This window comes from Anomaloglossus baeobatrachus, chromosome 4 (assembly GCF_048569485.1).
Source record: "Anomaloglossus baeobatrachus isolate aAnoBae1 chromosome 4, aAnoBae1.hap1, whole genome shotgun sequence".
NCBI lineage: Eukaryota > Metazoa > Chordata > Amphibia > Anura > Aromobatidae > Anomaloglossus > Anomaloglossus baeobatrachus.
The window spans coordinates 209,863,537-209,935,625 of NC_134356.1; the positions used below are offsets into that span (position 1 = coordinate 209,863,537).

At 47.8% G+C, this 72,089-nt stretch overlaps 1 protein-coding gene across 1 annotated transcript; it reads right to left on the minus strand.

Annotated features, from left to right (window-relative positions):
* Window positions 1–26,870: 26,870 nt before the first annotated feature.
* LOC142302363 (uncharacterized) lies at window positions 26,871–29,883 on the minus strand. Its single transcript, XM_075343421.1, has 14 exons — window positions 29,491–29,883; window positions 29,331–29,410; window positions 29,170–29,249; window positions 29,009–29,088; window positions 28,848–28,927; window positions 28,687–28,766; window positions 28,526–28,605; window positions 28,365–28,444; window positions 28,125–28,283; window positions 27,973–28,050; window positions 27,815–27,892; window positions 27,502–27,715; window positions 27,265–27,421; window positions 26,871–27,135 (listed from the first exon to the last, which is right to left on the minus strand). Exons 9-14 carry the CDS (start codon window positions 28,164–28,166, stop codon window positions 26,871–26,873), a joined length of 834 nt encoding a protein of 277 aa, XP_075199536.1. The 5' UTR covers window positions 28,167–28,283; window positions 28,365–28,444; window positions 28,526–28,605; window positions 28,687–28,766; window positions 28,848–28,927; window positions 29,009–29,088; window positions 29,170–29,249; window positions 29,331–29,410; window positions 29,491–29,883.
* Window positions 29,884–72,089: the final 42,206 nt, after the last annotated feature.

A 72,089-nucleotide genomic window follows, 5' to 3' on the forward strand; every position in this document is an offset into this window, starting at 1 on the left:
TCTGATGTTTTATCGGATTGCACTCATCTGTGGCAAGTGAAATCGTACCCAAACCCAGACTTGCCCTCTTCAGGGCCAAGGCTTGTACAATGAGCTGAGAGAAGCAGTATCAAGCTGTGCTGTGGGCTAATTAAAACCGTCCTATGACAGTTTGGAGGGGAAACAAGGGATGTGCACCCCAAAATGTACAGTGCAAACTTGAACAAGAAAATGCAGCATCAAAAACACAATAAACACGTATGGTAAAACACACAAAATACGCAAGTAGCCTATTTTACAGAATAAGTGCAGAACTGGTGCAGAAATTTTGCAACATGATAAATTCAGCAAAGGTTGACCGTGGTAACGCAGCCCCTCTCCCCCTAAGGAAGCCAATGTGAAACGCATGTCGCACTATTAATGCATACATGGACATATTTTATGGCTAAGCACTTTTCACTTTATTTGTATGTGGTCACTTTATACTGCTGTCTTTGCATATTCTCTCTATAACACTCTTTTCTAAACATAAATCTCCTTCAGATTGAAATAGGGGATGACTAATATATCAGCTCCTGTGGGGGCCACCTAGTGGTCACACAACATTACTACTTTTCTCATGAAAGTTCATTTTTTTTCCCACTCAGCATTTTGTAACCATGTCAATAGTTATATACTGCAGACTCAATATCTGTTGACAGTATTTTTTGCCTTGGTGCAGTCTTATTTTGATCCCTCAGCAGTGACCCACTACTACTTTATATTATCATTTTTTGCCTATTTTTAGAAACTGTTAAATAAAAATGTTTACTTTTCTATATAGATAGGCTTGTATCAATACATTTTCTTTTAGGGGTCAATTGCTCCATATTTAGTGATGGGCGAACGCCTCGATGTTCATGTTCAGGAGACTCGCCAGAACGATCTGTAAAGTTCTAGTTCGGGTTCTGAGAATGCGAACTTGCGTCCGAACACTGAACTTGGACTTTATAGTCATGTGATGGGGGGAGGGGCTGTAAAATACCAAGGTTACTTACCGGTAGCCGTTTTTTCCAGAACCCATGACAGCACCATGTGAGAGAGGGATCTGCCCAGCGAGGACAGGAAACCATTCTGAAATAAAAGGACGGTACCTTTCCCTTTCTTCAGGTGGTTTATCGAGAATGAGAGGACCTCCAACAATTGTTAGAACTTAACTCAGTCACCAACTATAACACATACATGCACACCCAAAACAGTGCACACCAAGGGTGAGAAAGGGGGGGATTATATGGGTGATGTCATGGGTTCTGGAAAAAACAGCTACCGGTAAGTAACCTTGGTGTTTTCCCTTCACCCTTTATAGCACCACGTGAGAGATTTTCAGAGAATAACTTATTAGAGAGGGACCACAGCCTCAAGCACCCTTCTACCAAACGAGAGGTTAGCCGAGGAGGATAGGTCCAACCGATAGTGTCGGAAAAAAGTAGACTGTGTGGAGCAGGTAGCGGCCCTGCAGATCTGGTCAATAGATACCTGCGCTCTCCCAGTCCAGGAGGTCAATACTGCTCTGGTGGAATGTGCCCATATGTCATCAGGGATGGCAGCACCACTAGATGAGTAGGGCAAAGCAATGTCTTCTTTAATCCACCTAGAGATAGTACTCTTTGACACCCCAAAACCTTTCCTACTACTCTGAAAGGCTATAAATAAAGATTGTGTTTTCCTCACATTATAAGTCACTGATATGTAATGTAGTAGGGCTCTCCTAACATCTAACGTATGGATTCTGCATTCCCCTGGATTTGTGGGATGGCAGCAAAAAGAACTATTTTCCTGAGTCCTATGGAATCTGGAGGGGACCTTTCTTTGGGAGATAGGGTTTTATTAAACCCTGATCCAGCCTATCATCGAATATCTGGGTATAGGGATGAACTGCCGATAAGGCTTGTAAGTCACTGACCCTACGAGCTGACGTCAAGGCAACTAACAAAATTGTTGTCTTTAATGTTAACTACTTCAGTGAGATTTCGGCAATGGGCTCAAAGGGATGACCTGTGAGTGCGTCCAAAACTAAATTAAGATCCCAAGGTGGAACCTTAGGTATGACTAATGGTCTAGTCCTATCGCAAGCTTTAATGAACCTTTTAACACATTGGTTGGTTGCCAGGTTGCAATTGTATAGGGTCCCTAAGGCAGAAACATGAACCTTTAGAGTGTTTACCGCTAGCTCTAGGTCAAAACCCTTCCGCAGGAATTCTAAAATGCATAGAATAGCAGCCTATATACCTAAGGGTCTATTTGCTAATGTAAAGAATTTGTGCCACACTCTCTCATAGATTTTTGTGGTAACCGGCTTTCGGCTCTTCAGTAATGTAGAGACTAGGTTAGAGGAGAACCCCTTGTGCATCAGCAATGACCTCTCAAGTTCCATGCTGTTAAATGGAACCCCTTCTCCTGTGCGTGGAATACTGGTCCCTGCACTAAAAGGTTCGGAATCTCTGGCAGAACCAATGGATCCGTGACCGACATTGTCCTCAGGAAAGAAAACCATGGCCTCTTGGGCCAGAAGGGGGCGTTGAGAAGGATTCTTGCCTGATCTTCCCTAATTTTCTGTATAACTGTCATAGCATGACAATCTGGGGAAAGGCATAGGCCAGCTTGAAAGTCCATGGAACCTGAAGTGTATCTACAGCGTAGGGCTAGTCTGCCGGTTTTCGAGAACAGAACTGGTCTACCTGCCTGTTTAGCCTGGTGGCAAACAGGTCATTCTGCGGTGTTCCCCACAAAGTCACTATCTGCTGAAAGATCCGTGGATTCAAGGACCATTCTCCTCGTCGCAATTAATGGCGACTGAGGTAGTCTGCCGTAGTATTGAGAAGACCTCTTATGAGCAGAGATGAGACGGAGAGGAGATTCTGCTCCACCCAGTGAAAAAGACTGTAGGATGCTTGCATGAGATGGAGACCTTGTGCCCCCTTGATGGTTTATGTATGATTCTGTGGATTGATTGTCCGACATTACTCGAACATGTTGCCCCTGGAGGAGGGGAAAAAGGATTTCAGTGCTTGTTCCACTTCCCATAGCTCCTTGAGGTTTAAGGGCTGAGCTGTTTCCTGTGCCGACCCAGAGTCCTGGGATATCTGTTTGTGGAGGTGAGCTCCCCAGCTGGACTAGCTGGCATCGGTAGTAACCACTTTCTGATCCTGCGGAAGCCATAGAGCACCCACGGACAAGTTGTTTATGGATATCCACCAAAGCAGGGAATTCTTGACTGCCAAGAATAGAGTGACTTCCCCTTCCAAATGTTCTCCTAATGCTTTTTGGGCAGACAGGATTTGCCATTGGAGATACCTCGAGTGGATCTGGACCCACGGAACCGCCGGGAAGCAGGATGTCATAGTTTCTAACAGAGACATAGCTTTTCTTAGAAACATTTTGGGATGGCGTATTGCTTCCAGGGCCAACTCCAACACCTTCAGTATTTTCTCTGCTAGCAAAAGGCATAACTGATGCCCTGAGTCTAGTGTGAAACCGAGAATTGTTTAAATCATAACTGGTTCTAATTTCGATTTTTCGAGATTCACAATCCATCCTAGTTTTTTCAGAACCATCGGTGGGCACTGCAGGTGTTCTGCACATTGTTGTTTGGAGTTGCCAATCACCAGGAAGTCATCTAGATAGGAAACGAGCAGCACATTTTGGATTCACAAGTGAGCCGTCATCTCCGCTACTATTTTTGTGAAAATCCTTGGGGCGTTAGACAGCCCGAAAGGAAGCGCTGTGAACTGAAAATGACAAAGTCTGTTTAGGATAAAAAGCGCCACTCAGAGAAACCGTTGGTATTTTCGATGGATGGGGACATGGTAATATATATCCTTGAGATCTATCACTGCCATGTAACAGTTGCGAAAAAACAGCTTTATAGCTGACTGAACGGATTCCTTCTTGAATGGATTATTCTGAATAAATCAGTTGAGATTTTTGAGGTTGATTATGGTTCGGAAATAACCATCTGTTTTTTCATGAGAAAAAGGGTAGAATCCTTTCCCTCTTTCTGAAAGTGGAACCTCACAAAGGACTTGCTTGTCCAGTAATCCCATGATTTCCGATTCCAGAGCTTGCTATTCTTCCAGTGATTTCCGAAGAGGCGTTATGATGAAATGCTGTGGGGGTTCAAAGAGAAATTGCAACTTGAGACCGTCCTTTAATATAGCCCGCACATAAGTGTTTGAGGAAATACCTACCCATGCTCACAGAAAATGAGAAAGGCGTCCCCCTACTTGTAGCCTGGCATCATTGAGATGACTTCTTTAAGGAAGCGGCGGAATCACCGAACATGAATCATGACTCTCATCTAGGCTTGTGTTCCCATTTTCGATTATCCGGAGGGTTGCCCCTTCTGAATCTTCGTCTCCGAAAGGAAGGACGAGAAGAGCCTGAGTGGAACCTAGGGAAGGACTTCTTGTTATCCGATGCTTTCTGTAGTGCATCTTATAGCTGTTTGCCGAAAAGGAGCTGATCATCACATGGTACTGTACACAATTTATGTTTGGTTTGCAGGTCCCCGGACAACCCTTCAACCATAATGCCCTTCTGGCCGAAATACATAATCCTGCAGAACGGGCTCCCAGCCTTATATCGTCAGCTAATGAGTCGGCAAGGAATGCCGCCGCTCCTTGCAGTAGTGGTAATTTAGAAAGAATTTGCTCCTGAGGAGTTATATCTTTCAGCTGATCTCCAAGTTGTTGTAGCCAGATCATTAAAGCACGGGCTGTGTAGGTACTGGCTATAGCAGGCTTCAAACTTCCCACTGACGTCTCCCACAGATTTTGCCACCGCAGTATCGATCCTCGGGGCTTTATCCCATAATGCCGTCTTCTCATCATCAAAAGGATACTATCTTTTTGAGGAGGAGGGGAGAGCACCTGCCTTGTCGGGACTAGAGTTGAGCGATGTTCGAGGTTCGCCAATTTCATGTTCGAGTGATTTTGGGGGGTGTTCGAGCTTGAGCTCGAAAACGAGCTTTTTGATAAAAGCTTGACAGTTCGAGTTAGGTTCGAGAACGGTTTGATCAACAAAAACGTGGCTTTTCACTGTAAGGCTATGTGCACACGTTGCTAACTGCATGTGTCCTGCGTCCCCAGCACAATCCCTCTCTCTTTCCTACTCACCAATCACGGGTGTCTCGCTGCACGACTGTCACAAATCTGCGCCGTCTTTTCCTCTTTAGAAAATAGCTGCCACTTCATTATTCAATCAGGTATTCCGTGCTTTCCCCGCACACCGGTGCCCATGATTGGTTGCAGTCAGACACGCCCCCACGATGAGTGACAGCTGTCTCACTGCAACCAATCACAGCCGCCGGCGGGCGGCTCTATATCGTGCAGTAAAATAAATAATTAAAAAAAAAAAAATTTGCGGTTCCCCCATCATATTTGATACCAGCCAGGATAAAGCCGCACGGCTGGAGGCTGGTATTGTCAGGATGGAGAGCGCCACGGTATGGGGAGCCCTGCAGCCTAACAATATTACCCAGCAGCCGGCTCGGAATTGCCACATCTATTAGATGTGACAGTCCCGGGACTCCACCCAGCTCATCCCGAATTGCCCTGGTGCAGTGGCAATCGAGGTAATAACGGGGTTAATCATTGCAGGCGTCTCCTCAAGCTACCTTCCATGATTAAACTGTACGTGAAAGTAAATAAACACACACAGCGAAAAATCCTTTATTTGGAATAAAAGGCAAAAAAACACCTCATTTACCAGTTTATTAATCCCAAAATACACATCCAGGTCCGACGTAATCCACACAACACTGTCAGCTCTGCTACATGAAGATGCAGCAGCACCGTAGAACACGATCGCGCTGTGTCCTCTCCAGGTAGCAATGAAGTGAATCACGCTGTCACCAGAGACTTCACTCTGCAATAGAGGCAGTAGCTCAGTGGATAGAGCGCTTAAGAAGCATAACTTTTCGAGTTCTAGTCCCGGTCCCGGTAAAGATTTCAATTTATTTTTTTTTATTTTTAATTTTAAATTATAATTATTATATATTTATTATTTAATTTAATTATGCACTGAGGGGAGGAGCTGGACATCAGCTGTGAGCCGCGGGACACACCTCTAACATCGGAGCAGTTCACGGAATGAGGCTGCATTGCTCTCCCCTCTCTCTCTTCTCTTTCTCTCTCTCTCTGTCACTCTCCCCCCTCTCCCCTCTCTTTTTCTCTTTCTCTCTCCTCTCTCCTTTCTCCTCTCTCCTCTCTCCCTCTTCACTCTCGCTTCGCTCTCCTCTTCTCTCTCTCCTCTCTCCTCTCTATCTTCTCTCTCTTTTCTTTCTCTCTCTGTCTTTCTCAGACCTGGCGATGATCAGCTGATGCGGTCACCTGACGGAATCAGCTGATACTATAAGTTGAGCGGTGTGGCCGGCTTTTTACCGCCCGGCCGGCTAAACTATCAGCTGATGCTGTCGGACAGGAGTCTGCACTGAAGTGTGTAGTCTTTGGGGGGTTTTTTTTTGCACTGATGCATCAGCTGATTGTATAAAAGCCGTTTATAAAATTAGCTGCTGTGTCATGTGATTCAGGCCCTTGAACCTGACACATCATCTGATCGCTTTGCCTTCCAGCAAACTGATCAGATGATATTGGATCCGGATTGGATGGCGCGATACCCTTGACCCAGGATTACTGCGGAGGGGGGTTCTTTATTTCAATAAAGATGGAGTCACTAATTGTGTTGTGTTTTATTTCTAATAAAAATATTTTTCTGTGTGTTGTGTTTTTTTTATCTGTACTAGAAATTCATGGTGGCCATGTCTAATATTGGCGTGAATTTCGGGCTTAGGGCCAGTTGATAATATACAGCTAGCCTTCACCCCATTATTACCCAGCGAGCCACCCGTCACCAGGGCAGCTGGAAGAGTTGGATACAGTGCCAGAAGATGGCGCTTATATGAAAGCGCCATTTTCTGGGGTGGCTGCGGACTGCAATTTGCAGTATGGGTGCCCAGAAAGCTTGGGCACTCTGAGCTGCGGATTACAATCCCCAGCTGCCTAGTTGTACCTGGCTGGAAACAAAAATTGGGCGAAGCCCACGTCATTTTTTTTTTTTTAATTATTTCATGAAAAAAAAGGGCTTCCCTATATTTTTGGTTCCCAGCCGGGTACAAATAGGCAGCTGGGGGTTGGGGGCAGCCCGTAGCTGCCTGCTGTACCTGGCTAGCATACAAAAACATGGTGAAGCCCACTAATTTTTTGGGGGGCAAAAAACTCCTGCATACAGTCCTGGATGGAGTATGCTGAGCCTTGTAGTTCTGCAGCTGCTGTCTGTCTATATGGAGGAGAGCAGACAGCAGCTGCAGAACGACAAGGCTCAGCATGCTCCATTAACTAGTGTATGCAGGAGAGCAGACAGCAGCTGCAGAACTACAAGGCTCAGCATACTCCATCCAGGACTGTATGCAGGAGTTTTTTGCCCACCAAAAAAATAACGTGGACTTTGTCATATTTTTGTATGCTAGCCAGGTACAGCAGGCAGGTACGGTGCCCCCAACCCCTAGCTGCCTATTTGTACCCGTCTGGGAACAAAAAAAATAGGGAAGCCATTTTTTTAATTATTTCATTAAATAATTAAAAAAAAAAATCGACATGAGCTTTGCCCCTTTTTTGTGTCCAGCCAGGTACAACTAGGCAGCTGGTGATTGGAATCTGCAGCACGTTAGCCCGAGCTTTCTGGACCCCTCTGCTGCGAATTGCAGTCCGCAGCCGCCCCAGAAAATGACGCTTTCATAGAAGCGCCATCATCTAGCGCTGTATCCAACTCTTCCAACTGCCCTGGTGACGGGTGGCTTGCTGGGTAATAATGAGTTAATACTAGCTTTGTTTTACTAGCTAGTATTAAGTCAGAGATTCTTAATGTCAGGCAAGTTTGACCCGGCCATTAAGAATCTCCAATAAAGGGTTAAGAAAAAAAAAAAACACACAGAGAAAAAATACTTTAACAGAAATAAATACACAGACACACTTAGAGACTCCATGTTCATTACTCCCTTGCATACCTCCACCGTCCATGGTCTTCTGTCTTCTTTCTCCTTCAACCCATGCAGCTCTGCTACATCAGACAGCGCTGCATGGAAGGAAGACGCTGCTGCTTCCCGTGCAGTCTATATCACTCAGTCAGTGAGCTGAGGCTGCAGGCTGTAAGCGGTGACATCACCGCTGACAGGTGCGTTGCTATAGCAACGGTGATCTCCGTTATTGACCGGCTGTGGCAGCTGGTGAAAAACGGAGAGAGGAAGCAGAACGGGAGCCGACCATTTGCCAGAGCATCTCACCGGTACACGGGGATGCAAAAACGAGCACCGCGTACCGGAGAGATGCACTGACAGGACCTAGCAATGACGTCTAGCTATGTGACCAAGCTGTAGCCAATGAGATAATAGACATGTGACTGGTCACATGCTTTTTTTGACGTCACGGAAGGTCCTATCATCAGTGCTAGTTACTGGGAGGATGCAGCGATTATCGGAAGGAAAAGCGGTGGGAGACAGAGTGCAGGACGCGTCGCGGGGACCTGTAAGTGTTATGGCAATGTTTATTAACTGTATGTGTACATTTATAATGTGTTTTTATGTGTTTGTGCTTGCCTCCCATTGTCTTCAATGGAGTTCGAGAGGTTCGTCGAACAGTTCGATGAACAAAACTCGAACGCGGCCTCCGTTCAATGAACCAAACCGAACTCGAGCCTTTAGGGGGTGGCTCATCTCTAGTCGGGACTCGTCCACTCTTTTTGGATGACTGATTCAATCTTAGCATTTACCGGGAAGGTACACTTCTTTTTATTCTCTAATCCTCCAAACATAACATCTTCAAGGGATCTGGGGGTTTTCTCATACATTCATCCATTAGGCCCATAGTCGCTCTGACTGCCTTAACCAGATTCCCGACATCATATCACTATCTGATGATGTGGAGTCAGATTGTGGAGTAGCACTGGACAAGGCGTAAGAAATGGAGTCAGTCTATTGTCTTCGACCTCTTCCTCTTCAAGAAAGCCTTCAAGAAATCTTGTACCTCAGATCTGATGACTGACCTAAGGTCCGCCTAGAACCCTGGAGATTCCTCTCCAATTGTGCTATGGATGCATGCAGCACACAATTTTTTCTGCCACTAAGCCTTGAGCGGCTCACTGCATAGGGGACACTCTTTATTTTTCTTTTTTGACGTGGATTTTTTAGGAGCCACCGGGTCTGGAGGCTGCTTCAGAACATCCACAGGTCTCATGGAAGCTGCGGATCTGCGGGAGGATCTGCTCTTCTGGCTGCCATGACTGGGCTAGCTTTCTTCACTAGAACGACTACCGTCCTTACGTACATACTGCCGTCACGCCGGAAAGTGCTGCTGCCTTTCTATATCCATCATGGAATGTAGCTTACGGCATGAGCACCTGACATGAACTCCAGGTCCCCTAAGGGTTGGTGGACGGCGCTTCCATCCCTGAAGAACGGTGCTACAGGACTTACCCTGTTTTTCCGGATACCGAACGAGGTTGGGTAAGTACAGGCCTCTTCTTGCCAAAATCTTCTTGATTCATACCGCAATATTTCAGGAACAAGGTCTCCCATCAAGGACAGGAAACCAACTGAAGAAAGGGAGAGGTACCGCCCTTTTATTTCAGAATGGTTTCCTGTCCTCACTGGGTGGGAAACTAAAGAATATAGTTAATAATAAACATTGTCATTATACTTACCGGTCCCGCGACGTGTCCTGCAGACTGTGTCCCGGCGCTTCTGCTTTCGGGTCTGGTCATTGCTGTGCCCTCCCAGTAACCAGCACTGACTAAAGGACCTTCTGTGACGTCATAGCCATGTAACCAGTCAGTTGTGAATGTTGTATTACCTTATTATTTACAGACTAGTCACATGGCTATGACGTCACGCAAGGTCCTGTAGTGTCAGACAGTAGACGTTACTCGGGGGCACAGCTGACTGGCATCAGCTATATATTCGGGTGAAGTCTCTGGCTGCTCTCAGCTGAGTCTGTGTGAGCAGACATGTGTTTGTGTCTTCCACATATGTTACATAGTTACTTAGGTTGAAAAAAGACCTAGGTCCATCTAGTTCAATCTTCCTCCACCAGTTGTACATTTGGTCACTAAGTCATTTATAACCAACAATGTTTTGTGTACTGAGGAAATCATCCAGCCCTTTTTTAAAAGCTGTTATAGTATCTGCCATTACTACCTCTTGTGGTAGGGCATTCCACAGTCTGACTGCTCTAACTGTAAAGAACCCTTTCCTATTTAGCTATCGGAATCGCTTTTCTTCCACTCACAGTGTATGACCCCTGGTCCTTAGTATTGTCTTTGGAAGAAATAAGTCATGTCCCAGTCCTGTTATATTGACCACACATGTATTTATACATATAAATGAGATCTCCTCTGAAATGTCTTTTTTCTAAGCTAAACATATGTAACTTTTTCAACCTGTCATCATATGGGAGGCCTTCCATTCCTTGTAGTAGTCTAGTTGAACTGACTCTAACTTCTGAATGTCCTTTTTAAAATGTGGAGCCGAAAACTGGATCCCATTTTCCAGATGTGGCCTTACAAGTGATTTATAGAGGGGTAACAATACGTTGGGATCACGGGATCTAATATCTCTTTTTATACACCCTAAATTTTGTTTGCTTTAGCAGCTGCTGCTTGACTTTGAGTGCTGCTGCTCAGCTTATTTGTAATGAGAATCCCCAAGTTCTTCTCCTGTTCTGTAGTCCCGAGTTTACTTCCATTTAATGTATACGCAGTTATAGGATTACTCCGTCCTAGGTGCATTACTTTACATTTATCAACATTAAATCTCATTTGCCAAGTATCTGCCCATTCTGATATCTTATCCAGATCTCTTTGTAATATTGTACGATCAAGGTCATTTTTTAATATCCTACATAGTTTGGTGTCATCAGCAAAGACTGACACTTTACTATTAATCCCATCTACAAGATCATTAATAAAGAGATTTAAAATAATCAGTCCTAGTACAGATCCCTGCGGCTCCCCACTGCTGACTATAGCCCATTTAGAGAATGTACCATTTATGACTTCTCTTTGTTTCCTATCTTTTAGCCAATTCCTTACCCAGTTGCATATAGTTTCCCCTAGTCCTTGCTTCTGGAGCTTTAGTATAAGGCTATTATGTGGTACAGTATCAAATGCCTTTGCTAAGTCCAAAAAAATCACATCAGCTGCATTACCAATATCCAGGTTTGCACTTACCCCCTCATAGAATCCCAACAGGTTGGTTAGACACGACTTATCTTTCATGAATCCATGCTGTCAGTCAGTTATTATGTTATTTTCTGCAATATATTTTTGCATGTCATCCCTTAAAATGCAGTCAAAATCTTTGCATACTACTGATTTCAGGCTTACTGGACGGTAGTTGCCTGGATCTACCCTCTTACCTTTCTTAAATATCGGTACCACATCAGCAATCCTCCAATCCTGAGGCACCAACCCTGTTACAAGCGAGTGTAAAAGAAAAGATGAGATACAGCGGTCTGTCAATTACGGAACTCAATTCCCTCAATATTCGTGGATGAATGCCATCTGGCCCTGGGGATTTGTCAATGTTTAATTTACTCAGAAGTAGGCATACTTCTTCTTGTGTTAACTTAATTATATCGTGTGGTGAACTTTGATTTTTCACTTGTTTCAATGATCCCTGGTACAGTCAGTTCCTTGGTGAACACAGATGAGAAATGCCTATTTAATATCTCAGTCTTTTGTTTGTCCTCTATAACTAACTTGTTATTATATTTTAAGGGGCCCATACTATCCTTTGTTTTCCTTTTGGCATTAATGTGTTTATAAAAGATTTTGGGATTTATTTTAATGTCATTGTCGATTTTTGTTTCAGTAGCTAGTTTTGCTTGTTTGATTTCTTTTTTGCATTTCCTATTGATATCTTTATACTTCTGAAATGCTATTTCTGTATTCTCAGCCTTTAACATTTTAAACACCCTTTGTTTTTGTTTTATTATACTTTGTACAGTCTTATTTATTCATAGTGGTTTCTTTTTATTCCTGGACATTTTATTACCAGAGGGTATAAGTTTTTTTTACAGGACTAACAGTATATCCTTAAATTTTGCCCAAGTGCTCCCGGACCTGTAGATCTGAAATTGTATCCAGTCTATTTGACAGGACCAGATCTTGCAAATTATCTCCCCTCGTCGGTTCATCTACCATCTGAGAGAGGAAATGGTCTTGAATAGTAGATGAGAATTTACAGCTTTTAGCACAACCAGAAGATTCTATGTCCCACTGTATGGCTGGATAGTTGAAATTCCGCATAATAAGAACCCGATTATTATTATTATTATTATTATTATTATTATTATTATTAGCTGCCTTTTCGATTTGTTCCAGCATTTAACCCTCTACTTGTTCAGGTATGTTAGGAGGCTTATAGCAAACTCCAATTAGCATTTTTCCATTATTCCCCTCCCCATGTACATTACCCATACTGACTCTACATTGTTGCTGTTCCCCCCAATGTCATCATTCAGCATAGGTTTTTGGTTAGATTTGATAAATATACTCACTCCACCACCTTTTTTGTCTTTCCTGTCCCTCCTAAATGTACTATAACCCTGTATGTTTGTCACCCAGTCATGGCTTTCATCTAGCCAGGTTTCCGTAATGCCCACCACATCATAATCCATGGTTGACATAAGAGTCTCCAATTCATTCATTTTGTTTGCAAGACTTCTTGCATTTGCCAGTAGACATTTAATACTATTAACACCTTTATTACTCCTAGCCTCCCTACGTTCCTTGCATGTCCCATCCCCCCCTAATCCTTCATTGACCCTTACCGTCTCACTGTCTGTATCTGCTCTATCTATGCCCTTTTTTGCTCCACTACCCTCCCTCCCCCCAGATCCTAGTTTAAAAGCTCCTCCATCCGTCTGACTATTTTCTCCCCCAGCACAGCTGCACCTTCCCCATTGAGGTGCAGCCCATCCCTACCATAGAGCCTGTAGCCGACTGAGAAGTCGGCCCAGTTCTCCATGAACCCCAACCCTTCCTTCCTGCACCAATTTCTAAGCCACGTATTTATCTCCCTAAGCTCTCGCTGTCGTTCTAGTGACGCTCGTGGCATCGGTAGTATTTCTGAAAACACCACCTTGGAGGTCCTGGACTTCAGCTTTTCTCCTAGTTCCCTGTAATCATTTTTAAAGACCTTCCACCTGCCTCTAACTTTGTCATTAGTACCAATTTGCACCATAACCGCTGGGTTTTCCCAAGCCCCACCCAGCAATCTGTCTATCCGATCCGCAATATGCCGAACCCGAGCACCCGGTAGACAACACACTGTTCGGCATTCACAGTCTCGACGACAGATGACCCTGTCTGTCCGCCTAATTATAGAGTCCCCTACCACCAACATCTGTCTAAGGTTTGATGCACTCCTATTTCCCTCCTTCCTACAGCAGTCGTTTTCCTGGTTGCTAGGAGCAACGTCCTGCTGTAGTGACCCTAGTCCTGATCCTTCATTCCTAATATCAACCAAACAGGCATATTTACTAGGTTGTGTCAGGTCAGGACTAGGCTCCCTGACACTTTTCCCCCTACCTCTTCTTCTAACAGTTACCCAGCTACCTACCTCTGGGTCCTGATCTTCCCCACCTCCACCCTCCTCCATATCACTGGCCCAAGCCAGAGAAAGCGCAGGGAGCTCTAAACTCCTATGCAGGTTTGCAATGCCCCTGAGTGTTGCAAGCTGCTTATTTAGATCAGTTACCTTGGCTTCCAAATACGCAACATGTTTACATCGAGTGCAGACATATTCACCCTCGAACGATTGCTCAAGGCATGCATACATCTGACAGGATACACACCTGGTAACATAGTCCATGGAACAGCTATTAAATGGGGATAAACAGTAAAGTAGAAAAACAAAGGAAGAAAAAAAAAAAAAAACAATGGGAAACGTATAAGGATAAATTCAAACTATGTTCTTATGTCAAACTATGAAATTGTGTTTAAATTATGCCACACTTATCTGCAATCCCCGCACTTTGCTGCAGTTCCTCACACGCTCAGTTGGGTATGACGTTTTTAGAATTCTATAACCTGTATGCCCATATTCTATAACCTGTATGCCCATATTAATAGTTTAGATTAGGTTAAAAGGGGTGACAGATTTCCTTTAATGAGCAGAATTAAGTATGCTGACTTCCCCCTTTAAACAGTATGAGACCACACACACAACACCCTCATACACAGTGGGTACGGAAAGTATGCAGACCCTTTTTAAATTTTTCACTCTTTTTTTTCAGTGCAGCCATTTGTCAAATTCAAAAAAGTTTTTTTTCTCAATAATGTACACTTTGCACCCCATCTTAACAGAAAAAACTAGAAATTGTTGCACATTTCTTAAACAAGAAAAACTGAAATATCACTAGGTCATAAGTATTCAGACCCTTTGCTCAGTATTGAGTAGAAGCACACTGTTGAGCTAGTACAGCCATGAGTCTTCTTGGGAATGATGCAAAAAGTTTTTCCCACCTGGATTTGGGGATCCTCTGCCATTCTTTCTTGCAGATCCTCCCCAGTTTAGTCAGGTTGGATGGTGAACATTGGTGGACAGGCATTTTCAGGGATGCTCAATTGGGTTTAAGTCAGGGCACTGGCTGGGCCAGTAAAGAATGGTCACAGAGTTGTTATTTTAGCTTTGGGTCATTGTCTTGTTGGAAGGTGAACTTTCGGCTAAGTCTGAAGTCACGAGTACTCTGGAAGAGGTTTTCTTCCAGGATATCGATGTACTTTTCCTTCAATTGCAACCAGTCGTCCTGTCCCTGTAGCTGAAAAACACCCCCATATCATGATGCTGCTACCACCATGTTTCACTGTAATGGGGTCCCTGGTTTTCTCCAAACCTACTGCTTAGAATTATCACCAAAACGTTCTCTCTTCGTCTCATCAGACGAGAGAATCTTATTTCTCATAGTCTGGGAGTCCGTCATGTGTTTTTTTTTGCAAACTCTATATGGGCTTTCATATGTCTTGCACTGAGGAGAGGCTTTCGTCGGCCACTTTGCCATAAAGGCCCGACTGGTGGAGGGCTGAAGTGATAGTTGACTTTGTGGAACTTTCTCCCATCTCCCTACTGCAGCTTTGCAGCTCAGGCACAGTGATCTTGGAGTTCTTCTTTACCTCTCTCACCAAGGCTCTTCTCCCACGATTGCTCAGTTTGGCTGGATGGCCAGGTCAATGAAGAGTTCTGTTGGTCCCAAACTTCTTCCATTTAAGGATTATAGAGGCCACTATGCTCTTAGGAACCTTGAGTACTGCAGAAATCCTTTCATAATCTTGGCCAGATCTGGGCCTTACCACAATTCTGTCTCTGATCTCCTTGGCAGTTCCTTTGACTGTAGGATTTTCATTTGGTCTGAGATGCAGTGTGAGCTGTGATGTCTTAGGCTACTTTCACACATCAGTTTTTTTCCATCAGGCACAATCCGGAAAAAAACGGATAAAACGGATGATCCGGCGCCGGATCCGTTTTATCCCCATTGATTTGTATTAGCGCCGGATTGTGCTTAATGGCCTTGCGTTGCATCCGGCTTTTGCCGGATAGGTCATAATTAGCTAATGCGGCAGCCGGATGCAACATCTCTTGTAACGTTTTTTCTCTCTGACAAAAAAAAGCATACGGCGTGATTTACAATGGAAACCTATGGACGCCGAATCCAGCGTAATGCGTCAAAAAACGGATGCGACCGCCGGATCCGTTTTTGTAAACTGAGCATGCTCCAATTTATTGAAAAAAAAAACGGATCCAGCAAAAAACGGACGAAACAGATGCAAAAACGAATGCGCCAGATCCGTTTTTTTGACAGATCGGGTATACTAGATCTGTCAAAAAGAAAAGGATCAGGCGCATCCGTTTTTGCATATTCTGCGCCGGATCCGTTGCATGAGGCACACGCCAGATGGTGCCTGATGCCAAAAAACTGATGTGTGAAAGTAGCCTTATACAGACAGGTGTGCGCCTTTCCAAATCAAGTCCTATCAGTTTAATTAAACACAGCTGGACTCGAATGAAAGAGTAGAACCATCTCAAGGAGGATCACAGGGAAATGGATGGCATGGGACTTAAATATGAGTGTCTGAGTAAGGCTAGTTTCACACTTGCGTTGAACGGCATCCGTTGCATTGCGTTGTGTGACAGAAGCAACGGATGTGTTGCATATAGTGGCGCAACGGATGCTGCAAAACAACGGAATCCTTTTTGATTTTTTTTTTTTTTACAGTTTTACCGGCGCAGACTATTGTGAACGATTAGCTGATCGCTCCCAGTAGCCGGCCGCCGGGTGATCAGCTGATCGCTCCCTGCAGCCGGCCGCCGGGTGATCAGCTGAGCGCTGTCACTTGCCGGCCGCCGGGTGATCAGCTGATCGCTCCCTGCAGCCGGCCGCCGGGTGATCAGCTGATCGCTCCCTGGAGCCGGCCGCCGGGTGACCAGCTGATCGCTCCCTGCAGCCGACCGCCGAGTGATCAGCTGAGCGCTGTCACTTGCCGGCCGCCGGGTGATCAGCTGATCGCTCCCTGCAGCCGACCGCCGGGTGATCAGCTGAGCGCTGTCACTTGCCGGCGCCCGGGCATGCCAGCGGGCGGGCGCTCAGCTGAGCGCTGTCACTTGCCAGCGGCCGGGCATGCCGGCGGCCGGTCGCTAAGCTGAGCGCTGTCACTTGCCGACGGCCGGGCGCTCAGCTGAACGTTCGGCCACCGCGAGCCAAAATAAAGTTTGTGATTTAAAAAAAAAAAGAGCATGCGCAGTGAAATCCAGAGGATTCCGCTGCTCAAAATAACGTTACATGCTGCGTTCCTCCCGCTGGGCGGAAGCAACGTAGCGTCGCCCAGCGGAAGCAACGCAGGTCTTTTAGGTACAATCCGTCATCCATACAAGTCTATGGGAAACAGCGGAATCCCTTAACAGATTCCGCTGTTTTCCAAAAGGGCGGATTGTAACGGAAGGAAAACAACGCAAGTGTGAAAGTACCCTAAGGCTGCTTTCACACATCAGGTTTTTGCTGTGCGGCACAATCCGGCGCTTAGCGGGAAAAACACATCCGTTTTTTTTGCCGCCGGGTGCGGTTTTTCCTCATAGACTTTTATTAGCACCAGGCGGCACGGTGGCTCAGTGGTTAGCACTGCAGTCTTGCAGCGCTGGGGTCTTGGGTTCAAATCCCACCAAGGACACCATCTGCAAGGAGTTTGTATGTTCTCCCCGTGTTTGCGTGGGTTTCCTCCGGGTTCTCCGGTTTCCTCCCACACTCCAAAGACATACAGATAGGGACTCTAGATTGTGATCCCCAATGGGGACAGTGTTGCCAATGTATGTAAAGTGCTATGGAATTAATAGCGCTATATAAATAAATACAATTATTATTATTATTATTGTGCCGCATGTACTTGTGTAGTTGTGTGTGATCCGTTTTTTGCCGGATGCGTCAAAAATCGTCACTCTGGCGGCCGCACAGGACGCAGAGTTACTTTTTTTGCCAGCGGTAAAAAAATGCATAACGCCGTGTGCGGCGTTGTGCGGCATTGTGCATAATGAAACTCTTTGCGCCCCGGATCCGGTGGCATGCATCAAACGCCGGAAGCATGTACCGGATCCGGTTTTTACTTCTGAGCATGCCCAGAAGTGATGTAAATTCATTGCTTGTCAGAAAATCATACAATCACTCACTCACTCTCTCTCAAACTCTCTCACTCACTAACGCACTCACTCTCTCACTCTCACCCACTCACCGATCACGGGCACGGGCCTGCACTTCTGTGACAAAGGCAGCTTCTCCTGATTTGAAAATGCCGGCCGCCCATTATTCAATCTCGTATTCACTGCTTTACCCGCCCACCGGCGCCTATGATTGGTTGCAGTCAGAGACGCCCCCACGCTGAGTGACAGCTGTTTCACTGCAACCAATCACAGCCACCGGTGGGCAGGTCTATATCGTGCAGTAAAGAAGAAAAATGAATAATTTAAAAAAAACGGCGTGCGGTCCCCCCCAATTTTGATACCAGCCAAGATAAACCTACACGGCTGAAGGCTGGCATTCTCAGGATGGGGAGCTCCACGTCATGGGGAGCCCCCAGCCTAACAATATCAGCCAGCAGCCTCCTGGAATTGCCGCATCCATTAGATGCGACGGTCCCGGGACTTTACCCGGCTCATCCCGAATTGCCCTGGTGCTGTGGCAATCGGGGTAATAAGGGGTTAATCATGGCAGGCGTCTATGAGACACCCCCAATGATTAACCTGTAAGTGAAAGTAAATAAACACATACACCCAAAAAAATACTTTATTTGCAATAAAAGACAAAAAAAAACCCTCTTTCACTATTTTATTAAAATCCCCAAACACCCCTACAGGTCAGGCGTAATCCATGGAGGTCCCACGACGCTCATCCCTGGTACATGAAGCTGACAGGAGCGGCAGTAGAACACCGCCTCTCTATCAGCTCCACGCAGCAACTGAAGTGAATCGCGCTGTCAGCGGTGACGTCACTGAGGTAGTGCCGGGGCGTGTGCGGTGATGATGCTTGCGAGAGTTCCTGCGTGTGCGGTGATGAAGCGTGCGGTAGTGCCGGGGTGTGTGCGGTGATGATGCGTGCGGTAGTGCCTGCTTGTGCGGTGATGATGCGTGCGGTAATGTCGGGGCGTGTGCGGTGATGATGGGGGCCGTAGTGCCTGCTTATGCGGTGATGATGCATGCGATAGTGCCTGCGTGTGCGGTGATGATGGAGGCTGTAGTGCCTGTGTCGCGGGCGGGGGGTGCGCTGCTCGACCGCGCTTGCTGCTCGGGTCCGGCTGCTGCTGCTGCTCGGTGGCTCGAGCGGTGGGCCGGATCCCGGGACCTCGAGCGGCGCTCCTCGCCCGTGAGTGAAAGGGGTGGTCTGTTGGGGTTTGGGATGTCGGTTTGTGACGCCACCCACGGTGTGTGGTGAGGTTGGGGTGTGGAGACACGGGGCTCAGTGAGTGCTCTCGTCCACTAAAACCCACCGCCTTTAGAAAGACAGCGTGGCTCAGGGCTCATCCCAACTGAACGCCGGCCTCCTTAACCGTGGGCGTAACACTACTCAGACAACACAGGGTGAGGGAACCACAATAATTAGACTTTATTGGATCTCCAAACAATTAACGGCACATAACACATAACCAGCAAAACACACAAATGTAACAGGCAACAGAGTCTCACCCTTCCGCTGGCTCACCAGGGTTTTAAAATGTCCATGCCTCAGAGGTTCCAGGGCTATTTACTCCAATCCAGCAGCACCCCGCTTTTGGCGGGCACCCACCGAGAAAGGAATAATGCCAGATTTAGGAAGCTGGCCGAGGTCTGCAAAGTCTGTAACAGGTGACTGAACTGTCCCAACCTGAGTGTCCTCCTTAGGTAGTCCTGGTATGATGATACAATCCTGGCAGCCAGAGTCGAAATCCCTAGGCTGTGGATATGGTCTCCAACCGGAACCGGAGTCCCTAGATTGAAGCCATAAGATATCCTGATCCTCTAGTCAGCTCCAAAGAGCTTAGACTGGATCCATCAGCATCCATCAACAACCTGGTGGCTTAAAGAAGTCCCTTTTATAGCCACAGCCTTCCACTTAGATACACTGTGTCCTCATCGATTGGTTGGGCAACATTGCCTCTCCCATTGGATGAATCTCAAGCTGAATGGACAATGTTCATTTAAATGATGTCTACAGAAAGACTGAAGATATCTACATGAAGTCTGCAAGTCACAGACTCGACAATGGATACTAAGGTAATTACATTAGCAATACACAACTACATTACAATGATTACTCCGAAGGGTCTGGTCCCAAACAATAGTTTAGCAAACATGAGTTACCACACAATAGAACAATATATCTGGCTGAATGTTAAGAAACTGTAACCCATGAGAGGCATTGGGTGTCCATGTCGTCACATGGGGCACCACCGCTGCTCTCTACGGGGATCCCGGGAGCGATGACAGGGAGCAGCTGGGATGTTTCTCTCCCCTCCGTGGGTAGGGGGATTTTGGTAGTCCCGGGGACCGGAGTTGTTGACTGTAAGGTGGATTGCGGGGCTTGGCCAGGTGCAGGGTCGCAGGGGCAGCGCAGTGCCAGACGGCACGGTGGTACTTACTCAGCCAGTAACGTACACGGAGTCTCTGGCAAAACAAACAGCTGGATGGACGAGTCCCACAGACGGCTGCGACGGTCACTCTCGGTAGGTTGGCGGTAACTGTCTCTCCCTGCACCGGTGTTGTGTTCTCGGCCCCGATGGCTTCCCACCGGTAACCCGCTCCCCAGCGGTATATTTGCCGGAGGAGCCCCTTTTGCCTCAAGGCGCTGGCCCTGGGAACTCTAGCTGTGGCGGTAGCTGTATTTCCCTTCATGGTTAAGCGGTTGCCTTTAGTCGGGTCTTTGCTGCTGGAAAACCCCGGAGGTTCCCGTCGCTGACGGATTTGACCGGTTTAACTGTAACTCCAAGCCTGGTCGGGGTCCGTAGGCCCTGCCGAATGGTGCTGGCCTCTCTGTGCTCCCCGGTACCGGCGGGCCACCGCCCGTCCCCGGTCCTTACGGTTGTGCGTCAATCGGCCTCGCCTGCAGACGGTCACCACCATCTGCCAACCTTGCTGTTTCTGTGCCCGGGCCACGTACCCGGACACGGTCAGACTGCTCCTTTACCACTTCACTCCTTCACTTTCACTCTCCTAACTACACTCTACTCTTTTCCCGCCTCCAGGACTGTGAACTCCTCGGTGGGAGGAGCCAACCGCCTGGCTCCACCCCACCTGGTGTGGACATCAGCCCCTGGAGGGAGGCAACAAGGATTTTGTGTGTGCGGCTGATGTGCCTAACCGGGGTGTGGGGTGTGTTGTTGCAGTACCTGTGACGACCTGGCTTGTGCAGGGCGCCACATTCCCCCTTGGTTAAACGCAGACCGTCCGCGGGCTGCTCGTCCATCACCGGTTTTATTTTCACAACTGAAAAAGTAGAAAAACATGTAAAACACAAGCATCACTTCATAAAACTTCCCATAACGGGAGGCATTTTCTTAAACGTTACTAACATTTTTATTAACGGTAACGGCTTCCGCTCTCCCCCCGCCCAAAGACCCTGGCCGTGATGCTGCCCCTAAGAAAATGGGCAGCACCCCTTGCCCCAGTCCAGAACGAAATTGCCCGAGCGGGTACGGTCTCTTTCAGGGGACCCGCGTCCATGGGGACCCCTGAACCCCCGGAGGATTGCCACCGGTTACGGTAGTGGCGGGTCTGGGCCATCCATTTCCTCCAGGCCCATCCTCCCAAATCAGCCTCTCCGGAGGCGGTCGCTGTAACAAGCCAACATTTTAATTTACATGACACAAGTTTGTGGTTGCCCTGCAAGTTCTCGGGCTTGTCCGTAAGTAGTTCCTTACGCAACGGTTGCACCAGGTCCCTACGGGGACTAGTTGCCGGCAACGGCCGGTTCAATCACGGTGTTAATCTGGTCACAGTTCGGTTGATTCCTTTCCTTATCATTCAGTTACATTCTTATACATTCAACAACATACAACGGTGCTGGTGGTCCCAACGGGGACAACTTGCAGTGGGGGACCGCTTCTATCACTGCTCGCTTTCATCTTCTTCACTCGGCCCCGGGTGGAAAAACACGGGTACCAGCCCCTCCAGCGCATAGCAGGCGCGACGAGGGAGGGCCGCCCGGTATCCATTATTTCCGTTCTTTGGGATGTAAGTGGCCTCCATGCCACACACGGCGACGACCCCCTCGTCCTCCGAGACAGGTTCGGTGTCAGGCTCGGAGTCGCTATCGTCCGCGCCCGCGCCAGGCGGGTTGCCGCCAGCTGCCGCAGTCTCCGGGCTCGCCGCTCCTTCTGCTGCCGTTACAGGGGGCCGCAAGCGAGATGGACCAGCGGTGGCGGGGTGCGCAGGCAGGGAAGACGGAGGCAGGATGGGGGCCAGGGGCAGACCGGGCCCCCCAGCCGCAGTGGCCGGTCCCTCCGGGACATAGGGGCGTGGGTCGTTCGCCAGCTCCTCCATCGCAGCCTCCATTCCGTACACCCGAGTGACCGCAGAGAGCTCCTCCACCTCCGCGGTCCACTGCTCCATCAGCCGACATATCTGATCCTGGTAACGTCGGCAGACCCCTGCCACGCGGGCTCTGATCCATGCCGCTGTTCCGGGCACCAACTCCGGGACCTCTGCACGGTTGGGCAGGAAGGACATGACAGCAGCGGTTTTTTCCAGGAGCTGGAATCTGACCGCAGAGTCCTGGCGTCCCTGCGTTTATAGCCGCGGCTTACATACGGCCAGACGCCATCTGTGCCTCCTTGGTTTCTTTTTGGCACCTCCTCTTCAGGGGCGGAGCTTCGGCTTTCGTGCCTCCACTGCTCGGGAAGACGCTCGAGCGGGGACTTTTCGCGGCCAAGATGGCGGCTTCTGAAAATTTTCGGCCGGACCCTCCGGCGGAACACAAGGCGCACCTCTATCAGATGGCAGAGCGGTAAGATCCTGTTCGTGACGCCAAGTTGTCGCGGGCGGGGGGTGCGCTGCTCGACCGCGCTTGCGGCTCGGGTCCGGCTGCTGCTGCTGCTGCTCGGTGGCTCGAGCGGTGGGCCGGATCCCGGGACCTCGAGCAGCGCTCCTCGCCCGTGAGTGAAAGGGGTGGTCTGTTGGGGTTTGGGATGTCGGTATGTGACGCCACCCACGGTGTCTGGTGAGGTTGGGGCACCACCGCTGCTCTGTACGGGGATCCCGGGAGCGATGACAGGGAGCAGCTGGGATGTTTCTCTCCCCTCCGTGGGTAGGGGGATTTTGGTAGTCCCGGGGCCCGGAGTTGTTGACTGTAAGGGGGATTGCGGGGCTTGGCCAGGTGCAGGGTCGCAGGGGCAGACGGCACGGTGGTACTTACTCAGCCAGTAACGTACACGGAGTCTCTGGTAAAACAAACAGCTGGATGGACGAGTCCCACAGACGGCTGCGACGGTCACTCCCGGTAGGTTGGCGGTAACTGTCTCTCCCTGCACCGGTGTTGTGTTCTCGGCCCCGATGGCTTCCCACCGGTAACTCGCTCCCCAGCGGTATATTTGCCGGAGGAGCCCCTTTTGCCCGCAGGCGCTGGCCCTGGGAACTCTAGCTGTGGCGGTAGCTGTATTTCCCTTCATGGTTAAGTGGTTGCCTTTAGTCGGGTCTTTGCTGCTGGAAAACCCCGGAGGTTCCCGTCGCTGACGGATTTGACCGGTTTAACTGTGACTCCAAGCCTGGTCGGGGTCCGTAGGCCTGCCGAATGGTGCTGGCCTCTCTGTGCTCCCCGGTACCGGCGGGCCACCGCCCGTCCCCGGTCCTTACGGTTGTGCGTCAATCGGCCTCGCCTGCAGATGGTCACCACCATCTGCCAACCTTGCTGTTTCTGTGCCCGGGCCACGTACCCGGACATGGTCAGACTGCTCCTTTACCACTTCACTCCTTCACTTTCACTCTCCTAACTACACTCTACTCTTTTCCCGCCTCCAGGACTGTTAACTCCTCGGTGGGAGGAGCCAACCGCCTGGCTCCACCCCACCTGGTGTGGACAACAGCCCCTGGAGGGAGGCAACAAGGATTTTGTGTGTGCGGCTGATGTGCCTAACCGGGGTGTGGGGTGTGTTGTTGCAGTACCTGTGATGACCTGGCTTGTCCAGGGCGCCACACCTGCGTGTGCGGTGATGGTGGGGGCGGTAGTGCCTGCGTGTGCGGTGATGATGGGGGCAGTAGTGCCTGCGTGTGCGGTGATGATGGAGGGCTGTAGTGCCTGCGTGTGTGCGGTGATGGTGGGGACGGTAGTGCCTGCGTGTGCGGTGATGGTGGGGGCGGTAGTGCCTGCGTGTGCGGTGATGGTGGGGGTGGTAGTGCCTGCGTGTGCGGTGATGATGGGGGCGGTAGTGCCTGCGTGTGCGGTGATGGTGGGGGCGGTAGTGCCCATTTTTTTACCGGATCCGTCGCATCAGTTTTTACACAATCTGAGACGGATACGTTGCAGCAGGCCCAATCCGGATTGTGCCTGATGCCAAAAAACTGATGTGTGAAAGTAGCCTTAGGCTACTTTCACACATCAGTTTTCTGTATTCAGGTACAGTCCTTTTTTTTGCCGTATCCAACGTTTCCGTTTTTGTTGTGCAAACCGGAGCCAACCGGACCCACCGGATCCGTTTTTTTGCGGATCCGTTTAGGACGGATCCGTTAAAAAACGGATCCGGTGGGTCCGGTTTGCATCCGTTTTGCATCCGTTATGTCCGTTTTTTGACGGATCCGTTTTTTTAACACTAAACAAACAATTAACGAGTTCCGTATTCTGATTGGCTATTGGGAACATATAGTATATATACAGTATTTTGAAGCATATATGACAGAATGAAGACAGAGACAAGCAGAAACCATGGATGCTATTCTTGCAAATTACACAAAGATCGCTGCAGATTTTATATTTGAGGCAAATCGCTTGGCTATCATCGTCAGAGAAAAGGAGCGACAGCGACTGAGGCGTCAGCGACATCGACGCTTTTGGATCCATCCCCTGACTGCCCAGAGACTGACACGTGGGGTGTTTTCAACCCTATACCTGGAGCTCCGTGGAAACCATGAAAAATTCACAAGCTATGTCCGGATGGCAGTGAATAATTTTGACGTCCTCCTTGGCCTTGTTGCGGACAACATCCGTAAAACGGACACCTACAGCCGGTTCTCTATAACACCCGAGGAGCGTTTGCTGGTTACGCTTAGGTAAGTTTTTTTTTTTTTAAATTGTATCCTCCTGTAAATTGACTTTTAACTGTAATGTGTTTGCTATTATTTTTTTATAATTATTGTCTTTCCTTTACAGATTCCTTGCAACTGGAGAGTCGCTTTCATCCCTCCACTACCAGTTTCGACTAGGAATTTCCACCATCTCGGGAATCATTAGAGACACTTGCCAAGCCTTGTGGGATTGCCTCCATGAGGATTTCATCCCCCAGCCCACCAGGGAAAGATGGCTTGCAATTGCTGAACAATACTATAACATTTGTCAGTTTCCAAATTGCCTTGGCTCAGTGGACGGCAAACATATCAGAATTGTGAAACCTGCTGCTTCGGGGTCAGAATACTACAATTATAAAAAGTATTTTTCAATTGTCCTAATGGCAATAACGGATGCGGAATACAAATTCATCTCAGTGGACATTGGCGCATATGGGAGATCCAATGACTCTCAGGTCTTTAAAATGTCCCCAATGGGGCGGCGAATCTATGGGAATACTTTTGATTTCCCTCCTGCAAGACCTCTTCCTGGCACATGTGAGCCCCCAATGCCCTTTGTTTTTGTGGCCGACGAAGCCTTTCAACTATCCCAACATCTATTGAAGCCATATGCAAGCCGTGGATTGACGCAAACACAAAAAATATATAATTACAGATTATCCAGAGCCAGAAGAATGGTGGAATGCTCCTTTGGGATACTAACCAGCAAATGGCGAGTCTTGTTAACAGCCATTAATTTAAACATTGAAACTGTGGATGAAATTGTGAAAGCATGTGTGGTACTGCACAATTTTGTTTTAACAAAGGAACCTTTGTCCTTGGATGACCAGAGTTTGGAATCCACCTCTTTGTCTGACTACACCAGTCCTGGATTTAGGAGTAGTGTTGCCTGTTCCACAATCCGTGACAAATATGCTGACTATTTTGTGTCCCCAGAAGGTAGAGTAGATTGGCAAGATCAAATGGTGTAAGATCTTTGTTTAGTTTTATAACAAATAAAAATAGTTAAAAATAAATTAAAAAATATCTTGTTAACTTTGTTAATTTTAATCTTTCACTCGCTTTAAAAATTTGTAATTTTTTCACCGTCAAATTACAACATGTTATGTTTTTGTATTACCTTATTATTAACTTAACTTGCTAAATAATATTCACACCAAAAAAAACAAGAACAAATAAATACTTTTCAACCAAAAACGTTTATTTTTTATTACATAGATAAATAAATTATAAATTTGTAAATCTTGGGCTTGGGGTGGAGATAGTACTGGAGGGGCTGACAGGTGGGAACACACGCACAGTTGGAGTATTGAGGGTGGAAAGTGGTGTTGGTGGTGGTGGTGGGGAAGTAACAGAAGATGAAGGTGTGGTAGAGAAACCAAGAGGGAAACCAGGAGATGGGATGGGATTTGGTAAGGATTGAGGGGTGGAGTGGAGGGATTGGGAGACAGAAGAGGTGGCGGGTGAATTAGTGGTTTGAGTTGGGGTCATGATGGTTGTGGAAGGCGAGATGTGGTAGTGGGTAGGAAGTGTAGGGGCAGATGTGGTTGGGAGCTGGTACTGGCCCGCAGGCTGGTACTGGGCCGCAGGCTGGTACTGGGCCGCAGGCTGGTACTGGGCATCAGGCTGGTACTGGGCATCAGGCTGGTACTGGGCAGCAGGCTGGTACTGGGCAGCAGGCTGGTACTGGGCAGCAGGCTGGTACTGGGCAGTAGGGGGAGTAGGGACAATGGCTGGAGGGGGGGCAGGTGGTCTTGTAGGGGTGGGTGGAGGTGGTTGGGAGTCAACCTGCCCCAGAGCCTTCCGTGTGGCTTGCATTACATGCATCTGATGGTCAAGAGATAGCTTTTCCATGCGCTCTAGTACGGCTTGAAAAAAACAATGATTGGGAGATTTACTTGCATCTAAATGCAGCCTGTCCAGACGCGTGCACAATTCGTGTGTATTTTTTTCCATATTTGCATTTAGGAAGCTAAAAGATGCACGATTTTGTTCTGATAATAATTGAATGGCGTTCTGGAAGGCTGCATTTAGATGCAAGAACTCTGGCGCATAGCTCTTTTCCTGACCCCTATGACGCTGACGCCCAGAACCCAAAAGGTGTTCTACTGAGGGCAGCAGTGTCAGAGGGGTGGGGTAGGGGAAAAGCTATCTCATCACCAGCAGCTTCAGGTAATGAAGTCTCACGGGAAGCTCCAGCGCAGGTGGATGGGACAGATGTAGATGGAAGGGAAGGTTCAGATGGGTGGGGTCTGTGCGTGTGTTCACCAGTGGCGGACTGTTCAGGGATCGCTCCTGTCGGGTTCGATGCAGGCTCCTGAGTGCTGCAGACGGTGCTGTTAAAAAGAGGAAAAACAAAACAATAATTAATTTAATTGCTATACATTGGCCCTGACTAAAAAAAAAAAGCAAAAAAAAACAGACATAAAATATTATACTTTGTACATATTGTGTGGAATATTTACCTTCTGCACACCATAGTTGTCCGGAGGAACGACAACGCTCTAAAGTAACGGTACTTCGATCTGCGTCCTCCGGATCCACTCGGGGCCTGCATCTCTTGATTTAACTCCTTTTTGAAGCGATCCCTGATAGACCGCCACCGCTTCTGAAGTTTGTCACCTGAAAGTGGAAAGCAGAAAGTGGTTATTATACAACACATTACATCAGGCAGCATAACCTACTGAACTGTGAATACTTACGCTGTTTCTTCTGGCCACGAGAATTGAGCTCCCCCCAACCTTCTACCGCTGCGTGGCATACCTCGTCCCAGAGTCGACGGGTTACGATCGAATCAGCGTGGCGGCGGTCAGCCATGTTCCACAGCGGCTCCCTCTCTCTAACTTCATCGATGAGGAGGTCGATGTTGATAAATCCGGCCTCCTCACCGTCAGAATCGGGAGCACGCTGGGATGCCTGTTCAAAGAAAGAAAAAAGAAATTAAAAAAAAAAATAGACAAAAATTCACACTGACATGAAAAAAAAAAAAAATAAAAAAAAAAAAAAAAACCTTACACTATGACCACCGCCACCTCGACGACGACCCTGGGACGGTCTTGGGGGAGCTCTATCATGAGCCCTAGAAGTTGAAGCCTTTAGTGAAGAAAACAAAAAAAAATTATTTACTTATATGTTTGGTGTGCTGTGGTAAACAATTCCTGTATGAAACTTACACTATGATCGCCCGCTCCGTGTCTTTCTCCACCCCTTCCGTCCTCTTCTGGCAGCATCTCCTGTGATGTTTCGGCCACCTGTGTAAATGTCGTTGATTTAAAAAAATGTTTTTTTTTGTATTTTTTAAAAAAAAACCAAAAAAAAAAAATACCTCAGTTTGTGAACCGAAGGGCGGGCTACCAGAAGACGACATTTTTTTGATTACAGGCCACGCACAACAGGACCTCAACCTCAGGAACACTCTTGCACTGCCACGGAAGATAAAAGGACCCAGCAACAGGCTGCCCAGAAATATACCGCAACACTGCACCTGCAAAAAAAGAAAAAAAAATGTCTAAGTACATGTACGCAGCTCACAGCAGTGATCTGTGGACAGTACTGTGGACATTACCTCAGGAACACTCTTGCACTGCCACGGAAGATAAAAGGACCCAGCAACAGGCTGCCCAGAAATGTACCGCAACACTGCACCTGCAAAAAAAGAAAAAAAAATGTCTAAGTACATGTACGCAGCTCACAGCAGTGATCTGTGGACAGTACTGTGGACATTACCTCAGGAACACTCTTGCACTGCCACGGAAGATAAAAGGACCCAGCAACAGGCTGCCCAGAAATGTACCGCAACACTGCACCTGCAAAAAAAGAAAAAAAAATGTCTAAGTACATGTACGCAGCTCACAGCAGTGATCTGTGGACAGTACTGTGGACATTACCTCAGGAACACTCTTGCACTGCCACGGAAGATAAAAGGACCCAGCAACAGGCTGCCCAGAAATGTACCGCAACACTGCACCTGCAAAAAAAGAAAAAAAAATGTCTAAGTACATGTACGCAGCTCACAGCAGTGATCTGTGGACAGTACTGTGGACATTACCTCAGGAACACTCTTGCACTGCCACGGAAGATAAAAGGACCCAGCAACAGGATGCCCAGAAATGTACCGCAACACTGCACCTGCAAAAAAAGAAAAAAAAATGTCTAAGTACATGTACGCAGCTCACAGCAGTGATCTGTGGACAGTACTGTGGACATTACCTCAGGAACACTCTTGCACTGCCACGGAAGATAAAAGGACCCAGCAACAGGCTGCCCAGAAATGTACCGCAACACTGCACCTGCAAAAAAAGAAAAAAAAATGTCTAAGTACATGTACGCAGCTCACAGCAGTGATCTGTGGACAGTACTGTGGACATTACCTCAGGAACACTCTTGCACTGCCACGGAAGATAAAAGGACCCAGCAACAGGCTGCCCAGAAATGTACCGCAACACTGCACCTCCAAAAAATGAAAAAAAAATGTCTAAGTACATGTACGCAGCTCACAGCAGTGATCTGTGGACAGTACTGTGGACATTACCTCAGGAACACTCTTGCACTGCCACGGAAGATAAAAGGACCCAGCAACAGGCTGCCCAGAAATGTACCGCAACACTGCACCTGCAAAAAAAGAAAAAAAAATGTCTAAGTACATGTACGCAGCTCACAGCAGTGATCTGTGGACAGTACTGTGGACATACCTCTTCCCTGGAGCACTGGACTGGAGGACAGCAGAAGTTGAAGTCAGGAGCCGGCAGGAAGTGTGTAGAATGTGCTGGATCCTTTTATAAGTTTTGTGATGAGGAAAAAAAAAAATTTGCGCATGCTCTGTTTAACAAACCGGATGCGGTCACCGCATCCGGTTTAAACCGCATTGCGCCGGATCCGGCATGCATAGACACCCATTGTATACAATGCCGTATTGCGCCGGATCCGGCAGAATGCGGTTTTTTTAAGGGGACAAAAAACGTTACATGATACGTTCTATCCGGCCGCCGCATTCAATTATTTTGCCGCATCCGGAAAAAAACGGATGCAACGCAAAGCCATCAGGTACAATCCGGCAACAATGCAAGTCTATGGGGGATAAACGGATGCGGTACCGGATCCGTTTTACCCGTTTTTTTCCGGATTGAACCTGATGGCACAAAACTGATGTGTGAAAGTAGCCTTATATAGACAGGTGTGCACCTTTCCAAATCAAGTCCTATCAGTTTAATTAAACACAGCTGGACTTGAATGAAGGAGTAGAACCAACTCAAGGAGGATCACAGGGAAATGGACAGCATGTGACTTAAATATGAGTGTCTGAGTAAAGGGTCTGAATACTTATGACCATGTGATATTTCAGTTTTTCTTTTTTAAAATTTGCAAAAATGTATACATTTCTGTTTTTTTCTGTCAAAATGGGGTGCAGAGTGTACATTAATGAGAAAAAAAATGAACTTTTTTGAATTTACCAAATGTCTGCAATGAGTGACAAATGTAAGGCGTCTGAATACTTTCCGTACCCACTGTACACCATAAACCTTTACATAGCTCCTTACATACAAGATGAGCCTACAGACAGCCCCCTCTATACATGTCAAAAAGATTTGAACAGTAAATAGGTGGAGAACATAAATAATGGCCTATAAAGTGGACCACAATTAACCCCACATAGGGACTATAATATGCAAATATCTGAGACACATCTAGTATATGGACCTACAGTACAGTTAAAGAGAGTCAAAGAATACCTCAGTGAAAATCAATATATAATTTTTTTAATGAATCAATCATAAAAACACCAATAACATATGTAATGAAACACAAGTGCTGGATAGGATATAAAAAGGAAGAGGGCACCAGAACGCTTATGTTGTGCCCCGAGGCAGCCGAGCTGCTTGGATCTGGGCGATCCATGGCTTGAAGGATCCCGGACCAGGGGGCACTGGCGACAGTTTAAAATAAAAAGAGAAAAGAAAAATAAAATTCAAATGATAGTCCGACTACGCCACTCGCGGTTTGCGGCCAGGAATGATGGGGCCGCCGCTACGGGTTCCCACTGAGGATGATGAATGGGGGCAGCGTGGATGGTAGATCCCTCCGCGAGCAGGGCTTTTCCCCAGGGGTATGTGAAGGGTTAACGTGCAGGCGCAGCACAGTTAAGCAGTCCAGACAGAGAGTGCAGTTTGATTGTCTTACAGCTGGTGTAGCAACCTGGGGACATACTGGATTCCCAGTTGCGCACGGGTCCTGGATAGCCGTGCCAGCCAACCCGGTGCCATTCTCCCTCCTTTGCACTCTGGTGTGTGTGGGTCCTCCCTGGCGTGGAGCACTTGGAGGTCCTCCTTGTTAGAGTTGATCGGACGGCCAATAATCCGGTACCGGCGGATCACTGCCAGATTTAAAAAAGAGTCCGATCCGCTTCGGAATCCCATGCCCATATAAGTCAATGGGGACCGGAATCCAGAGGTTAAAAACGTTTCTGGAGGGGCTAGGGGGCTAGGAGCGAGTGCGGCATACTCACCGAGGCGCTGTCATGGCGGCACACTCCTTCCGGATCACGCTGTTACCTTCCGGAGGCGACAATTCAATATTTATTGTTTTCCTCGCCCACCGGCGCGTGTTGGTTGCACCTATATGCGCCCCCACCCTGAGTGTCAGCGTGTCAGCTAACTGCAACCAATCACAGGCGCCAGGACGGCCGATGGGCGGGGAAAGCAGTGCACTGTCGGTCAGTTCACGGTGGTAAAAATAAACACTCGGCACTATGCAGCACAAAGCGCGGATGCAGCCCCAGCTGTCTTGCTGTATCTGTGCTGTGTATACAGTGACCAGAATCACACGTGCGTGGCTTTGCCGGTTGCTGCCATGGCAGGCTCGCGTGAGCCCCTCGCATGTGTGATTCCGGTGAAAGTGGGGAAAAAAAAAAAAAAAACGACGTGCGGTTCCCCCTAATTTTCATCCCCAGCCAAGAGAACGCCGGCTGGGGGCTGATATATTTTCAGCCCGCAGCCGCCCGGTATTGCCGCATCTATTAGATGTGACAGTACTGGTGTACGATACCGGCTCTTCCTGCAGGGATGCTGTGCCAGTCGGGGTAATAGCAGGTGTTAATAGCGGCACACAGCTGCTACTAAACCCAAGGTTGTGATGCCACAGGCATCTGTCAGATACCTGCATCAAACAATCCTGTAAGTGAAAGTAAATAAACAAGACATAGAGAAAAAAACCTTTATTTGGAATAAAATACAAACATCCCCTCCTTCACCACTTTATTAAGCCCAAACACCCTGCAGCTTCGACGTAATCCACAGGACAAGTCCCACGCCGCTTCAGCTCTGCTACATCTGAATATCACAGAGAGCGGCACGTCCGACCGCTCTCTGTGAGCTCCAGAGAATGAAGGAGCTGCGCGTTGAGCGGTGACGTCACTCAGGTCATTTGCGGTCACAGCTGGTGATTCCCACGGTCCTTCATCTGTGATCGCAGGGAACCTGACCTCAGGTGGAGGTCACAGAGTTCACAGACCTGCATCTCCTAGCAGAAAAATCAGTTTTTTTGGCCAATAGATGCAGATTTTGTTCTGCAATTTTTATACCATGTTCCTGCATCTAATCTACACCTCCTGGCAAAAAACCGCGGTGGTTTGGCGCAATTTTTTTGCCGCAGTTTTTGCCACGGTTATTTTTCCGCGATTTTTGCCACTGTTTTTTGCCAGGAGGTGCTCATTTGGTGCTGAAATTGTCTGCACCAGCTTTCAGCACCAAATTTCCACCTGCTGGCCTGGCAGATTTTTTTTTTATTTTTGGGGGCCAAGGGATGGAAATTTTATGCTGAGATTTTTACACCATATTCCTGCATCCAATCTACACCTCCTGGCAAAAAAACACGGTGTTTTGACACAATTTTTTTGCCGCGGTTATTTGTCCGCGATTTTTGTAGCGGTTTTTTGCCAGGAGGTGCACATTTGGTGCATAAACCGTCTGCACCAGCTTTCAGCACCAAATTTCCACCTGCTGGCAGATTTTTTTTTTTTAATTTTATTTTTGGGGGCCAAGAGATGCAAATTTGATGCTGAGATTTTAACACCATATTCCTGCATCCAATCTACACCTCCTGGCAAAAAACCGCGGTCTTTTGACTCCTTTTTTTGTCGCGGTTCTTGCCGTAGTTATTTTTACGCAATTTTTGCCGCGGTTTTTATGTCAGAAGTGTTCCGCTGTGCCGGTGATGCTCTATCAGACTCGTGCGGGTCTCACATCACCCGGCACAGCCTGCTGCTGTCTGAACATGAGCGTGCATGTACCTAGAAACACATGCATGCTCCTGTCAGAAGTATGCAGCAGTGCCGGTGATGCGCTGTCAGACTCATGCGGGTCTGACATCACCCGGCACAGCCTGCTGCTGGCTGAACATGAGCGTGCATGTACCTAGAAACACATGCACGCTCCTGTCAGAAGTGTGCAGCTGTGCCGGTGATGCGCTGTCAGACTCGTGCGGGTCTGACATCACCCGGCACAGCCTGCTGCTGTCTGAACATGAGCGTGCATTTACCTAGAAACACATGCACACGCCTATCAGAAGTTTGCAGCTGTTCTACGATGTGAGTCTCGCGGGAGTTCCTCGCAAGTGTGACTGCGGCGTTGATAAAAAACGCTTGCTTTTTTGTTTTTTTAAATGAATAATTTAAAAAAAAAACCAAACAACGACGTATGGTCCCCCCAGTTTTCATCGGCCGGCGTTATCATGGCTGGGGGCTGGTATATCCTCAACCCACAGCCGCCCGGTATTGCCGCATCTATTAGATGTGACAATCCCGGTGTGCAATACCGGCTCTTCCCGGAGGCGTGATGCGGTGCCAGTCGGAGTAATAGCAGGGGTTAATAGCGAAGCACGGCTGCTGTTAAAGCCTAGGTTTGTGATGGTACAGGCATCTGTCAGATACCTGCATCACACAAACCTGTAAGTGACAGTAAATAAACACAGACACAGAGAAAAATCCTTTATTTGAAATAAAGTACAAAACACACCCTGCGTCACCTCTTTATTAAGCCCAAATAGTCTGCAGCTCCGACGTAATCCACAGGAGAAGTCCCACACCGACATATCCAGCACTGCTACATCTCAGAGGGAGCAGCTATAGAGTAGACTGCCCGCTCTGAGTGCAGCCTACTACGGAGCCGCGATTAGCGATGACCGCAGAAGACTGTCACAGGCCGGGGGGCGCGTCAGCCTGCAACCAATCACAGCTGAGAGGACGGCCGGTGGGCGGTGAAAACACGGAAAGCTGTGTGATTTCGTGCACAGCACAAGAAATGAAAGCGTGACCCGGAAGCAGTATGCTGCCATGACACCGAGTCTCGGTAGGTATGAAAAGCTCATTTATTTATTGTTTTTTTCATTTTTATTAATTTCCGATTCTGGATCGTGCACCCGGAATCCTGCGTCCGGGTCCGGCCCGGAGATAGCGCTGAAACCGCGTGGATCCGGACGTTTACAGTCTGGGTCCGCTCAACACTACTCCTCGTGCCTGGGTCCTGCCGCAGGCAACTTGGGACTATTTAAGGCTAGCTTTACATCAGCGTTTTTCTGCCTTAAGGCAAAAAAACAAACGCAAACTGCATGTCACTGGATCTTTTTTTTTTTTTTAGAACAACGCATGCCACCGCAAGTCACCTGAACGTTTTTTAACTGGATCCGTCTACCGGATCCAGCATAAAAATGGAGCGATCACTTGCGTTTGCATGCGTTTGGGTGCTGTTTTTTTTGCTTAGTTTTGACGGATCCGTTTTTATTCTCAGAATCTGTCATCTGCCATTAAGGTCTGCTACATGACCGCTGACAGCAGACACAGACAGAGCCATGTAGCAGAGCTGAATGGCCGCTGACAGCAGACACAGACAAAGCCGCGGGATCAGAATGAAGTCGGATGAACGTCATCCGACTTCATTGTCATCCCGCGGCTCAGCCTGTGTGGCATGGCCCCTGATTTTCGGTCACCGGTGAAGGTTTCACCGGTGTCCGCAAATCCCCTGAGTGACCGCAGTGAGCCGCGCGATCAGCGGTGCCGTCAATGAGATTACCCGCGGCCACAGCAGAAGTCCTCCCGTTGAGATCTGTGGCCGCTGGTAACCTGAGTGATGTCATCGCTGATAGCGTGACTCATTTCAGTCGCTGCGGGGAGCTCACAGAGAGCGGTCATGGTCTGTGACTGCTCTCTGTTAGCTTCCGATGTAGCAGAGCTGACAGCGTCGAGGGACCTCTGTGGATTACGTCAGACATGGAAGGGTATTTGGGGACTTGAATAAAGTGGTGAAAGAGGGTTGTTTTTTTTGGTTATTTATTTCAAATAAAGGATTTTTGGTGTATGTCTTCATTTTCTTAAACTTAACAGTTAATCATGGAAGGTATCTTGGGGAGACATCTGCCATGATTAATCTTGGACTTAGTGGCAGCAATGGGCTGCTGCCATTAACTCCTTATTACCCCGATTGCCAACGCACCAGGGCAATTCGGGATGATCCGGGTACAGTCCCGGGATAGTCGCATTTAATGGATGCGGCGATTCCGGGCGACTGCTGGCAGATATTGTTAGGCTGGGGGCTCCCCATAACGTGGGGCTCCCCATCCTAAGAATACCAGCCTTCAGCCGTGTGGCTTTACCCTGGCTGGTATTAATTTTGGGGGAAAGCGCACGCGTTTTTTTTTTTTAATTATTTATTTATTTTACTGCATGATAAAGACCCGCCCACCGGCAGCTGTGATTGGTTGAAGTGAGACAGCTGTCACTCATCGTGGGCGCGTGTCTGACTGCAACCAATCATAGGCGCCGGTGGGCGGGGAAAGCAGGGAATACGAGATTGAATAATGAGCGGTCGGCTTTTTCAAAAGAGAAGAAGCCACCGGAGCAGTGTGAACGACGTGCAGCGCCGCGCTGGTGATCGGGGATCGGTGAGTATGAGAGAGGGGGGGAAATGAATAGACTGACATGGACACAGAGAGAGAGAGACTGACAGAGAGAGAGACTGACCGATCGACAGAGAGAGAATAGATACCGAGAGGGAGATAACGACTGACAGAGGTAGAGATTGAACGACATTGTGAGACCTCACTCATTTCCAGTGTTTTGTGAAACATGCGATAAATGTATTTAGAAAATCGAATGTCACTAGGATGGTGTGAGTGCCGTCCGTGTGACATCTGATTATTTACCCGCTCCCATAGAGAATCATTGAAGAGACTCGCGCGAGAAGCTCTCCAAATCGCAGCATGCTGCGATTTTTTTCTCAGTCCGATTTGGAGTGAGAAAAAAAAATCACAGATGAGAGCTGAATCATTGAATAACGTGTCCGAGTGCATTGCACTACTGCGAGAAAATCGCAAGTGAGAAGCCGGCCTTAAGCCTCTCAAAGTGGAGACACTTACCCATGATACTGGAGGACCTGGAGGTGCACCTCCTCGGTGACTAGGAGGATCACATTCTCTCTCCATATAATATTACATGGAGGCTGCGATCCTCCCTATGTTCTGTAAACATCCATGCTTTACACAAGAATGAGATAAACGCACGTTTAGTTCAATATCTCCATGGACTTGTTACTGGATCCTTCTTTTCTTGTTGCAAGTCTGCCTCATACCTGATCCATGCACTGCCTTGGAATAGCTTCCCTCCATTGACTAACAGTGAGGTAAAATAAGTTTCTTTAGCAGCATCGTAAATACAGTATGAGCCTGCACATAGCCTCCCAAACACAGTATGACTACCCTGAAGAAGGGTGTTCCCCTTTGAAACATGTCGGAAATGAATGTCAGGCACCCGCAGCTCCACAAGTGACACCAGTTTTTGTACTTTGTTTTCAGCACAACCCCCTCTCAAGTGACCAGCAGTGGGTCACTGGATTCATCTGACAGTCCCATCAGTCCCATTGAGGAACCTGGGCCACCTGCAAAGAGGTAAGTGATCCATCACTGACTCCGCGATCATTACATAAGTGTATTAATACCCCCGCCCCCGCCTCCCCAGTGGACATATTTTCAATGCCACACATACATATGTGGTACAAAGACTTTTCGGCTAAGGCTGGGGCCACACGGGCACTACTGCGATCCACTTGCATGACACTCGGCTCGTGCTGGCAGTACAGCAGAGCCGAGTGTCATGCCTGTGTCCTTGCAACTGAGGTCCGTTCGTGCGAGCAGACCTCAGCTGTGGGGGGCGGGCCGGCACTCAGGAGGGGAGGGAGGGATTTCTCTCCCTCTTCCCTGCGTAGCCGGCTATTGCCATTCTCGCACTGCACTAGCAGTACACCGGTGTACTGCGAGTGCAGTGCGATTTTTCTCTCGCCCCATTCACTTGAATGGGTGCGAGAGAAAGAGTCTCGCATTACAGTCGCAGCATGCTGCGATTGTTTTCTCGGTCCGATTAGGGCTGAGAAAATAATCGCCCATGTGTGCTGACACACAAGCTAGAATTGGTCCGAGGGGAATGCGATGTTTTATCGCACTCCACTCGCACCGATTTTCTCGCCGTGTGGCTTAGCCCTAACAGATTCAGTCTCTCTATATATATTTTTTTTGTAATCAGATACATTTTTATTGCATTTTAAACATTTACATTACAAACATAGAAAAACCCTGTGCAAGGAGTCACCTCACGCAAATATCCCATACCCCCGCCCTCGACAGTCTCACCTACTTGTACCTCCCGAGTCCTTGTCAGGCACCCATAGCTCCACAAGTGATGCCAGCTTTTGTACTTTCTTTTGCAGCACAAGCCCCTCTTAACTGACTGGCAAGTCTACGGGGCAAAGGCCCAAGAGTGAGGCACTGGATTTATCAGCCAGTCTTAGTATACCTCTGTGTTCCTATTATATTAATTGCACTGTCTGGCTGTATAACAATCGTCACTGTTATATTTTGGGACTCTAATGCATGGCGCAGCTGCAGGAACTTGTAAAACATACCATGCCCCAATGGGTAATTCTTTAACAACCCCTCAAAAGTTTTGAACACGTTTCCTTCCACCACATAGGAGAGGTACCAGATTCCGATCCGCCTCCATTGCCCAATTTCCTTAAGGGATAGAAATTCAGGAACATTGGGATTGTTCCATATAGAAACATATGTAGTAAAACCCTGCCTCAACTACTTAATCTTGCCCCACACTCTAATCAATCAGCCGAAGAGTAGGGTATGTGCAGAGTTCAAGCGAAAATTTTCCCGCCTCAAGACTGGCCAGCAAGGGACTTTAACCAACCACATACTGTAGAATCCTCCCCGCCGAGGTCTCCTGACCCGCCGTCCCCCACCCCACCATGTGTTGGCCCTGGGCTGCTAAGGAATAAATCCAAGGATTAGGTAAAGTCAACCCTCGTTCATCTTTCGGCCTGTGTAGAGATTCTAGTTTTATCCGTGGGCGTTTCTTCCACTAAATCAAGTCTCGAAATATAGAATTTGTTTTGTAAAACTGGTTTTGCGGAAGCCATATCGATAGCAGCTGACTTATTAATATCATTTTGATTAATTTGACTCTCCCCACCACCATGAGATATAATATAGACCAGACCAAAGTTTTCTGCTTGAACTTTAAGTAGGAGAGGGGCAAAATTAAGACGTTCATAGTCCATCAGCTTAGTTGAAATCATTATTCCCAGATGTTTGAACTCAGACACCACCTGCATTGGGCACCAATCACCACCATATTAGAGGGCGCCTCATCTAGAGGCATCAGAACCGATTTGTCCCGATATATAGTGTGTCCTGATATGCTTCAAAAGCTGGAAATGACTCACATTACCTTTTCCAAGGATCCTGTTGTATCTCCGAAAAACAATAAAAGGTTGTCTGCAAACAGGGCCACTTTCTCTTCCAAAAATTTGTCCGACAAACTTCCATTTGCCCTGATTATAGCTTTAGGGGCAGAGTATAATAATTGTACCTACCGAATATATACGTCACCAAAGCCCGTCCGCCGCATTGTGGCCCATAGATACCCTCACTCCACTCTGTCAAAAGCTGTGGCAGTATCCAAGGAGAGGATCACCCGCCGCCCCCTATTTTCTGCCGGTATTTGCATATTTAAATAAAATCTCCTAAGGTTGGTCGCCATGGATGTGTTGGGCATAAACCCTGACTGGTCCAGGTGTATTAAGGATGTGATGACCTTGGTGAGCCTATTCGTATGCATTTTATTCAGCGAGAAGCTTTACATCTACCGTTAATAGAGATATCAGTCTATATGATGCTGGCAAAGTGGGGTCCTTACCCTTTTTAGGGAGTACTAGAATTATTGCCTCCTGCATGGACGGTAACAACTTTCCCCTTTCCAGACAGAAATTGTAGACCTTAAGCAGCACAGGCAGCAAAACCTCCCTATGTAACTTATATAATTTAGCAGGAAATCTGTCCACCCCTGGCGCCTTATCATTCGTCATGTCACTCAGGGCTAGTTCCAGTTCCTCCAGACCAAAAGGTTCATCCAGCAACTCCCTATATTCTCTTGAGAGGACCAGCACTTGGGCTTTATTCAGGAATTCATCGACCTCCCCACCTCCAGATGCACCTTAGCAGAATACAAGTCAGAATAGAATGCCCCCAGCACTTTCAGAATATTATCAGTATGAGTAACTACTGACTCTTCCACCGACTGCAGGCGTGCATTGTATGCCGATTCTCTCTGTGCTGCAGCTATCACCGACAATAAATGACCGGCCTGCTCCCCATTTTCAAAGGACTGCACGGTTTGAAACATTTTCTTTTTCTCCACCGCCTGTAGAGTTAATTTGGTGATCATTTTTTGAGCCGCCTTTATCCTATCCTGTGTCGCCGTTGGGTCCGATATCAGAGCACTTTCCACCTCCCCCAATTCCTGGAATGCAAGCTGATCCTGCCTCTTTGCCTACGATTTAATCCTGGAGGTACCTCTAATATATAGTCCCCTAAGATACGCCTTCATAGTTTTCCAAACCGTCCCAATAGACGCCGATGCTTCATTAAACCTAAGATATTCCCGCAAACCCTCTCCAATACCACCGCCTTCTTCCAGTTTTTTTTAGTAGATGTAGTCTTTTTTGTACCATATGTGTTTCCAGCAAACAAATCAGATCAGGTTTTTCGCGGTGTTTCAGCGCAATTTTTTTGCCACGTTTTTTTTTCCCGCAATTTTTGCCGCGTTTTTTTGCCAGGACGTGCACATTTGGTGCTGAAATCGTCTGCACCAGCTTTCAGCACCAAATTTCCACCTGCTGGCAGATTTATTTTTTTTTAATTTTAGTTTTGGGTGCCAAGGGATGCAAATTTGATGCTGAGATTTTAACACCGTGGATCTGACATCACCCGGCACAGCCTGCTGCTGGCTGAACATGAGCGTGCATGTACCTAGAAACACATGCACGCTCCTATCAGAAGTTTGCAGCTGTTGTGCGATGTTAGACTCACGGGAGTTCCTCGCAAGTGTGACTGAGGCGTAGATAAAAACCTCTTTGTTTTTTTTTTTTTAAATGAATAATTTAAAAAAAAAAAAAACCACGTACGGTCCCCCCAGTTTTCCTCCGCCGGCGTTATCATGGCTGGGGGCTGGTATATCCTCAACCCACAGCCGCCCGGTATTGCCGCATCTATTAGATGTGACAATCCTGGTGTGCAATACCGGCTCTTCCCGGAGGCGTGGTGCGGTGCCAGTCGGAGTAATAGCAGGGGTTAATAGCGAAGCACGGCTGCTGCTAAAGCCTAGGTTTGTGATGGTACAGGCGTCTGTCAGATACCTGCATCACACAAACCTGTAAGTGACAGTAAATAAACATAGACACAGAGAAAAATCCTTTATTTGAAATAAAGTACAAAACACACCCTGCGTCACCTCTTTATTAAGCCCAAATAGCCTGCAGCTCCGACGTAATCCACAGGAGAAGTCCCACACCGACGTATCCAGCACTGCTACATCTCAGAGGGAGCAGCTATAGAGAAGACTGCCCGCTCTGAGTGCAGCCTACTACGGAGCCGCGATTAGCGATGACCGCAGAAGACTGTCACAGGCCGGGGGGCGCGTCAGCCTGCAACCAATCACAGCTGAGAGGATGGCCGGTGGGCGGTGAAAACACGGAAAGCTGTGTGATTGCGTGCACAGCACAGGAAGTGAAAGCGCGACCCGGAAGCAGTATGCTGCCGCGACACCGAGTCTCGGTAGGTATGAAAAGCTCGTTTATTTATTGTTTTTTTTCATTTTTATTAATTTCCGATTCCGGATCCTGCACCAGGAATCCTGCGTCCGGGTCCGGCCCGGAGATAGCGCTGAAACCGCGTGTATCCGGACGTTTACAGTCCGGGTCCGCTCAACACTACTCCTCGTGCCTGGGTCCTGCCAGAACAACGCATGCCACCGCAAGCTACCTGAACGTTTTTTAACTGGATCCGTCTACCGGATCCAGCATAAAAACGGAGCGATCACTTGCATTTTGCATGCGTTTGGGTGCTGTTTTTTTTGCTTAGTTTTGACGGATCCGTTTTTATTCTCAGAATCTATGTCATCTGCCATTAAGGTATGCTACATGACAGCGGACACAGACAGAGCCATGTAGCAGAGCTGAATGGCCGCTGACAGCAGACACAGACAAAGCCGCGGGATCAGAATGAAGTCGGATGAACGTCACCCGACTTCATTGTCATCCCGCGGCTCTGCCTGTGTGGCATGGCCCCTGATTTTCGGTCACCGGTGAAGGTTTCACCGGTGTCCGCAAATCCCCTGAGTGACCGCAGTGAGCCGCGCGATCAGCGGTACCGTCACTGAGGTTACCCGCGGCCACAGCAGAAGTCCTCCCGTTGAGATCTGTGGCCGCTGGTAACCTGAGTGACGTCATCGCTGATAGCGCGACTCATTTCAGTCGCTGCGGGGAGCTCACAGAGAGCGGTCGTGGTCTGTGACTGCTCTCTGTTAGCTTCCGATGTAGCAGAGCTGACAGCGTCGAGGGACCTCTGTGGATTACGTCAGACATGGAAGGGTATTTGGGGACTTGAATAAAGTGGTGAAAGAGGGTTGTTTTTTTTGGTTATTTATTTCAAATAAAGGATTTTTGGTGTATGTCTTCATTTTCTTAAACTTAACAGTTAATCATGGAAGGTATCTTGGGGAGACATCTGCCATGATTAATCTAGGACTTAGGGGCAGCAATGGGCTGCTGCCATTAACTCCTTATTACCCCGATTGCCAACGCACCAGGGCAATTCGGGATGATCCGGGTACAGTCCCGGGACAGTCGCATCTAATGGATGCGGCCATTCCGGGCGGCTGCTGGGTGATATTGTTAGGCTGGGGGCTCCCCATAACGTGGGGCTCCCCATCCTAAGAATACCAGCCTTCAGCCGTGTGGCTTTACCCTGGCTGGTATTAAAATTGGGGGGGACCGCACGCCGTTTTTTTTAAATTATTTATTTATTATACTGCACGATATAGACCCGCCCACCGGCAGCTGTGATTGGTTGCAGTGAGACAGCTGTCACTCATCTTGGGGGCGTGTCTGACTGCAACCAATCATAGGCGCCGGTGGGCAGGTAAAGCAGGGAATACGAGATTCAATAATGAGCGGCTGGCTTTTTCAAAAGAGGAGAAGCCGCCGGAGCAGTGTGAACGTCGTGCAGCGCCGCGCCGGTGATCGGGGATCGGTGAGTATGAGAGAGGGAGCAAGAGGGATAGACCGATATGGACAGAGAGAGAGAGACTGACAGAGATAGACCGACCGACAGACCGACCGACAGAGAGAGAATAGAGACCGAGAGGGAGAGACCGACTGACAGAGATATTGACTGACATTGGGAGACCTCACTCATTTCCAGTGTTTTGTGAAACATGCGATAAATGTATTTAGAAAAACGGATGTCACTAGGATGGTGTGAGTGCCGGTCCGTGTGACATCCTTTTTTTCACGCTCCCATAGATGGCAAAGGAGAGACTCGCGCGAGAAACTCTCCAAATCGCAGCATGTTGTGATTTTTTTTCTCAGTCCGATTTGGACTGAGAAAAAAATAGCAGATGGGAGCTGACTCATTGATTAATGTGTCCGAGTGGAATGCGAGATTTTCTCGCATTGCACTACTGCGAGAAAATCGCAAGTGAGAAGCCGGCCTCTTTCTATCAATCTATCATTATTTCTATCTAAAATTGATTATGTTTTTCAAACTAGCTAACTAAATAGATATCAAACTAACTCTCTTTTGATTTTTCTATTTTTTGGGAATAATATTCTCTATATCTAGAGTTAGGTCCAGAAATATTTGGACAGTGACACAATTTTCGCGAGTTGGGCTCTGCATGCCACCACATTGGATTTGAAATGAAACCTCTACAACAGAATTCAAGTGAACAGCAAAGAAAAAATGGAGTTTCCAAGTCCATTAAAAAATTGTAAATTTTATTTTATTTTATCACATAATAAATTAATTACAAAAGATCATATACAAAAATACGTTACAGAAAAAAAGTGAGGCAAAAGAAGGGGAGGAAAATACCCCCTGGAGGGTTCTATTATACTCTGGTGGGCACATCAACCTCCTGTGGGGATAACTGTGAATTTAAATGGGTAAGCAAATAACTGCAGTTTACTATCGTCCATTGTGACTAATCCACTGCTGATAGGAATGCAGTTGTAATTGGATTGTACCCTTCTTGGAAAAGGTTAATACTTAACCCCCACATGTTATTGTAGCCATATCACCTTGCCCGGGGGGTATTTTCCTCCCCTTCTTTTGCCTCACTTTTTTTCTGTAATGTATTTTTGTATATGATCTTTTGTAATTAATTTATTATGTGATAAAATAAAATAAAATTTACAATTTTTTAATGGACTTGGAAACTCCATTTTTTCTTTGCTGTTCATGTAGTCCTTTTGGAGTAGTCTATAATGTCTTTTGACATCCTTTTGTAGGAAGTATGGAAATGTTTGTATTAACAGAATTCAAGTGCAGATTGTAACGTTTAATTTCAAGGTTTGAACAAAAATATCTGATAGAAATTGTAGGAATTGTACACATTTCTTTACAAACACTCCACATTTTAGGAGGTCAAAAGTAATTGGACAAATAAACCAAACCCAAACAAAATATTTTTATTTTCAATATATTGTTGCGAATCCTTTGGAGGCAATCGCTGCCTTAAGTCTGGAACCCATAGACATCACCAAACGCTGGGTTTCCTCCTTCTTAATGCTTTGCCAGGCCTTTACAGCCGCAGCCTTCAGGTCTTGCTTGTTTGTGGGTCTTTCCATCTTAAGTCTGGATTTGAGCAAGTGAAATGCATGCTCAATTGGGTTAAGATCTGGTGATTGACTTGGCCATTGCAGAATTTTCCACTTTTTTGCACTCATGAACTCCTGGGTAGCTTTGGCTGTATGCTTGGGGTCATTGTCCATCTGTACTATGAAGCGCCGTCCGATCAACTTTGCGGCATTTGGCTGAATCTGGGCTGAAAGTATATCCCGGTACACTTCAGAATTCATCCGGCTATTCTTGTCTGCTGTTATGTCATCAATAAACACAAGTGACCCAGTGCCATTGAAAGCCATGCATGCCCATGCCATCACGTTGCCTCCACCATGTTTTACAGAGGATGTGGTGTGCCTTGGATCATGTGCCGTTCCCTTTCTTCTCCAAACTTTTTTCTTCCCATCATTCTGGTACAGGTTGATCTTTGTCTCATCTGTCCATAGAATACTTTTCCAGAACTGAGCTGGCTTCATGAGGTGTTTTTCAGCAAATTTAACTCTGGTCTGTCTATTTTTGGAATTGATGAATGGTTTGCATCTAGATGTGAACCCTTTGTATTTACTTTCATGGAGTCTTCTCTTTACTGTTGACTTAGGGAAAGATACACCTACTTCACTGAGAGTGTTCTGGACTTCAGTTGATGTTGTGAACGGGTTCTTCTTCACCAAAGAAAGTATGCGGCGATCATCCACCACTGTTGTCATCCGTGGACGCCCAGGCCTTTTTGAGTTCCCAAGCTCACCAGTCAATTCCTTTTTTCTCAGAATGTACCCAATGTTGATTTTGCTACTCCAAGCATGTCTGCTATCTCTCTGATGGATTTTTTCTTTTTTTTCAGCCTCAGGATGTTCTGTTTCACCTCAATTGCGAGTTCCTTAGACCGCATGTTGTCTGGTCACAGCAACAGCTTCCAAATGCAAAACCACACACCTGTAATCAACCCCAGACCTTTTAACTACTTCATTGATTACAGGTTAACGAGGGAGACGCCTTCAGAGTTAATTGCAGCCCTTAGAGTCCCTTGTCCAATTACTTTTGGTCCCTTGAAAAAGAGGAGGCTATGCATTACAGAGCTATGATTCCTAAACCCTTTCTCCGATTTGGATGTGTAAACTCTCATATTGCAGCTAGGAGTGTGCACTTTCAGCCCATATTATATATATAATTGTATTTCTGAACATGTTTTTGTAAACAGCTAAAATAACAAAACTTGTGTCACTGTCCAAATATTTCTGGACCTAACTGTATGTATTTAGCTATCTTTCATTGTATATTTCGATCTAATTTTCAAAGAATCAACTGAAATAACAATCTAATTATCTATCAAACTATTTTTCTATTTAGGTATTTATCTTTGTATATATATATATATATATATATATATGGATATATTTTTAAATATAATATAATTTTTTTTTTCTAATAAATCAAAAAAACTAAACCTCCCTCATCTCATTTTTTAAACCCTCGATCTCTTGGACTCACTACCGTTCAAACATTTACGCAATCTACTCATCTGTATATGTTATTATTGTTAAGGGGGTCCTTTTAATAAAAAAAATAAAAAGATTGTTAGCTAAACCAATAGTTCGATAATGAAGAGATACATAGATATATAGATCGATAAAGAGATATATATATATATATATATATATATATATAGTAAGATAGATAGATAGAAAGATAAATATGTAGATAGATGGATAGATAGATAGATAGATAGATGGATAGATAGATAGATAGAAGGATAGATAGAAGGATAGATAGATAGAAGGATAGATAGATGGATAGATAGAAGAATAGATAGATGGATAGATAGATAGAAGGATAGATAGATAGATAGATAGAAGGATAGATAGATGGATAGATAGATAGAAGGATAGATAGATGGATAGATAGATAGAAGGATAGATAGATAGATAGAAGGATAGATAGATAGAAGGATAGATAGATAGATAGATAGATAGAAGGATAGATAGATGGATAGATAGATAGAAGGATAGATAGATAGATAGATAGAAGGATAGATAGATGGATAGATAGATAGATAGATAGAAGGATAGATAGATTGATAGATAGATGGATAGATAGAAGAATAGATAGATGGATAGATAGATAGATAGAAGGATAGATAGAAGGATAGATAGATAGAAGGATAGATAGATGGATAGATAGATAGAAGGATAGATAGATAGATAGAAGGATAGATAGAAGGATAGATAGATAGATAGATAGAAGGATAGATAGATGGATAGATAGATAGAAGGATAGATAGATAGATAGATAGATAGAAGGATAGATAGATGGATAGATAGATAGATAGATAGATAGAAGGATAGATAGATTGATAGATAGATGGATAGATAGAAGAATAGATAGATGGATAGATAGATAGATAGATAGAAGGATAGATAGATGGATAGATAGATAGAAGGATAGATAGATAGATAGATAGATACATAGATAGAATTTTAATTTAAAAAAAAAAAAAGACAGCTTGTTAGATTGCTATAGATTGATAAAGATAGAAGAATATTGATAGACATAATGTAAAATATAAATATAGATATATAGATATTGCAATATATATATATATATATATATATATACACACCTTTATGTTTCGATTTGGAAATATATATATTTATTATTATTTATAAAAATAGATATTATATATTATAGAATTTTAAATTTATTAAAGAATTAGAAGATCAAAAAAAAAACTATGTGTATCAGACCATGTTTTTTACGGCAAAAAGGATCCATCCAGCCGCATACAACTGCAATTGATAAAACAGGATCCGGCGCCCATTGAAATACATTGCAGCTACTGCTGCAATGTACAGGATCCGGTGAGCTGCAGTTTTTGGACGGAGGCAAAAAACGCAACATGTTGCGTTTTTGCAACATGTTAAAAAGCTGCAACTCGCCGGATCCGTACATAGCCGCATGCAAACGCTTGAAAACGCCAGTGCTATTTTCAGGATCCTGTGACTTGCAATTTGATTCTTCTTCGGGAATGAAATGAATGGGACTGGACAGGCAATAAAGACTGTGATCGGGAGTGAGCTGATTCTGCCATGACAGCGTGGATGCAGCTCTGGACGAGAGTGAGAGTGAAAGGTGCTTTACACGCTGCGACATCGCTAGCGATCTCGTTAGCGATGTGACACGCCAAATCGCAGATGCGATCTTACAAGATAGCACATAGGTCTGTTTAATAGCGCCGGTCACATGTGCGATCACGGCAGATCGCATCTGCGATCTAGCGTGTTACATCGCTAATGAGATCGCTAGTGATGTCGCAGCGTGTAAAGCACCCTTGAGTGTGAGAGTGAGTGTGTGTGAATGAGTGTGAGTGAGTGAGTGCCACTGACTCATTCTCTCACTCTCACCCACTCACCGATCCCCTGCGCGGCGTTGCACGGCTGTGACACTCTTCTGGCGGCTTCTCCAGATTTAAAAATGCCGGCCGCCCATTATTCACTCTCGTATTCACTGCTTTCCCCACCGGCGCCTATGATTGGTTGCAGTCAGACACGCACCCACGCTGAGTGACAGCTGTCTCACTGCAACCAATCACAGCCGCCAGTGGGCGGGGCAATATCTTGCAGTAAAATAAATAAATAATTATAAAAAAAACGACGTGCGGTCCTCCCCAATTTTGATACCAGCCAGGGTAAAGCCACACGGCTGAAGGCTGGTATTCTCAGGATGGGGAGCTCCACGTTATTGGGAGCCCCCCAGCCTAACAATATCAGCCGTCCGGAATAGCCGCATCCATTAGAGGCGACAGTCCCGGGACTGTACCCGGCCATCCCGAATTGCTCTGGTGCGGTGGAAATCGAGGTAATAAGGAGTTAATGGCAGCATCCCATAGCTGCCACTAAGTCCTAGATTAATCATGGCGTCTCCCCGAGATATCTTCCATGATTAACCTGTAAGATTAAGAAAATGAAGACATACACCAAAAAATCCTTTATTTGAAATAAATAACAAAAAAAACAAACCCTCTTTCACCACTTTATTCAAGTCCCCAAATACCCTTCCATGTCCGACGTAATCCACAGCGGTCCCACGACGCTGTCAGCTCTGCTACATCGGAAGCTGACAGAGTGCAGTCACAGACCACGACCGCTCTCTGTGAGTTCCCCACAGCGACTGAAGTGAGTCGCGCTATTAGAGATGACGTCACTCTGGTTACCCGCGGCCACAGATCTCAGCAGGAGGACTTCTGCTGTGGCCGCGGGTAACCTTAGTGACGGCACCGCTGTTCGCGCCGATCACTGCAGTCACTCAGGGAATTTGCGGTCACCGGTGAGACCTTCCCCGGTGACCGCAAATCAGGCCATGCCACACAGACAGAGCCGCAGGATGACAATGAAGTCGGGTGAAGTTCATCCGACTTCATTATGATCGTGTGGCTCTGTCTGTGTCTGCTGTCAGCAGCCATTCAGCTCTGCTACATGGCTCTGTCTGTGTCTGCTGTCAGCGGCCATGTAGCAGAACTGAATGGCAGATGACATAGTAAAAACGGATCCCATACGCATCACACACGCATTGCACACGCACTGCTAGCCTGGAAACAATTAAAAAAAAGCATCGCACTTGCATTGCACACTGACCTAACATGAACTAAAATCGTCCGAGTTCTTTTTCCTGCAACTCGGACCGATTTTACACGCATATATGTGTTTCCAGCCTTACTGACAGAGGTAGAGATTGAACGACATTGTGAGACCTCACTCATTTCCAGTGTTTTGTGAAACATGCGATAAATGTATTTAGAAAATCGAATGTCACTAGGATGGTGTGAGTGCCGTCCGTGTGACATCCGATTATTTACCCGCTCTCATAGAGAATCATTGAAGAGACTCGCGCGAGAAGCTCTCCAAATCGCAGCATCCTGCGATTTTTTTCTCAGTCCGATTTGGAATGAGAAAAAAAAATCACAGATGAGAGCTGAATCATTGAATAACGTGTCCGAGTGCATTGCACTACTGCGAGAAAATCGCAAGTGAGAAGCCGGCCTTAACCCCTTAAGGACGAAGCCAGTTTTGTACTTAATGACCAGGCCATTTTTTGCAATTCTGACCAGTGTCACTTTATGAGGTCATAACTCTGGAACGCTTCAACGGATCCCGGTGATTCTGACATTGTTTTTTCGTGACATATTGTACTTCATGATAGTTATAAATTTAGAACGATATTTTTTGCTTTTATTTGTGAAAAAATCGGAAATTTGATGAAAATTTTGAAAATTTTGCAATTTTCAAACTTTTAATTTTTATGCCCTTAACCCAGAGAGTTATGTCACACAAAACAGTTAATAAATAACATTTCCCACATGTCTACTTTACATTAGCGCAATTTCTGAAACAAAATGTTTTGGGGTTAGGAAGTTAGAAGGGGTCAAAGTTCATCAGCAATTTCCCATTTTTTCAACAAAATTCACAAAACCATTTTTTTAGGGACCACATCACATTTGAAGTGACTTTGAGAGGCCTAAGTGACAGAAAATACCTAAAAGTGACACCATTCTCAAAACAGCACGCCTCAAAGTACTCAAAACCACATCCAAGAAGTTTATTAACCCTTCAGGTGCTTCACAGGAACTAAAGCAAAGTGGAATGAAAAAAAGCAAAAAATAAAATTTTACCTAAAATGTTGCTCTACCCCAAATTTATTCACTTTTAGAAGAAATAACACAACAAAATGAACCCCAAAACTTGTTACCCACTTTCTTATGAACGCGCCGATACCCCACATGTGGTCAGAAACCTTTGTTTGGACAAATGGGAGGGCTCGGAACAGAAGGAGCAATATTTGAATTTTGGAAAGCAAATTTGGCTGAAATAGATTGCGGGCACCATGTTGCATTTACATGTCCGCCAAGGTACCTAAACAGCAGAAACCCCTTACAAGTGACACCATTTTGGAAACTAGACCCCTTAAGGCTTCTATCTAGGGGTATAGTGAGCATTTTGGATCCACAGGTACTTCACAGATTTTGATAACGTTACGTTGTCACATTGAAAATTTTCATTTTTTTCTCAAAAATGTTGCTTTAGCATCAATTTTTTCACTTTTTCAAGAGGTAATTCCAAAAATGTGACCCCAATGTTTGTTACCCACTTTTTTATGAGCGCGGTGATACCTCACTTGTGGTCTGAAACCTTTGTTTGGAGAAATGGGAGGGCTTGGAACGGAAGGAGCAATATTTGAATTTTGGAAAGGAAATTTGGCTGAAAAAGATTGCGGGCACCATGTCGCATTTGGAGGACCCCTAAGGTACGTAAACAGCAAAAAAACACCACAAGTGACCCCATATTGGAAACTAGGCCCCTCAAGGAATTTATCTTGATGTTTGGTGAGTACCCTGAACCCCCAGGTGCTTTACAGAAGTTTATAACGTTGAGCCATGAAAATAAAAAAATAAAATTTTACCACAAAATTGTTACTTCAACCAGGTAGCTTTTTTTTTCACAAGGGTAACAGGAAAAAAATCACCATGAAATTTATTGCGCAATTTCTCCTGAGTTTGTTGATATCTTGTATGTGGTGGAAATCAACTGTTTGGGCACACTACAGGGCTCAGAAGAGAAGGAGTGCAATTTGACTGCAAAATTGGCTGGAATCAATAGCGGACGCCATGTTGCATTAGGAGAACCCCTGAGGTGCCTAAGCAGTGGAGGTCCCCCACAAGTGACCCCATTCTGGAAATAAGACCCCTCAAGGCTTTAATCTAGGTGTATATTGAGCATTTTGAATCCACGAATACTTCACAGAATTTGATAAGCTTAGGTTGCCATATTGAAATTTTCATTTTTTTCACAAAAATGTTGATTTAGCGACACATTTTTCACTTTTTCAAGAGGCAACAACAAAACGTGTACCCCACAGGTTGTTATCTAATTTCTTGTGAGCGCAGGGATACCACACATGTGGCCAAAAACCTTTGTTTGGATAAATGGGAGGGCTTGGAATGGAAGGAGCACCATTTGAATTTTGGAAAAGTTGAAGTAAATTGCGCGCACCATGTCACATTAGCAGGGCCCCTTGGGCACCTATACATCAGAAACCCCCCACAAGTGACCTCATTTTGGAAACTGGACCCCTCAAGGATTTTATTCAGGAGTATAGTAAACATTTTGAATCCACAGGTACTTCACAAAACTGTTGCTGTATCAAAAAATTTCTCACTGTTAAGGGGGCTTTACACGCTGCGACATCGCTAATGCGGAGTCGTTAGGGTCACGGAATTGGTGACGCACATCCGGCCGCATTAGCGATGTTGCTGCGTGTGACACCGATGAGCGATTTTGCATCGTTGCAAAAACGTGCAAAATCGCTCATCGGTGACATGGGGGTCCATTCTCGATTATCGTTACTGCAGCAGTAACGATGTAGTTCGTCGCTCCTGCGGCAGCACACATCGCTATGTGTGACGCCGCAGGAACGAGGAAGCTCCCCTTACCTGCCTTTCATGTGACACTAAAGGATGCCTAGCCTTGTATTTAGCCCAAAAAAAAAAGAATTAAAATAAATGACGTGGGGTCCCCCCTATTTTTGATAGCCAGCTAGGGTAAAGCAGACAGCTGTAGCCTGCAAACCACAGCTGACAGCTTCATCTTGTCTGGTGATCAATTTGGAGGGCTCCCCAAGCTGTTTTTTTTTTTTAATTATTTATAAATAAATAATTAAAAAAAAAAACAAACGTGGGGTCCCCCCAAATTAGATCACCAGCCAAGGTGAAGCTGACAGCTGGGGTCTGGTATTCTCAGGATGGGAAGAGCCACGGTTATTGGACTCTTCCCAGCCTAAAAATAGCAGGCCGCAGCCGCCCCAGAAGTGGCGCATCCATTAGATGCGCCAATTCTGGCGCTTCGCCCCAGCTCATCCCGCGCCCTGGTGCGTTGGCTAACGGGGTAATGAATGGGGTTGATACCAGGTGTGTAATGTCACCTGGCATCAAGCCCAGCAATTAGTTATGTCACGGCGTCTATCAGATACCGGACATAACTAATTGACAGTAATAAAAAAAAAATTGACAACAAAAAAAAATTTATTTGAAAAAACACTCCCCCAAACATTCCCTGATTGACCAATTTATTGAAAAGAAAAAAAAAATCCACAATAATCCATTTGGATGTCCCACGTCGCCTCTGGACCTTCTAGAATATGGGGGACACGTTCAGGGAACGTATCCCCCATTTTCTAGGAGGGCAGACCCTCCATTTGAGGAGAGTGGGTGCAAAGAATCTGCACCCACTCTCCCCGGGTCACAGCTGCAGAGTGCGAGCAGCCAGCGTCCTGAACACAGGAAGCTGACAGCCGCGCTCTGCTCATGTGACCGGAGTCTGCAGAGAAGGAGCCGGAGGAGGGGGCCGCGGGGGATCAGCGCTCCGGTATGTATGACACCGGGGGACACCAGGGGGGGGGTAGGGGGGGACCCGGCAGGGCCTAGGGAGCAGGTTTCTGTCGTATGTGTTATGGCACATACGACAGAAACCATAGGAACAGTGGAAATGCGGCCGGCGCGCTGCTGTGATCGCCGGTGCGCGCGGCCATCTTGGATTTTCGGGAGGGGGTTGGGGGTCGGGGGGGGCACTTTGGGGACACCGGGGGACCGGAGGGAACCGGGAAAAAGATTTATCTCCCATCTGGCATGTTTGATCATGCCAGATGGGAGATAAATCATTTTTTACCGGCGCGGTCATTTACTATAACTTGATGATCGGTATACGGTGTATACCGGTCATCAGGTGAGCGGGGACCGGAAAAACCGGCCCGAATCATGATCTCCAGGGTCTCAGCTACCCCCGGCAGCTGAGACCCCGGAAATTTTCTGACTCTGGGGGGCGCTAGACCCTTTTTTCCGACCGCCGTTAAAAAGCGGCGGATCGGAAAAAGTACCCTTATTTACCGCCGTTAAAAGGCGTATCGGCGGTCGTAAAGGGGTTAAGCCTCTCAAAGTGGAGAGACACTTACCCATGATACTGGAGGACCTGGAGGTGCACCTCCTCGGTGACTAGGAGGATCGCATTCTCTCTCCATATAATATTACATGGAGGCTGCGATCCTCCCTATGTTCTGTAAACATCCATGCTTTACACAAAAATGAGATAAACGCACGTTTAGTTCAATATCTCCATGGACTTGTTACTGGATCCTTCTTTTCTTGTTGCAAGTCTGCCTCATACCTGATCCATGCACTGCCTTGGAATAGCTTCCCTCCATTGACTAACAGTGAGGTAAAATAACTTTCTTTAGCAACATCGTAAATACAGTATGAGCCTGAACATAGCCTCCTAAACACAGTATGACTACCCTGAAGAAGGGTGTGCCCCTTTGAAACATGTCGGAAATGAATGTGTCAGGCGCCCGCAGCTCCACAAGTGACACCAGTTTTTGTACTTTGTTTTCAGCACAACCCCCTCTCAAGTGACCAGCAGTGGGTCACTGGATTCATCTGACAGTCCCATCAGTCCCATTGAGGAACCTGGGCCACCTGCAAAGAGGTAAGTGATCCATCACTGACTCCGCGATCATTACATAAGTGTATTAATACCCCCGCCCCCGCCTTCCCAGTGGACATATTTTCAATGCCACACATATATATGTGGTACAAAGACTTTTCGGCTAACAGATTCAGTCTCTATATTTTTTTTTTTAATCAGATACATTTTTATTGCATTTTAAACATTTACATTACAAACATAGAAAAACCCTGTGCAAGGAGTCACCTCACGCAAACATCCCATCCCCCCGCCCTCCCCGGTCGACAGACTCACCTACTTGTACCTCCCGAGTGCTTGTCAGGCACACGTAGCTCCACAAGTGATGCCAGCTTTTGTACTTTCTTTTGCAGCACAAGCCCCTCTTAAAGGAGTTGTCCGACATTAGCTTAACAAAAATTTTTGAGTTTATCGCTATGTGCACACAGTGCGTTTTTCTCGACGTTTTTGCGCGTTTTTCGGGTGCGTTTTTGGCCTCAAAACTGCATGACTTTGCTTCCCCAGCAAAGTCTATGAGTTTTCATTTTTGCTGTCCCCACACAGCGTTTTTTTTCAGCTGCGTTTTTGTGGTGACCACAAAAACGCAGCATGTCAATTATTCCCGCGTTTTTCACTGCGCTTTTCATCCATTGAGTTCAATGGGATGTTGAAAGACGCAATGAGAAACGCAAATAGCTGCGTTTTGGTGCATTTCTAAGACCAAAAACGCAGCTATAAACGCAGGAGGTGGGTAGTAAAGTGACGTGTACAGGAAGAGGATTCCTTCTGTCAGTATATACAGAAGTGTGAATCCTCCCGGTACCGTCACCGCTGCGTCCACCTCCCGTCCTGTGCATGTATGCTGCCGTGCGGCGCCATGTCTGGGCGGGAGATGGAAGCGGCTGCGAAAACAAAAGTTAACAGTAGAAAAAAAAAAAAAAAGTTATACTCACCTGTCTGTAGACTACCGGTGACATGCCCGCTCCCAGCTCCTCTCACGGTATCGCCACCCCCGCTCCGGCTGTGTGCAGACGGCCGGGAAACCTCCGATGGATGCAGGACCTGGCGATGGATCACCTGATGCAGTCACCTGACGCATCAGCTGATCGTAAGTATCGCGGTGACGCGGGCGCCCGGCCGGTATCAGCGGATGCGTCAGGAGACTTCATCCCTGATTACCGGCAGCTGCTGCAGCGATCGGACAGGATCAGACTCCCGCCCCATCGCTGCAGGAGCTGCTGGTAATCAGCACATAAGTGAGTATTTTTTTTTTTTTTGCACCGATGCATCTGCTGATTGTATAATCGGCTTTTATACAATCAGCTGATGTGTGATGGGATTCAGCCCCTGGAACCTGACACATCATCTGATCGCTTTGCCTTCCAGCAAACCGATCAGATGATATTGGATCCGGATTGGACGTCGCGGGACCCTAACCCAGGATTACTACGGAGGGGGGTTCTTTATTTCAATAAAGATGGAGTCACTAATTGTGTTGTGTTTTATTTCTAATAAAAAATATTTTTCTGTGTGTTGTGTTTTTTTTTTATCTTTACTAGAAATTCATGGTGGCCATGTCTAATATTGGCGTGACACCATGAATTTCGGGCTTAGGGCCAGCTATACAGCTAGCCCTAACCCCATTATTACCCGGCGAGCCACCCGGCATCAGGGCAGCTGGAAGAGTTGGATACAGCGCCAGAAGATGGCGCTTCTATGAAAGCACCATTTTCTGGGGTGGCTGCGGGACTGCAATTCACAGCGGGGGTGCCCAGAAAGCATGGGCACCCTGCACTGTGGATTCCAATCCCCAGCTGCCTAGTTGTACCCGGCTGGACTCAAAAATTGGGCGAAGCTCACGTCATTTTTTTTTTAAAATTATTTCATGAAATTCATGAAATAATTTAAAAAAAAAAAGGGCTTCCCTATATTTTTGGTTCCCAGCCGGGTACAAATAGGCAGCTGGGGGTTGGGGGCAGCCCGTACCTGCCTGCTGTACCCGGCTAGCATGCAAAAATATGGCGAAGCCCACGTCATTTTTTTTGTTTGGGGGGGCAAAGAAATCCTGCAAGGAGGATGCATGCTGAGGCTTGTAGTTCGACAGCTGTTGTCTGCTCTCCTGCATACACTATTGGATGGAGGATGCTGAACCTTGTAGGTCTGCAGCTGTCTGCTCTTCTGCATACACTAGTGGAGAATGAAGAACACATTGAAGAAGGAAATGACATCAGACCTTTTTTTTTTGTTCACTGATAAAAAACACATAAGGACGCAGTGAGCAAAAACGCAGCAAAAAAACGCACCAAATCGCGGCAAAACGCGTGCGTTTTTTGCCGCGTTTTTTCGACGCAGATGCGTTTTTGTGCGTTTTTAGCGGCCAAAAACGCACAAAAACGCAGCGTCAAAAAAACGCACTGTGTGCACATAGCCTATCTGTGCTGTATTGTCATATAAATCACACCTACATTGTTATTTTTTGTTTTCTAACTTTTGTTCCTCTTGAATTATCCCTTTATTCTGTGCAGCTTCTTGTTTACATTCAGCTCCAGCAAACATGACCACTTCCTGTGCAAAACCTCAGTCAGAGCTGTCACCACCCAGCCTCAGTGTCCAGCCCCACCCCATGCCCGCCCTCACTGTCCAGCCTCGCCCCCTTCCCGCCCCCCGCACACACATTCCCTGTCAGTATATTCTGCCCCAGCACCTGACCTGGTATCACTACAGCATTGCAAATAACAGCCCCACATCGGCCTCTGCACCGCACACGCACACATATGGCTCTGCACACGCACACATATGGCTCTGCACACGCACACATATGGCTCTGCACCGCACACACACACATATGGCTCTGCACATGCACACATATGGCTCTGCACACGCACACATATGGCTCTGCACCGCACACGCACACATATGGCTCTGTAACGCACACGCACACATATGGCTCTGCACACGCACACATATGGCTCTGCACACGCACACATATGGCTCTGCACCGCACACCCACACATATGGCTCTGCACACGCACACATATGGCTCTGTACCGCACACGCACACATATGGCTCTGCACATGCACACATATGGCTCTGCACACGCACACGTATGGCTCTGCACCGCACACGCACACAAATGGCTCTGCACACGCACACATATGGCTCTGCACCGCACACGCACACATATGGCTCTGTACCGCACACGCACACATATGGCTCTGCACACGCACACATATGGCTCTGCACCGCACACGCACACATATGGCTCTGTACCGCACACGCACACATATGGCTCTGCACACGCACACATATGGCTCTGCACCGCACACGCACACATATGGCTCTGTACCGCACACGCACACATATGGCTCTGCACACGCACACATATGGCTCTGCACCGCACACGCACACATATGGCTCTGTACCGCACAAGCACACATATGGCTCTGCACACGCACACATATGGCTCTGCACCGCACACGCATGGCTCTGCACATGCACACACATGGCTTTGCACACGCACACATATGTCTCTGCATCGCACACGCACACATATGGCTCTGCACACGCACACATATGGCTCTGCAACCTCCCCCATCCCCATCCCCATCAGGAACACATGTGGAATACATACTCACCCTTCCTCGGGCCCCGCCGCTCCTGCACGTTCGCGCGCTGTCTGTGCTCTGGCCATATCAGCACAGTAGTGACGTCACCGCTGTGCTGAAGAGAGCACAGACAGCGGGAGGGACAGTGATGAGAAGCAGCGCTGCGCTGCTTCTCATCAGCACTTTCAAATGTACCGGCATCGGTGATCTGTGATGCCGGTACATTTGAATGTGTGATCCTGAGCAGGGGGCCCGGTGCTGAAGCTGACACCATGGCAGCTGCCGCCAGGCCCCGCCCCCAGGTCACGGACCCCACAGCAGTGCAGGGGGAGGTTACTGGAGAGTAAAAGAGGTGCGGGGGAATGTGTGGGAGGGTGCAGTGAAGGGAGCGGGGCTCATCACACTGTAGACACCCAGCAGAGAGGCGACATGCTGTTTCCACATTTGCATGTCAACATGGCCCTGCCCATGTTGACATGAAATGACTGGAAGCAGCAAAATCGCGGCAGGAGCAGTCACATGACCGCTCTGAGCCGGGGGAGAGGGGCTGACATCAGGGCAGGTAAGTGGTCTCTATCTACTTACCTGCCCCAATGTAGCCCAATAGGGAAATAAAAAAAAGTCAAAGAAGCCGGATAACCCCTTTAACTGACTGACAAGTCTACGGGGAAAAGGCCCAGGAGTGGGGCACTGGATTTATCAGCCAGTCTTAGTACGCCTCTGTGTTCCTATTATATTAATTGCACTGTCTGGCTGTATAACAATCGTCACTGTTCTATTTTGGGACTCTAATGCATGGCGCAGCTGCAGGAACTTGTAAAACATACCGTGCCCCAATGGGTAATTCTTTAACAACTCCTCGAAAGTTTTGAACACATTTCCCTCCACCACATAGGAGAGGTACCAGATTCCAATACGCCTCCATTGCCCAATTTCTTTAAGGGATAGAAATTCAGGAACATTGGGATTGTTCCATATAGGAGCATATTTAGTAAAACCCGTAACCTGCCTCAACTGCTTAATCTTGCCCCACACTCTAATCAATCAGCCGAAGTGTAGGGTATGTGCAGAGTTCAAGCGAAAATTTTCCCGCCTCAAGACTGGCTAGCAAGGGACTTTTCCCAACCACATACTGTAGAATCCTCCCCGCCGAGGTCTCCTGACCCGCCGTCCCCCACCCCACCATGTGTTCGCCCTGGGCTGCTAGGGAATAAATCAAAGGACTAGGTAAAGTCAACCCTCGTTCATCTTTCGGCCTGTGTAGTAGAGATTCTAGTTTTATCCGTGGGCGTTTCTTCCACTAAATCAAGTCTCGAAATATAGAATTTGTTTTGTAAAACTGGTTTTGCGGAAGCCATATCGATAGCAGCTGATTTATTAATATCATTTTGATTAAGTTGACTCTCCCCACCACCATGAGATATAATATAGACCAGGCCAAAGTTTTCTGCTTGAACTTTAAGTAGGAGAGGGGCAAAATTAAGACGTTCATAGTCCATCAGCTTAGTTGAAATAATTATTCCCAGATGTTTGAACTCAGACACCACCTGCATTGGGGCACCAATCACCACCATATTAGAGGGCGCCTCATCGAGGCATCAGAACCGATTTGTCCCGATATGGCTACTTTCACACATCAGTTTTTTTCCATCAGGTACAATCCGGAAAAAAACGGGTTAAACGGATCCGGTACCGCATCCGTTTTTATCCCCATAGATTTGCATTGTTACCGGATTGTACCTGATGGCTTTGCGTTGCATCCGTTTTTTTCCGGATGCGGCAAAATTAATTAAAGCGGCGGCCGGAGGCAACGTGTCTTGCAACGTTTTTTTGTCCGGCAAAAAAAACGCATCGCGCCGGATTCGGCACGATACGGCGTGTTTTACAATGAAAGCCTATGGACGCCGGATCCGGCGCAATGCGGTAAAAAAATGGATGCGGCTGCCGGATCCGTTTTTGTTAACTGCGCATGCACCAAATTAATTGAAAAAACTGATCCACCAAAAAAACGGACAAAACGGATGCAACACGGATCCAACGGATCCGTTTTTTTTACGCATCCGGCATAATGGATCCGTTAAAAACCGGATCCGGTGGATACGGTTTTACATTTTTTTGCCGAATCCTTTGGATCAGGAAAAAAAAAGGTTGTGCCTGAATGCAGAAAACTGATGTGTGATAGTAGCCTATAGCGTGTCCTGATATGCTTCAAAAGCTGGAAATGACTCACATTACCTTTTCCAAGGATCCTGTTGTATCTCCCAAAAACAAAAAAAAGGTTGTCCGCAAACAGGGCCACTTTCTCTTCCAAACTCCCATATCGACACCCCACTATATCCGGGTCCTTCCGTATCACCACCGCCAGTGGTTCAATGGCGATGGCAAACAACAAGGGTTACAGAGGGCACCCATGTCTCGTACCTCGGTGAAGAGAAAATTTGTCCGACAAACTTCCATTTGCCCTGATTATAGCTTTAGGGGCAGAGTATAATAATTGTACCTACCGAATATATAAGTCACCAAAGCCCGTCCGCCGCATTGTGGCCCATAGATACCCTCACTCCACTCTGTCAAAAGCTGTGGCAGCATCCAAGGAGAGGATCACCCGCCGCCCCTTATTTTCTGCCGGTAATTGCATATTTAAATAAAATCTCCTAAGGTTGGTCGCCATGGATGTGTTGGGCATAAACCCTGACTGGTCCAGGTGTATTAAGGATGTGATGACCTTGGTGCGCCTATTCGCATGCATTATATTTAGCGAGAAGCTTTACATCTACCGTTAATAGAGATATCAGTCTATATGATGCTGGCAAACTGGGGTTCTTACCCTCTTTAGGGAGTACCACAATTATTGCCTTCTGCATGGACGGTAACAACTTTCCCCTTTCCAGACAGAAATTGTAGACCTTAAGCAGCACAGGCAGCAAAACCTCCCTATGTAACTTATATACTTTAGCAGGAAATCTGTCCACCCCTGGCGCCTTATCATTCGCCATGTCACTCAGGGCTAGTTCCAGTTCCTCCAGATCAAAAGGTTCATCCAGCAACTCCCCATATTCTCTTGAGAGGACCAGCACTTGGGCTTTATTCAGGAATTCATCGACCTCCCCACCTCCTGATGCACCTTAGCAGAATACAAGTCAGAATAGAATGCCCCCAGCACTTTCAGAATATTATGAGTAACTACTGACCCTTCCACCGACTGCAGGCGTGCATTGTATGCCGATTCTCTTTGTGCTGCAGCTATCACCAACAATAAATGACTGGCCTGCTCCCCATTTTCAAAGGACTGCACGGTTTGAAACATTTTCTTTTTCTCCACCGCCTGTAGAGTTAATTTGGTGTTAATTTTTTGAGTCGCCTTCATCCTATCCTGTGTCGCCGTTGGGTCCGATATCAGAGCACTTTCCACCTCCCCCAATTCCTGGAATGCAAGTGTGGCGCCCCTGACCTGGTCAGGCACCACTGAGTGCTGCACCCATGCTGGGAACAGCACAATACAGGTAATCCAGAAGGCTGACTGGGGTGTGGAACACAGGCGCATAGTGATCAGGTCTCACACATGTACCCATGAGAGGACCCCTGGGGATCCCAGGAGGGGGCAAGCCTTCACCTTCACTGGAATAGTGGAGGGGGTAGAGCCTCCATCTCCTCTCAAGGGGTGTGGTAAGAGAATCTGGTTGCTAGGTGGCGTAGGCAAGAACAGGAGAGGAGGAGCAGTGAGTCAGTTAGAGCAGAGAACTCCAGAGGGCTCAGTGAGGAGCAGACCTGTGGGGCTGTTGCTGTCTAACAGCGCCCGCGCAGTGGCTACAGACGGGGGAGAACGGTCAACTAGGAGTGCTGCCTGAAAGCCAGCTTCAGCTAGAGAGTGCACGGAGTGGGAAGTAAGGAGACTTCTAGAGAGCACCAGGCCCAACCGGGCGGCAGATCCCGAAGCGAAGATAGATCCAGCTTTCTTCTGCTAAACCTGCCGGTGTGGGGCTCTTAAAGCCCACACCACAACACTACAAAAGCCGCAGCCACGTAACCGCAAGTTAGGGCCCATAGGTCACAGGAGGCAAGAGGCTGGAGTGGCCTGGTCCGGGGAACAAGCACACGGCAAACAAGAAGGGGAGAGAGGCTTGGAGCATCTTCCCTGGGTGACCCCCATAGGGACTCAAAGTCGGGGTCACCCCAAACCACCAAGGGCTAAGGAAGGCGAGTTGGTAGTCACCCTCATAACGTCAGCCTGAAGGATACCTGGTTCCTACCTGGTTCATCTCAGCTACGCCCGGGTTACTCACCCTGCCATCTAATGTGAGTAAAAACCCTGAAAGACATCCTGCCTGTGTGGTCATTCTGCGACTTGTGGTACTACAAACCTACACAGGGCCCTGGGGCTTGCCTCACTCTCAGGAGGCTCCTACATCTAACTGCACACACCATCAGCCCCAGGCGTCCCCTAACCTGCAGTGGCGGTCCCCACTGACCGCAATACTGAGAGTGGCGTCACGATCAAACAAGAAGATTTCCTACCAGTGACGGAGATCCAGCAACGTGGAGTCCCTGAAGGTAATGCACCGACACCGACACTACACCTGTGGGGCTTCACATCTGGCGTCACGAACAGGATAAGGACTAGACCTGTTCAGACAGGTGACCATGTGCCTGGGCGGTCCGCTTGAAAAATTGGAAGCGCCGCCATATTGCCACCATGAAAAGCGCGCTGAAAAACAACAGCAGCCCGCGCTGGAAGAAGTTACCGCCCACGAAGAGGTGTGGCTACCCAGAGATCCTCTGCAGAGTCCTGACCTCGCTGATGAAGAAAGCGGAAGCGTCCAGAGACGGCGGAGCAGAAGAGAAGCCAGCAGCTTGCTAATGAAGATGGCGTCTGAGAGCAGAGATCCAGAGCCAGGCTCCGCTGCCTGGTGGTGCCGGGAGCTTGCTATTTTCTGTGACCAGCTGGAGGCTAGGATTGTGCGACAGCTCAGGGAAGAACGCACGGAGCTCCTGGAGATGGCTGCGGCGGTGCGGACCTACGAGGAGGGAGCCGCGCGGCGCCTGCCAGACCGAGCGGCGACGACACAGACCCCGATGCTGCCACAGATGGGTGAGTCGAGTGATGCCCCGGCCAGCGCAAGTGCCCCGGCCCCTGCTGCCACGCCCGCGGTCCCAGAAGAGGCGCCCGGCGCGGCGACGCTGGACCAGGCCGCAGCCACGCTAGAAGCGGCCCGCCAAATCCAGGCCGCCGCAGCGATGCCCCGCCTGTCCCGCAGGGCTCCGACCACCACGGCAGTGCTCATCCGTGCTGCAGGTGTGACGCTGACCCAGGCTGCCACCCTGCTGAACCCGGTCCGCCAAGACCCCACCGCAGCAGCGACGCTCGTCCGCGCCGCAAGTGAGATGCTGAACCAGGCCGCAGCCCCGCCGGGTGCGGCCCGCCAAGCTCCGATCGCTGCAGCGACGTCCAGCCCAGCCTGCACAGAGCCCCCTGCAACAGCGACACTGATCCAGGCCGCCGCCATGCCAGGCGCGGCCCGCCAAGACCAGGCCGCCGCCATGCCAGGCGCGGCCCGCCAAGACCAGGCCGCCGCCATGCCAGGCGCGGCCCGCCAAGACCAGGCCGCCGCCATGCCAGGCGCGGCCCGCCAAGACCAGGCCGCCGCCATACAGGGCGCGGCCCGCCAAGAAGAGAAGACTACCTCATCATTTTCCCCGGCCTGCAAGGCCAGAGCAGACACCGCTCCCCAGTCAGAAGAGGTCCCTGCCGGAAAGCCCACGCTGGGGGAGGACCCCGAATACTGGCGGCTGAAGGCTGACATGGAGCCAAGTTTCCACAATGGTTGGTGGACCGGTACATGCTCCCTCCGCATACCCCCAAGAGAATTCCAGCAACCCCTGCAGCCGCGCCAGAGAGTCCACCGCCCAGACCAGCTGAAGAGAGCCCATCCCCAGCACTGCCACCAAAGGAGTGCAGCGAAGAACTAAGGGGGAGAGGAGGCCAGGAAGCTGAGGAGCTGACTCCGACGCCAACCGCAGCAGACCCCTACCCAGAGCCGGAGATGCTGCCCTATTCCCACTGGGAGGAGGAAGACTTGACACCGTCAGCAGATGAAGATCAACCCAAAGGCCTCACCTGGGAGCCTGCAGGCATGAACCCAGCCCGCAAGACAAGGCGCAGCAGAGCAAAGTATCCTCCAACACCACAGTCTCCAGAGCAGAGAGAGGTCACAGCCAGAGACCTGCAGGAGAAAAGGTGCCTAAGAAGGTCCGAAGCCCAGGCTAGAGGACCCCTTTACAGAGGAATAGTAGAGGACTTCAACTTGAAAAGCGGATACGGCTTCATTGTAGTAAAAGGAATAAAAGAGGGCATATTTGTAAATCGGAGAGATGTTCAAGCCCACCTGCCCAGAGGACATTCAGGCAGAAATTTGAAAATTGGGGACTTAGTACAGTTCACCTTGCATCAAGGAGAAAGGGGCTACTATGCCTTAGACGTAGCACCATGTCCCAGACAAGAAAGACAAGAAAGACAAGAAAGACAAGAAAGAAAAGACAGAGATAAAGAACCAGATGTAGAAACAGACGAAGACCAAGAAAGGAAAGATAAAGAACCTACAGATGAAACAACCACAGACAAAGATCCTACAGATGAAACAACCACGGACGACGACGGAGAGCAAGAAAGTCACAGGTGCCGGTGCCCTACATGCCCACGCCCTAGTGAAAAAGAGGAGTAAAGTAAAAGAAAGTAAGAAATACAGCAAGTTACCAGTTGAAGTTTTGACAAGTTTTGTTTGCAACGTTTAAGAAATGCGCCCACAAAAACTATTGTGAGAAATAAACTTTAAGGCTATGAACTTGCTATAGCCACAAACTCTCGCAGTGTAAATAGTTACACCAGTGGCACCACCACCAGGGCCAGCCTGTTTAGGGGCTTGGCTCGTCTGCAACCAGGGGGGCCCGTCCGTAGAAAAGGGCCTTGGCTCACCTGCGACCAGAGAGCACGCCTGTTTATGGGGCCTTGGCTCACCACCACAAAGAGGGTACCTGGTCAGCACCAACTGTGGAGGCCGCCTCTGCATCCTGCCAGAAGAGGCTGACGGCGCGGATCCACCAGGCCAGGTATACCCTGAAACCACCAGCCCATAGAAGCCGCCTCTACATCCTGCCAGAAGTGGCTGAAGTCGCGGCCAACGGGAGAGGAAGATTGGAGGAAAGGTCTGGGGAAGTAGATGGCCCAGACCTGGTTACCAACAGGACCGGTGACCTGCCTCCTGAGAGGGTTTTGGGTGGGTTAACGGACTTGTGGGTGGAGGGTGGTGATGTATGGTACCTGGTGCTTTTAAATGTTTTACATGTTTTAATGTTTTATGCATTTTAAAATGTTGTCTTGCAGCCCGAGGACGTGCTGGTGATAACTAAGGGGGAATGTGGCGCCCCTGACCTGGTCAGGCACCACTGAGTGCTGCACCCATGCTGGGAACAGCACAATACAGGTAATCCAGAAGGCTGACTGGGGTGTGGAACACAGGCGCATAGTGATCAGGTCTCACACATGTACCCATGAGAGGACCCCTGGGGATCCCAGGAGGGGGCAAGCCTTCACCTTCACTGGAATAGTGGAGGGGGTAGAGCCTCCATCTCCTCTCAAGGGGTGTGGTAAGAGAATCTGGTTGCTAGGTGGCGTAGGCAAGAACAGGAGAGGAGGAGCAGTGAGTCAGTTAGAGCAGAGAACTCCAGAGGGCTCAGTGAGGAGCAGACCTGTGGGGCTGTTGCTGTCTAACAGCGCCCGCGCAGTGGCTACAGACGGGGGAGAACGGTCAACTAGGAGTGCTGCCTGAAAGCCAGCTTCAGCTAGAGAGTGCACGGAGTGGGAAGTAAGGAGACTTCTAGAGAGCACCAGGCCCAACCGGGCGGCAGATCCCGAAGCGAAGATAGATCCAGCTTTCTTCTGCTAAACCTGCCGGTGTGGGGCTCTTAAAGCCCACACCACAACACTACAAAAGCCGCAGCCACGTAACCGCAAGTTAGGGCCCATAGGTCACAGGAGGCAAGAGGCTGGAGTGGCCTGGTCCGGGGAACAAGCACACGGCAAACAAGAAGGGGAGAGAGGCTTGGAGCATCTTCCCTGGGTGACCCCCATAGGGACTCAAAGTCGGGGTCACCCCAAACCACCAAGGGCTAAGGAAGGCGAGTTGGTAGTCACCCTCATAACGTCAGCCTGAAGGATACCTGGTTCCTACCTGGTTCATCTCAGCTACGCCCGGGTTACTCACCCTGCCATCTAATGTGAGTAAAAACCCTGAAAGACATCCTGCCTGTGTGGTCATTCTGCGACTTGTGGTACTACAAACCTACACAGGGCCCTGGGGCTTGCCTCACTCTCAGGAGGCTCCTACATCTAACTGCACACACCATCAGCCCCAGGCGTCCCCTAACCTGCAGTGGCGGTCCCCACTGACCGCAATACTGAGAGTGGCGTCACGATCAAACAAGAAGATTTCCTACCAGTGACGGAGATCCAGCAACGTGGAGTCCCTGAAGGTAATGCACCGACACCGACACTACACCTGTGGGGCTTCACACAAGCTGATCCTGCCTCTTTGCCTACGATTTAATCCTGGAGGTACCTCTAATATATAGTCCCCTAAGATACGCCTTCATAGCTTTCCAAACCGTCCCAATAGACGCCGATGCTTCATTAAGCCTAAGATATTCCCGCAAACCCTCTCCAATACCGCCGCCTTCTTCCAGTTTTTTTTAGTAGATGTAGTCTTTTTTGTACCATATGTGTTTCCTGCAAACACATCAGATCAGGTTTTTCTGTCCGTAGAAATTGAAATACAGCCTGCCTTTTAATGCTAGAGGCTAGACCACTGCGTCCCGTCATATTTGCAAGCCGAGAATACAAGCATTCCCAGAACCCCTTTATGAATCATACGAGACTGTCGACCAGCCCACCCACTCCCCCAGTGCAAAAACCCCTCCCAACAATATCCATATAAAAAATTCTTGCCTCCAGTCCCCTTTTCAACCGGGATGGAGGGCACAATATTGCCTTAGCCATATCTCCAGGTACCATGACCGTGATACGCCGATATTCCTCCTGCAACAAAAACAGGGCCGAATTGGCCATTAACAAGTGGAATAAGGGCCTTGAGAAAGAGAGACAGTCTCCGACTCCTTGTGCACGGTACTCGGCTTTCCATGTGATCTGTACAGCAGTCCTGCCATATCTTTGCAATTTCCCTAAGAGAAAGGGGGGAAGAATGGAAGCGGGACAAAGAGAGAAAGAGGAGGAAGAAGAGGAAGAGAGAAAAAAATGGGGTAGGGGGGAGATGCCCCTCCCTACCCCCGCTTGGACGGATGGTGTTGGCTAGATGCTGCACATTGCGCACATTCCATTGTAAAGTCCCGTTCCAGAACTATATCTCCAGGTCCTCCATATCTTTAGTATGAGCCAACTTCCTCCAGCTACTGTCCAAACAAAAAAATGGGGTTGAAAAAGCAACAACCATGAAGTAGGTCTCTTCAACTATTCCAGTGGATGAGGTGGGAGGTAGAGTATCCCCAAACATCAGTCTCCAGCTTTCCCTTTACGGCCTTCCCGCCTCGTTGCATTTTGCTCGTTGCCATCCAACCACCGTAGTGCCTCCTTAGGATCCAGAAAAAGTGCAGAGTTCCTCCCTCCACCACTCTGAGCTTTGCCGGGTACATCAATGGATATTCTACATTTAACTGCTACAACCTTCTCTTGATGTCGATGAACTTAGCTCTTTGATTTTGCACTTCTATAGAATATTAATTAAAGATCGAGATCCTGGAGCCGTTAATAGTCAGTCAGGATGTCCTCAGGCATGCGTCAAGACGTTATCTCTGTCCTTTGTAGTGCTTTATTTTGGCCAGGACAGGTCGCGGAGGGTGTCCAGGAGGCAGAGGGTGGGTTGCTCCACTGCATAAAGAGGGGTATGATGTTTGGCTCCAATTTTAGATTGCAGCCACTACTCAAAGAATTCAGTTAGAGATGAGCCTTCCAGTTTCTCTGGTATGCCAATTAGTCTCAGATTATTACGCCTCGGCCTGTTTTCCAGGTTGTCCGTTTTTGCCAACAGTGCTGCTATTTGCTGTGCTGAGAGCTGCCCATCTCTGTCAGCCCCTGCCATGTGGCCCTCCATGATACTGACTCTCTGCTCCACTTCTCCTGTTCTCTTCATCTCCTCATTTAAGTTGTGGCACATAGATAGCATGTCTTCTCTAAGGGGTGCTTCACACACAGCGAGATCACTGCTGAGATCGCTGCTGAGTTACGGTTTTTGTGACGCAGCAGTGACCTCATTAGCGGTCTCGCTCTGTGTGACACTGAGCAGCGATCTGGCCCCTGCTGTGAGATCGCTGCTCGTTACACACAGCCCTGGTTCGTTTTTTTTATTGTTGCTCTCCCGCTGTGACGTACAGATCGCTGTGTGTGACAGCGAGAGAGCGACGAAATGAAGCGAGCAGAGAGCAGGAGCCGGCAGCTGCGGTAAGCTGTAACCAGGGTAAACATCGGGTAACCAAGGTGGTTACCCGATATTTACCTTCGTTACCAGCCTCCGCCGCTCTCACGCTGCATGTGCTGCCAGCTCCTGCTCTCTGCACATGTAGCTGCAGTACACATCGGGTTAATTAACCCGACGTGTACTGTAGCTAGGATAGCAGGGAGCCAGCGCTAAGCAGTGTGCGCGGCTCCTGCTCTCTGCACATGTAGCTGCAGTACACATCGGGTAATTAACCCGATGTGTACTGTAGCTAGGAGTGCAGGGAGCCAGCGCTAAGCAGTGTGCACGGCTCCCTGCTCTCTGCACATGTAGCTGCAGTACACATCGAGTAATTAACCCCTTGTGTACTGTAGCTAGGAGAGCAGGGAGCCAGCGCTAAGCAGTGTGCGCGGCTCCCTGCTCTCTGCACATGTAGCGACGTTATGATCGCTGCTGCGTCGCTGTGTTTGACAGCTAAGCAGCGATCATAACAGCGACATACAAGGTCGCTGTTGCGTCACAGAAAATGGTCACGTAACAGCGACATCGTTGTCGCTGTCGCTATGTGTGAACCCAGCTTAAGGCTCCCCAGCTGCTACGTCACCTCAGTAATTGATGTTTTGCATTGCATCGCGTCCATTAGAATGTCCGTAAGTGTGGGCTCCTCTGGGACAGACGGCCCGCAGAGCTGCTCCCCTGACCGCGCTGCCTGGGATTTGGAACCTGACGCCTCTGTGCAGGCCTTAGCTCCAAAGTCTCCACCGCTTCTATCTGGCCTTCCCCTATCCTCACTCACTACCGCATTTCCTGCAGGCCCCGGACTAGTATCCAGCTCACCTCCTGTCTCCCGGTGAGTCCTGCAGCTCTCTGTATGGGCCAAGTGCTCCAGCCGGGTGACAGCCCGCCACCTTATCTCCTCAGCGTCTACCTCACCATCCCTCCTCTGTACCTCACTGCCCACGGCGTCATCTTGGATCTGCCACTCTGCTTCTCCTGCCGGATTTTTCGGCGCTTTCTTTGTTATTGCAGCAGCAATGAGCATGGAAACAAGGCAGGGTGTCTTCCAGTTGCAGCCTGGTAACTTTTAGGGGGTAAATACAGGTCCTGTAAAAGGGATTTGCTAGATGCTCGGCAGGAAGCTGCAGCATCTGCGTCCTCTCACTTGTGTCGCTAGGCCACGTCCCCGTCTATATTTATTTACATTGTACACAGGTACATACTGTAAAAAAAAAAAAAAGAAGCTAAAGGGCTAAAGCTTATACTTACCGAGTCTTCCCGTGGCTGCAACGCTACTTTCAAGGATACTCATTATCTCTCATACGTATTCACTGCTTTACCCACCCATCGGCATCTCTTATTGGCTGCAGTCAGACCCCGCCCCCAGACACCATCTGTGGTCAGATTGAATCACAGATTATGTGTGCATCCTTATACTAATGTAAAATAAATAGATAAAATATTGTTGGGTGAGTTCCCCCATCTATTGATACCAGCACAGATAAAGCCCATGGCTACAGCCTGCAGCCCCCAAATGTGTGCTTATCTTGGCTGTGAATCAAAATAAGAGGAACCCCATTAGGCTTTTTTAAATTTAAATAATGTTTTTTTAAAACGGTATGCAGTTTCATTCCCCCCTCCAGTTTTGATACCTAGCTAAGATAAAGCCCGACAGCTGGGAACTGGCATTCTCAGACTGGGGAGACCTATGCTTATTGGGCAGCCAACTAGCAGCCTGCAACCATCCAGGATTGCCGCATCCATTAGATGTGACAATCTCAGAACTTTATCCTGGTCTTTACGATTGACCTGGTGCGGTGGCAATCAAGGTAATAAGCAGGGCTGTGGAGTCGGAGTCGTGGAGTCTTGAGTTGGAGTCAGTGTCCATTTTGGTGGAGTCTGAGTTGGAGTCGGTATAAAGTGGACCAACTCCTAAAATATATAATAAATTGGATACAGTGGTTTAATGCAGTATGTGATGAATATTTTTTCATACGAATTTGGGAAAGTTATGCAATGTCTTATAAATATTTGTTCTATTCCTGATCAAATAATCTAGGCTTTTATTTGAGATAAATCTGTGTTGCACTTCAGCCACATGCTACAAATAATGATGTTACCATTTTACTGCAGTATATTTATCACAAACATGAGTCATGTACAGTTGAAACCAGAAGTTTACATTCACTATCTATAAAGACACATCTGCATGTTTTTCTCACTATCTGACATGAAATCAGAATAATCCTTTCCCGTTGTCAATTAGGATTATCAACATTATTTATATTTCCCAAATGCCAAAATAATGAAAGAGAGAAAGAGAGAGAATGTTTTAAGGCATTTTTATATCAAAAGACCCAGGTCCGACGTAATCCACCCAAGGTTCCACGACTTCCAGCTCTGCTACATCTGAACTGACAGTGTGCGGAAGTAGAACATGACTGCATGCTATAAGTTTAGGCAGATACAGCCTCGGGGATCAGCTTTGATCTTACTCAGTTAATTAACGGTCATAGCTGGAGGGTCCCATGGCCCTTCACCTATGACTGCAGGTAACCTGACCTCAGGGGACTTCAATGACCTTAGCTCAAGTGAGGTCACTGAGTTCACAGACCTGTATCTCTTGCAGAAAACTGCATATTTTTGCAGATTTGGTGCAGGAATGTGTTCTAGAAATTTCAGCAGCAAATATGCACCCTGAGGTGAGTTCATTGAGGTCCCCTGAGTTCATGTTACCTGCAGTCACAGGTGGAGGGTCATGGGAATCTCCAGATGAGACCACAACTAACCTAAATGAAGTCACCACTTATCCTTGTGGCTCATTCTCTGCCTGAAGTTACAGCGTGTGGTCATGTTCTATGGCCCCGCATTGTCAGTTCAGATGTAGCTGAGCTTGAATCTGGAAGAGCTTATTTACATAAAAGTGATAAAAGATTATTTAGCCACAACAAGATACCTGATATGAGACATACATAGTTACATAGCTACTTAGGTTGAAAAAAGACCTAGGTCCATCTAGTTCAACCTTCCTCCACCAGTTCTACCTTTGGTCACTAAGTCATTTATAGCCAACAATGTTTTGTGTACTGAGGAAATCATCCAGCCCTTTTTTAAAAGCTGGTATAGTATCTGCCATTACTACCTCTTGTGGTAGGGCATTCCACAGTCTGACTGCTCTAACTGTAAAGAACCCTTTCCTATTTAACTGTCTGAATCGCTTTCCTTCCACTCGCAGTGAGTGCCCCCTGGTCCTTAGTATTGTGTTTGGAAGAAATAAGTCATGTGCCAGTCCTTTATATTGACCACACATGTATTTATACATATAAACGAGATCTCCTCTGAGACGTCTTTTTTCTAAGCTAAACATATGTAACTTTCTTCGGCGCTCCATTGGGAGACCCAGACGATTGGGTGTATAGCTACTGCCTCCGGAGGCCACACAAAGTATTACACTAAAAAGTGTAAGGCCCCTCCCCTTCTGCATATACACCCCCCGTGGGATCACGGGCTGCTTCAGTTTTATGCTTTGTGCGAAGGAGGTCAGACATCCACGCATAGCTCCACTGTTTTTAGTCAGCAGCAGCTGCTGACTATGTCGGTTGGAAGAAAAGTGGGCCCATATGGGGCCCCCAGCATGCTCCCTTCTCACCCCACTTTCTGTCGGCGGTGTTTGTAAGGTTGAGGTACCCATTGCGGGTACGGAGGCTGGAGCCCACATGCTGTTTTCCTTCCCCATCCCCCCTCAGGGCTCTGGGTGAAGTGGGATCTTACCGGTCTCCAGGCACTGAGACCGGGCTCCATCCACAGACCCGGAGAACCTGCTGGATATGGAGCTGGGTATCGTCAGGGACAGGGCCCTGCTACATTAAGGTACTCTGTGTCCCCGTACACATCGCGCACACACGCACCAGCATTGCTGGGAGTGCTAGTGCGCCGGGGACTACAGCGCGGAGCGCTTGTGCTATTATTCACTGCAGCTTAGCTGAGTGAATTTATGTGTTAGAAACTGCCGCGCCGGCCGTTGCGGGGTGTTTTACACTGTGGCGCGGCTGGGACTTGTGGTGCGCCGGGGACTTCCGCGCTGGCCGTGCACAAGGACGGCCGCGCTTATTACTCGAGTCCCCGGCTTTGCGGCCTAGTTTTCGCTTCGTTCCCGCCCCCAGCCCTGTCAGTCAGGGGAGGGGCGGGACGCTGTACAGAAAGTCAGCGCCGAGAGCTGGAGTCTGCTTTGCATTCTCCAGCCCCCTTCACTGGACACAGTGGGACGCCAGTTTCCCGCTCTTGTCTGGGGCACGCCCAGGGCCCGCCCCTCTTCACAGGACGCCGGCGGCCATTCCTGCACGCAGTCTGGGCTGGAGAAGGGAGACAAGCTCTGGGCAACCAGTCACAGGATTCGGGCGACCACACACCCGCTTTTGTGCGGGCGGTAAGCGGCACCTGAAGTGCTGACCCCACTAATAC

Bases quoted from the DNA above. Each gene is read 5' to 3' on its own strand.
- LOC142302363 (XM_075343421.1), bottom strand. From the start codon at position 28,166: ATGTCGTCTTCTGGTAGCCCGCCCTTCGGTTCACAAACTGAG. The intron at 28,051-28,124 runs GTATTTTTTTTT...ACATTTACACAG, and splicing joins CCTTCGGTTCACAAACTGAG to GTGGCCGAAACATCACAGGA. The intron at 27,422-27,501 runs GTAAGTATTCAC...TTCCACTTTCAG, and splicing joins TCGTGGCCAGAAGAAACAGC to GTGACAAACTTCAGAAGCGG.